At 34.8% G+C, this 72,089-nt stretch overlaps 2 protein-coding genes, 1 long non-coding RNA gene and 1 other non-coding gene across 5 annotated transcripts; 3 read left to right on the top strand and 1 right to left on the bottom strand.

Annotated features, from left to right (window-relative positions):
- The first annotated feature begins 35,571 nt into the window (after positions 1–35,571).
- Positions 35,572–36,344, top strand: LOC114169993 (phytohormone-binding protein-like). The gene is made up of 2 exons (XM_028055444.1): positions 35,572–35,778; positions 35,869–36,344. The coding sequence occupies exons 1-2, from the start codon at positions 35,598–35,600 to the stop codon at positions 36,153–36,155; spliced, it is 468 nt and encodes a 155-aa protein (XP_027911245.1). The 5' UTR covers positions 35,572–35,597; the 3' UTR covers positions 36,156–36,344.
- A 4,442-nt stretch (positions 36,345–40,786) lies between these two features.
- TRNAL-AAG lies at positions 40,787–40,867 on the top strand. Its single transcript has one exon. It is a non-coding gene; the product is annotated as a tRNA-Leu (tRNA).
- Positions 40,868–65,247: 24,380 nt separating this feature from the next.
- LOC114170584 lies at positions 65,248–66,931 on the top strand. Of its 2 annotated transcripts, XR_003601101.1 has the most exons (3): positions 65,248–65,548; positions 66,211–66,328; positions 66,713–66,931. It is a non-coding gene; the product is annotated as an uncharacterized LOC114170584 (long non-coding RNA). The 2 variants fall into 2 exon arrangements; XR_003601100.1 differs by having other exon boundaries at positions 65,248–66,328.
- Positions 66,932–68,970: 2,039 nt separating this feature from the next.
- On the bottom strand, positions 68,971–69,825 carry LOC114168894 (phytohormone-binding protein CSBP-like). The gene is made up of 2 exons (XM_028053864.1): positions 69,600–69,825; positions 68,971–69,509 (listed from the first exon to the last, which is right to left on the bottom strand). Exons 1-2 carry the CDS (start codon positions 69,778–69,780, stop codon positions 69,223–69,225), a joined length of 468 nt encoding a protein of 155 aa, XP_027909665.1. The 5' UTR covers positions 69,781–69,825; the 3' UTR covers positions 68,971–69,222.
- Between the last annotated feature and the right edge of the window lie 2,264 nt (positions 69,826–72,089).

Below are 72,089 nucleotides of genomic sequence, written 5' to 3' on the forward strand. Positions count from 1 at the left end.
CTAGATTTGTAGGACGTGCATGTGAGTGGTGGCATCAAAGGCAATTTAAAGTGGAAAAGGGAAAAGCATCATGCATTAATACCTTTTATAAATTGAAAGCATGCATGTGGAAACATTTTGTTCCCTCTTCATATAGGATCACCTGAGAGCAATAGTCTCGACTAGAAAACTTCATTGATATAGGAGATGCATTCATTCAGAATCTAGAGAAGTTTTCTCGTCAAGAAAGAGATTTTAAAGATAAACTTGACTTGCTCTTGAGTAAGAAAAGAGAAATTGAAAAGCAAAGAGAAATTAAAAAGCAAAGAGACCATGTGCAAAAAGAGAAAGAGGAGAAGGAAAGAGAGATAGAGAAGAAGAGGAAAGGAAAGAATCTGAGAGGGCATTGAGAGAAAAGAGAGCAAAAATAGAGCTTGCAAAGAAAGAGAAAGAGGAAGAAGAAATCCTACTCAATAAAGGAGTGCTACTAAAGGCACTTCCGACCCCCACAATTCTCATTGAATCAGGAATTTTAAAGGGAGTTCTCAAATCATTTAACTCTTCTCATTACATCAATCATTCTCATTTCTTCAAACCAATCTTTACTTTTGCTGAGTTTTTCAAGCCAATTTCCCTTCCCATTGTTTTAAACTCCTCAAAAGATTTTACAAAATCAGACTTTGAGTTAATGATGCCTACTAGGTTTGAGACAACTCAAAGTACACAAAATTATTTTTGTGAAGTAGGTCTTGTTCATCTTCAAGTAACTTTCAACAATACAACAAGACCTTCTTTTGTCCTCTACTTTAGATATACTCCTGCTTATCAATATGGTGTTCATTCCACTTTCAATATATCTCATTTAATTCCTTTTGTAGGATCCATGGATGATGAACACCAAGATTTGAGGGCAAATCCTATTCAAGGGAGAGGGGATGATGTGACCCCAACAAGCCCAACCTCAAATGCATCAACAAGCCCAAGACCACATAAAGGCCCAATCACTAGAAGCATGATGAGAAAGATTCACATGGGCCTCTCATAAGATGATCAAGTCAATCATGGGCTTTTTACATTATTCACATGGGCTAAAGAAATCTCTAAAATATGAGATGATGCATGAAGGAAGTAGTCTAGATTTAAATTGGGTCATTGTTTAGGCTTTGTTTTCAATAAAAGCTAGAACACTTTTTGGGATCAATTAAGTCGAGCCCAATTTGCTACCTTTGGCCAAGAATTACTTGAGTGACTCTCCATTTGGATGCAAGCAAAGCATGAACTAAGCAAGGAGAATGTGATGGAAGCATGATGCGTTTGACTTGGGCAAGGAGAGTGTGATATGCCACTTGGCATCATCAAGACTCATCTACTACATCACATGGTCTACAATCAAGCTTCTTCTCCAAGCTACATTTGCATTTCATCTTTTTTGCATTTTCTCTTCATTTGGCCGGCCATGTGCCTATAAATAGAGCCACTCAAATATTGTAATGGTAACTCTTGAAATTTCTAATAGAATGTTTGTGTTGAGATCACTCCACTCTTCTATTATTTTGAGAGCACACATGGCTAACCTTCTCCTTCATCTCCTCTGGCCACCTTCCATACCATAACTTCACTTCTACTCTTCATCTTCACCAAAAACCTCCATTGCCTAGAGCTCTTCTTGCTCTTATCTTCATTTCCGCTGCATTTCATCTTCTTTTCGGTGTCTTCCATGGATCTCCTTCCTCTTCTACACCAAGGATGTCCATCAGTTTCTTCAACAGGTTCGAGGCGAACATCTCGGCCCACTCTGGGGTCTAGATCGTCACCCGACAGAGTGATCCCAAAGCCAGGTGGCTGCTCGATGTGATTGGTTTACTGGATAGGGAGTTATGGGCGTAGGCTGGCCATGTGGCATTCGCGTGCAAAGCGTTGATCGTAATGGATGGTGAGGATGTCGCCAGATGGGGAGGGAAATTTCATGGCCAGATGAGGAGTGGAGACGACGGCGCCAAGGGTGTTAAGCGAGGGGCGGCCGAGGAGGACATTATATGATGTGGTTGCGTCGACGATGAGGAAGCGGATAGGAATGGTCTTGGTTTGGGCTCCGTCACGGAAGACGGTATGGAGGTCAATGTAGCCGCGGGTGGAAACGTTTTCTCCAGAAAAGCCATAAATTGGTTCATCGTATGGGACCATGGCTGTGTCTAGGAGTTGAAGTTTCTGGTATGTTGCCCAGTAAATGATGTCGACGGAACTGCCTTGGTCGACGAGGACTTTTTTGACTGCGTAATTCTCTATTTCAATAGTGATGACCATAGGGTCGTCTTGTTGGTGGTCGAGGCCGTGGAAGTCGTCGTTCGTGAAGGTTATGGGAGGCATGCGACGTTTGTGATGGGAATGGGTAATGTGGTTGATTGATTGGATATGGCGGAGGTGTCACTTTCTGGCAGAAGAGGTAGAGCCGCCACTAGCGAAACCACCGAAAATGATGTTGATAGTTCCGCGTAGGGGAGGGTTGGCTAGGGTGACGTCGATGCGAGCCGGTTGGGGGTCTTGGTTTGTGGGTTGGTTTGGCGTTTATCGTGGCGAGAGTCACGGGGAGGGCGTCGATGGTCGGGACGAGGAGGATGATGAGATCGAGAGGAGTGGTCGTCTTTGCGGACAAAACGGTGAAAGTGGCAAGCACGCACCAGTTCTTCAATTTTATCCTAGAATGCTTTACAGTCCTCTGTAGTATGGCCACGGTTGCGGTGATAGCGACAGTATTTGGTCATGTTGGCGTTGGGGGGAATGGTCATTTTTCGTGGCGGTGGGATGAGGTCGGCCTGTAAAGCCTCATCAAGGAGGCGAGATCTAGGTACATTTAGGGGAGCGTATCTGGTGAAGCGGAGTTGTCGGGGTTCTCGTGGTCGCGGATCAGGACGGGGGGTTGGCGGTGGTGGGTGCGCAATCATTGAAAAATTTTGTATGGAGGGTTTGCATTTCCTCCATACAGACGTAATCAGAGGCACGCAAGTTCAACTCGTGCATAGAGGTCGGTGAGTGAAGGTAGACGTTGTTGGCGAAGGGGCCGGGTTGAAGGGTGAGGGCCATGCACTGGAGTATCATCTTTTGATTCAGGTGTGCAGTGCGAAGGGCAGCCTTGCTGAAGCAATCGATAAATGCCCGGAGCGTCTCGCCTTGTTCTTGCTTGATATTGTAGTGGTTTGGTGCGGGTGGCTGCTAGCGAAATGAGTGGTAAACATGTGTGAGAGGGTGTCGAAGCTGTCGATAGAGTATGGTGGGAGGGCGGTGAACCATTCGAGGGCAGGGCCTTTGAGGGTGGTGGGAAAGGCTTTGCAAAAGATTACGTCATGTGAAGTGTAAAGGGCTACGTGGGTGATGTAGACTTTGAGGTGTTGGTCGGGGTCGGTTTCACCAGTATAACGCTCCAGTGTGAAGGGTTCCCACTGCGTGGGGAGGGGGTGTTGGCGATAAAGTCAATGAAAGGGTGACGACGGCTTGGTTGGTGGGATAGAAGTGGGTGGGGAGGTATGGGATGGTGGACAAGGGTGGGAAAAGTGGAGGTGAAGTTGTAAGGAGGGATGTGGGTAGTAGGAAGATGTTGAGGGTTGTAAGGTGGGATATGAGTAGTATGTAGGGTGGTAGGCATGTTGTAAGGGACATGAGTGGTGGGGAGGGTGGTGGCGGGAGTGGGAGTCGCAGTGTGCCCTGAAAGGGTGGAGTGGAAGTGAGTAGGATGGGCTGAGAGGATGAGAGTTTGTTGGGTGGTGGTGAAGGTGTGCAAGGTAGGATTATAATCGTTTTCCTCTTCAGTAGGCTGGAAAGTCGGGGACCCTACACCTTCAAATGCTTCTTTAGCCTTTCCCTTTTGAGTGGGATCGGCTTCGATCTTTCGCCTTAGGCGAGAGTTTTCCTGTCGTAGTGCTTCCATCTCATCAACGCTGCGCTTCTTCAGGTCAGCCAACTCCTATTGCATCTTGGGTTGACTGTCTAAGATGGCGGTCAGGTCTGGAGTGATGTTAGCAGGTCCTGAAGGGCCAACTTCAACTTGCTTGTTAACTCCTGCTCTACTACGGGTAGAAACCATCTTTGGAGGAAGCGGGTAGTAAAGTACTATCTCGTGCCCCACGGTGGGCGCCAATTGTTCCTGCAGAGAACAAATAAGATAAGTTAGGCACGAGTGTCACCTTACCCATATAGTCCGCTATCTCCTCAGTAGGCCTCTTCTCGGTTGGCATATGTCTACTTGGACCCGGGAGGGGTTACCTGCAGAAGGGACTCTGAAGCTCACGTCAGCGAAAAGCTCTCAAAAAGTCAAATCGAGTGATTAAGGAAGTAATGAATGCGTACCTTTAATTCGTGGGGTCCATGCGTATTTATAGATCATTAATTATGTTTGGCCACGTCATGGGTTAGGCCTTTGCTTGGGCCGTAGGTGGGCCCAGGCCTTAGCCCAGGCCCTTAGTTCGGTTGTTGGAGATTGGTGACTTGTATTGGAGTGTTATGTTTTTTACTAAGTCCTTGGTTCTTTGTATAGAGTGGTCGGCCTGAGCCGGTCACCCTTTAGCGACTTAGGCCGCTATGGTTGTTTTTGGCTTGTTAAATCAACATCGCTTCTTAGTGGTTTTGGTCTGGGTACCTTTAGCATATACATGATGCTTACTATTATTCAGCTGAGGCCGACCGAGCCTGGTACATTTACTATTATTCGGCTGAGGCCGACCAGGTGCGGTACAAAACTCTTTAAAAACTGAAGAAAACTAAGCAATTTGATCTTTGGTGTGATTTAATGCATTCTTGTGTAATCTGAGGCTTTATACTTGTTATAAATACTGATTGGAACATGTCTTGTATGTAAAAGATTGTTGTTTGAATTGAATTGAATTCTGCATTCTGCATAATTCTCCAGTATTTTAGCCGACTGATTTGTCTTTTTAATCGACTATTTCATAGCATCAAGAACAATTTAGTCTGTTGTTTTATATTTTAATCGACTGAAAGTGTACTGGTTTGCTGCATTTACATCCAAACTTTCCAATTCAACCCCCCTGATGAAGGATTATCTTGTTTTCTTTTAAGATTATTGAATATGGTGTGAGTTGATTAAGAAAGCTAAGTGAAATCCCCACTGGACATTAAGATAGCAAACTATCTAGATGTGAAGGTTCCTTTCACAAAGCTCAAAAGAAGAAGATGATGGATTGATTCAAAATGAAAAGGAAATGGAAAGCACATAAATCATAGAAAACCAAGAACAATTAAAGGAAGAAGAAAACATAAAATGGAAAGGGGAGAAATGGTAAAAATGTGAGAAGCACACCACTACAAGGCTAGGCTAGAAGCCATGGCAACCATGAAGATGAGTGGATGTGTGTCGCCACTTGCTATGCAAGATAAGGCTTAAAAGTATTCACTCCCAAGGGAGAAAACTCTCACAAATGGTTGAGACACAAGAGTGTTTTTACTTCAAAATGTTCAACCCTTTTACATGTTTAGGAGCACCCCTTACATAGAAGAGTTTAGGGGCCTCTAAGCAAATAAAAGATACCTAAGGATGTCTCTACAAAAACCTAACCCTAGCTTCTAGAAACTAGGTCAAGTAAGGTTACAAAAAATGAAAGATAAAAGAGCTAACTATGGTGTGTGCAAGGCTAATTTCGTTCTAGCACAAAAGGAGACAAAGAATGTGTCTCATATGTCTCCAAAAAGTGGCCAAAGTGTGCTAAAAACAAAGGAGATCAAAGGTACATAGGTACATTTGCTTCATGCCTTTTACTTTATGCTTTATGCCTTTGCTTTACTCTCTCCTCCACATCATTTATGTTCACCAATCACCATGCGCCACCTAGCATTGCTTTCTTACTCCTAATTAACCTACAAAGCAAATAAACATAGATTAGCATGTTGGCTAAAGTCAAGTCAACTATAGTCAACAAGTCAAACCTAGTCAAAGGTCAACAAGTCAACTAAAGTTAATTCAACTAAGTCAACTTTGGAAATCAAAAATAACAAACACAAATGAAAGGGATGAAGGATTAGTGAACTTCCTTTCTAAACATGCTTAGTCTTTTTAAGCATGTGCCTCCATCCTTGGTTGGGGTCAATCCTTCATCACCCCCCCCTTCTTGGCTAAAATCACCATTTCAAAACTAACAGAGGTCAAATAGATTCCAACCTTTCTGGCCAAATGGATACCCAAAAACATACATCGGCGACTGCAACTATTAAATTTGTCTCCTCCCCTATTTTGATTATGTCCATAAAACAAGGATCCTAATAATCTCAAGTGATCATAATTTTGTGTCTTCCCATGAAGAATTTCATATGGTGTCTTGTCGTTTAATACAAAAGAAAGAGTGAGATTGATCAAATATCTAACCGCTAATACACATTCCCCCTAGAATTTGATAGGAAAATTACCTTGAAACCGTAGTGAGTGAGCAACATTAAGAACATGTTGATGTTTGCATTCCACTCTACCATTTTGTTATGGTGTTCCAATATAATATGTTTGATGAATAACTCCATGTTGTAGAATATGTTGTTTTAAGCACATAAATTTAGTTTCATTATCAGATCAAACAATTTTAATGCACTTGTTGTACTGTCGCTCAACAAATGTGATAAAACATTTTACCATACCTGCAACTTCTTTCTTTTCTTTTAATAAATATATCCACACTCCCCGAGAATAATCATCCACAATTGTTACAAAATAATATGCACCGCAAGACGATGAAGTTCTACATGGTCCCCACAAGTTACAATGAATCAATTCAAAAATAGTTGTAGTGTGATGATCACTTGAACAAAACAAATTTCATGTTTGTTTTGATTTTTCACAAACTTCACAAACTGTATTCAACTCATCACTCTTACACTTATCAGATATTATGGGAAGCATCCTTACAATTTTATGTGATGGATATCCCATTCTAATGTGCCAAAGTTCTAGTTGATTCTTTATTCCCATGTGATGCGCCTCAGTCTTGTGCACCCCACAATACCAATAGAGTACATATTTCTATTCACCTACTCTAATCAACGTCCTCGAAATGTTGTCTTACATAATACATAATTTGTTAGTAAATTGTATCACACAATTTCCTTCATCAATTATCTGAGGGACAGATGTGTAACGAACATGTCATGTGGTTAGATGCACCATAATCAATAATCCATAAATCTCATATTTTCTTATTGGTCATTTTTTGTGTCATTTTTCCGAATTTATCATATTTGTCAATACTTGCCATTTTTCATTAGTGAAGCCAATCATGCCAAGAGTCTTGTCTTCCACCTTACTTATGCCAGCTTGAACCTTATATGTTCGTACAATAACTCCTTTTCCAAGATTTCTTTAGCATCCTTGGCCCTTTCTGTTGTTGCTTCCTCCATTCTTCGGACGATCCCCCCACAATAAGGATATCTTATTATTTGAAATCACTCATTTATATCGTGCCCACTTTTACCACAGTGAGAACAAGTTGTAGATTTTTCCTTACAATCATTGTGACCTCGTCCCCTAGTTCCAGCTTGTGCTAAGAAACCAATGACCATTCCTTTCTCTTCCTTTGATCGAATGATATTTTTCATTCGTTCTTCTTGGATTGCCATTGCATACATGCAGTTTAAGGGAAGTAAGGGATCTGTTGTCAGGATGTTTAATCACATTGTTTCATAACTCCCCTCATCTACACCCATCAAGAATTGATGAACCTTTTATTCTTCCCTTCGCTTCTCGAGTCTGTACTTGATTACACACGTGCATCCGCTGCATGTACACCTATGTATTTGTTCATAATTTCCAAACTCATCCCAAAGAGTTTTGATCTTCCATAATAATTCACCATGGTCAGACCATCCTATTTGCATTTCACCTTTACTTGTCGTATTCTTGTCTCGTTCGCAACTGAAAAACGTTCTTCAATTTCTTTCCATAGTGTTTGTGTATCTTAAACATACACCACCATGGACTGCAAAGTTGGTTCGATTTTATTTAGAATCCAAGAAACAATCATGGACTGAACTCTTCACCAATCCTCGAATTCGGGTTCATTTTCTCCAGGTTTCTCGTGAGTGCCATCCACAAGACCCCATTTTCGTCGAGCTCGAAGTGATATTCTCACAGCTTGAGCCCATTCGTCATAGTTTTCTCCTCTTAATTGCACTTGGATGATTATGCTTCTAAGATTATCACTTGCATGAAGATCACATGCTGAATGAATCTTCTTCAATCCTCCTCTTTCGAAGGATCCTATGTTTTCTACCATTTATGTGTTGCTTTGATACCTTGTTGAAATATTTATTTCTTCTATGTTATTTTAGGGAGACCAATATATATATATAACAATTATATATTTATTTCCCAAGATTCAATGCCTTGCATTACGGTGCTTGCCTATCTAATCATATTATATCTAATACATATAACATTAAAGTAAAAGAGGTAATCGTATCTCTTGATTTTTAGGCAATTGATTTCCAATCAGATCAATTGATTCCTAATCATATTGTTACCATTTTAATTTTCTTATTGTGTGATTTCTAGTGGTGGTAGTGTATTATATGGGTTGATTGTTGTTTTTATTTTCTCTAAACCTTAACCTAGAGAAAAAAGATATGAAAGGGGTAAGATTCCTTCCTTTAAGAAATCCAACTCATTTCATGAGACTAAGAAAATGTGATTTCTAACTTAAAAAAGAATAGGAACCTAGCTAGAGAGGAGAAAAGGAAGAAAGAGAGATAGTTATTTGCAACATGCACGTTCTTGGAGGTAAGTTATCTATACTCTTACCTCATTAGTTTTGTCATGAATATGTTTGCCTCTCCTCCAAAGCATAAAAGTATGTTTGTTGATAGTATTCGACCTTTCTTTCTTGTTTCTTCTTGCTTTCCTTTCTTATTTCTTGTAAAACAAAATTTCATTAGTAATGAAACTAGCAAAATTGTGAGAGACTGAATGTCTTTTCTTTCTTTGAGTTTTATCAGTGTGAGCTTTTAGTGGCGACTCCTCTTCATTGATCTCGGAACCTTCTTCACTTATCTCCATCTAGTTCTCATTGCAATTCGGTTTAAGTTTTCAACAACTTAAGTTTTCAATCGCATTAGTCTTCCTTTCCATTTACGTTCCAATTGTTGCCTTCTTTGAGTTTTCTTGAGGTATTATCATTGTGTCTTATTTAACTGAATAGTTTTTTATCCAAGTATATATAAATAACTTTATTGTCTTGAATAATGCAATTTTGAATCATACTTGATATCTTGCAATTAATTCATTTCAGCTCGTATCAATAGTGCCCCTTTTATTTTTGGGCTTTTACTTGAATGGATCTGTGCCAAGTAGGCTAGGCCTAGTATGAGGATGTTTAAGATGTGCTAATCTCCATATTAACCTTATTATTATCGTAATAACAACCTTAATTCCTTAACTCTGAGATGATGTTTACCCCATATGCAGTATGATCTCACTCCTCTTCCGCACACTCCCAAATATAATATTGGAGAGAACTATAAGTACATGGACATAGATGAATTATCAATATGTGAATCTAAACTCTAAATCCATTCAAATTTTTGAAAAAACATGTTAATCTAAACTCATCTAAATTCATTCAAATTTTTCTTTTTTCTTTTTAGGTCAAAACAAAAAATCGTTACGAGTGAGAATTTCTCTCATAACACTTCTTAATTAAAGGTTTAAACTTTCTTTTAACAAAATCACTAATAAAAAGACTCACTAACCATTTGAAAAATAAATCGGTATAAAATTTTATAATTCAATATTTTTTAATGTGAAATATTTATTTTAAATTGATACTGAATTAATTATAACTTTTATTATTTTCTTCTCTAAAAAAGTATATATTTACAATTCATCTTCACTGACATTTAATATAGCTATTATGTCTTCAACAAATTAATCCCTACAAGGCTTGAAAAATTGGTATATATAAAATAACTAAAATCAAAATATTTAATGGAGAAGGTAATTTTAATAATATTATCGTGTATTAAAAATTATGTAACATATAATAAGACATACAAATTAAGTAAATTTATTTTTTAATTAAAAATACTCTTAATACACAAAGAAATATTTTTTTTTAGTTATTGGCGGTTATAATACCTTTAGAGTTTTAAAAAAAATTGGCCTTTGATTTTATTTTGTTATGTCATAAATTATATAAGATTAAATTTTATTTATTTTTAATTTTTAGATTGAATTTAATTTTTTTCCCAAGTATAAAAATTCTTAATAAAATTTTATAAAAATTTTATAGTACAAAAGTTATAAAATTAAAAAAATTTAAATTTAAATTAAATATTTTTTTTTGAAGTCATTAGTTATATAAATTAAAGTTAATAATTAAAAAAATTACTTGGTAATAAAATTTTAATTTCAAAAATTTGTAATAAATGTCTAGTAAACAAAAGATAAAGTCAAAGAATGACTAAAGAAAATTGATTTAAATTAAATTTAGCTATGATTAAAAGAATTTAATTATTTGAAATTTTAGTATAATTTTTTAGAAAAATAAAATTAAATAATAAACTGATTGTAAGTGAAATCATTTGAAAAGAAAATAAAAAATTAAATATATAATAAAAATTTGAAAAAAAAAAATGAAGGTTATGTACTCTAACATTTAAAGGTTTTCTTCAATGGAATATTATTTTTAAGATCACAAATCATATATTTCATTCACAATCATTTATTTAAATATACTGATGAGAGAACTGAAAAGTATATAAAGATGGATAAAAAAAAGTAACAGAAACAAAATAACAATCTCATGTGTTTAGGATTCAAATTTTTGAAAATTCATATTTAAAATTTAACTTAAATATTTTAAAAATAATGAAAATCACAAGTTTTACGTTCAATCCATTATAAATTAGAAAAATTACACTATAAGATTCATTTTTTTTCCTTACCAAAATGTGCATATATGTACATAGTTAAGCAAATTTTAATATATAAATTTCTCTGGTTTCACTAGTGCAGTAAGGGCTTTTGGCCCCGGTTATTTTTGATATTCTGCCCCGGTTCTAGAACCGAGGCATATTGGGGTGAGGCAAAAAAGGGTGGTTTTTGGCCTCGGGTGTCAACCGAAGCCATAAGGGGTACTTTTCTGCCTCGGTTCTCTGAGGACCCGAAGCCATAGGGGTACTTTGCTCGTACCACCAATAGCACTGCTACGCTCATCCTCGCCATCGAGATCGTCAGCAAACGCTGTCGCGGCTAGACCTTCACCAGCACTGAACGAGCAACCCACAGTGATGCGCAGACCCAAACTAACACTACACGGTCTGAATGCGACAACGACAAACCACCATGAACCAGTAGAGCCAAGAGATCTAGAGATCCAGCACCTCCACCGCCGTTCGAAGCAGAACTTCAAGCCACTGTTGCGGGCAACCCTACCACTATGTCGCCATCACCACTGCAAACAAAGGAAGAGAGTGACCACCAAATCACGCCTTTGCCGTGAGCCGCGAGCACGCCTCCTTCGCCAATGACGAACCAAACACCACCACACGAGAAAACAAAGACGAGAATGCCTCCACCGCGCACAAAGTGTTAGCTCAGGGACAAAGTTGAACAGTGCGAAGTCGCGAATGTGGGAACCTAAATAGGGCATATGGCCTCGGTTCAATTAATAACCGAGGCCTAAAGTCCCTTTATGGCCTCGGTCAATAAAGACCTGAAGCCAAATGTGATGGCACTGGTGACATTTTTGAAATTAGGGTTACTGGCTGCCTTATAGGCCTCGGTTCTTTTTGAACCAAGGCCAAAAACCTCTTCATATTGCCTCGGTTCAAAAACACCCGAAGCCAAAAGTGGTGACGCTGATGGCATTTTTGAAATTTTGGTTACTGGGTTGCCTTATAGGCCTCGGTTCTTTTTTAACCGAGGCCAAAAACCTCTTCATATTGCCTCAGTTCAAAAACACCTGAAGCCAAAAGTGCTGACGCTGATGGCATTTTTGAAATTTTGGTTACTGGGCTGCCTTATAGGCTTCGGTTCTTTTGCAACCGAGGCCTAAAACCTCTTACTGCACCGGTTTTGCACACACCCGAGGCAATATAGTTGGACGAAATTGCAAAAATGCCACCGCCTCCTTATAGGCTTCAGTTCCGCTATAACCGAGGTCTATAAGGTGAAGTAAAATGTCAAATCTGCACTAGTGTTTTGTCACTTCTCGTTTTAATTTCATTGTTCGTGGTGCTTTCGGATGGACTGATGTTCCTATTTTTGTTCGGAGGGGGAGATTGGATAAGGTAATTATCAGTTATTCGTTGTATTATGTTGAGTTTGCAAATGAATGGTTGCTTGGTGCAAGGATTGGCCTTCCTGTTGTAGGTGTGATGGAATTGGAACGATAGCAGCAAAATTTTTAGGTTTTTGGTGGGTTAACAAGAGTAATTTGATATGATTTTGTCAAAGTCAATTAAATTGCCCATCCAATAGTGATAACGGCTTGATGCTTAACGGTCAAGACCAAGTCAAAACGGTTACTGCAGAATAATTTCTTTTCTGCTCTTTTGTACCAGTATATATATTTCATATACTTTTCCCTTTCAAATCACTTTTTTTGTAACGATAAAATGTTTACTTACTCATAATACAAAATTCATTTTCGTTTTCTTCTCTCTCGTGTTCATGACTCTCGTAACTTTTCAACCCTTATGCAATGTCAACCAACACCTCTATCCACAGGAATCAGGTTAAATAAGATGGTATCAGAGCTCTTCCCTTGAAGAGCTCTGCTACGCATCACTCTGATCTTTCACCCTCTCTTTCCTATTTCTTTTCTCTTTCTGGTTTACTCTGTACTTTTCGTTGTCTTTTTCTCCCTTTCTTCACCATGGCGTCGCAAGATGATTCCAAGATTGTTGTTGGAACTGGTGATTTCAATGCTCCGCACAGTTTTCTCTACCTTCATCCCAGCGAGAACCCAGCAATTTCTTTGGTTTCACCTGCCCTGGAATCTCACAACTATCATTCGTGGAGCAAGTCGTTTGCCACTGCCCTCAGTGCGAAAAATAAGGTTGAATTCATTGACGACACCACTTCTGAACCTACCAAAACAGATCCTTCACACCAAGCCTGGAAGAGATGCAACAATATGGTTATGTCTTGGTTAACCCATTCCGTTTCACCCTCTATCAGACAGAGCATACTGTGGATGGATAAATCTGAGGATATATGGAGAGATCTTAAATCCAGGTTCTTTCAAGGAAACCCCCTTCGTATATCTGAATTGCAATCGGAAGCTTCTTCCCTTAAACAAGGAAATGCCACTATGACTGAATATTTTACCAAGATGCGCTTTCTTTGGGATGAACTAGATAGCTTTCGCCCATATCTGATTTGCAGTTGTTCAACTAAGTGTTCTTGTGATCTCACTGGAATTTCTCATCAAAGGAAGACGGAGGATCACGCTATGCAATTTTTGAGAGGCTTGAACGAACAGTACAGCAACGTCACGTCTCATGTTTTACTGATGGACCCAATCCCATCTATTTCAAAGATCTTCTCCTATGTTGTTCAGCAGGAAAGGCAGATCGGAGGACATAGCTTCTTTAGTGGGGTCGAAGCCAAGATTAATAGTACCACTACTACTTGTAGCTATTGCAAGAAAGCTGGTCACACCGAGTCTGTCTGCTATAGGAAGCATGGGTTCCCTGGCAACAACAATACCGAAAACAAAAACACAAGGTATGCTAAAAAGGTTTGCTCTTTTTGTGGTCACAATGGTCATTGGGGACATACTTCCTATTTAGCTGTCGTGAGAACCCCAACCAAAGTTTGTTTTCTTCATTTGTATTTCCACACCTAGTTGTGTCTCAATTGTTGTGGAAATGATATGGAGAGGGTCATAACTTTGGTGACCTTGATCCTTAAGTTTAGGACCCTTGTGAGTGTGCATGTACTTGACGTCGAACCTCTATTAAGGCACAAAGGGAGATTACTTGGTCTCGTTAAACCTCACATTTTTGTGTGCATAATATACATGTGAATAAGTGCATATTAAGGCACTATCATGCGTAATATTTCTTATGTTATATATACTATACATGTAAATAAGTACCTATTAACGCATAATCATGCCTCTCATTATCTCAATGGCATGTCATGCATAGCATTTTTATATCATACATCATATCTCATGAAAATAAGTGGCATAAACATGCATTTCATTATGTCATTTGATTACATATCATACATGGTGTTTTTAAAAAAGTATATCATATTTTCATCTTCATATCATGTGAATAAATGCTTCTTGAGACATATGCATTACATCTCATGTAGGTTTTTTAGTTAGTTGAATATCATCCATGGTATTCTTTAATCACATTAGCATATAAGACGAATAAGTGCCTCTTAGTGCACAAATATGCATTCATTCGTAGGTTGTCTTTATTCATAGTAGCATGTACATAGTTTTTTTAATTTATAGCAAGCATCCTCACCTCAATTCGCATAATGCATTCATATGTTGATCCTATTTGCATAAGCATAGTCAGTTTCCTTGGATCACATGCATTCATTAGTCCATGTTAAGAAAAATGAGCAAAAAGAAATTAAATAAGACTATAATGTTTTGAGTCATTTGTTTTCTTACAAATCATCAAGTTCATTACTTTTCAAAAATAATAACAAAAAAAGTGAATAATAAAAAAGAAGAAAAGAATAACAAAGGATGTCATATTGTTTTGTGGTAAAATGTTTTAATATAAGATTTTGTGGTTAAAATACTCTCTTGATCCATGTTTTTGTTGAAAAATCTCAAATAGGTCCTAAGATTTTTTTTAGTCTCAATTAGGTCCATATTTTTGAAAATGTGTAACAATTAGGCCCATTCCGTTAGTATAGAGTTAACGGTGTTAAAGATGTGCCACGTGTCAACTCCACATTTTTTAAAATTTTTTTGAATTTTTTTTAAATTTTTTTAAAATTTTTTGAATTTTTTTTTTGAATTTTTTTTTTAAATTTTTTTAATTTTTTTTGAAAATGATTCATGCCACGTGTCACGTCAATATTCCGCCACGTGTCAAGTTAGTAAGGTGACACGTGTCAAATCATTGTCTGAATCTCAATTTGGTCCATATATTTGTTATTTTTATTACATTTCAATCCAGTTTTTTAAAATTTTTTAAATATAAAATTTATATAAAAGTTAAATTTGATCTCAATTTGGAGAGGATGAAATTAAAAATTTAAAAAAAAATGGACTGAAATATAATTAAAATAACAAATATATGGACCAAATTGAGATTCAAACAATGACTTGACACGTGTCACCTTACTGACTTGACACGTGGCATGAATAATTTTCAAAAAAAAAATTTAAAAAAAATTAAAAAAAAATTAAAAAATTCAAAAAAATGAGAAGTTGACACGTGGCATATCCTTAACACTGTTAACACCATACTAACGGAATGGGCCTAATTGTTACACATTTTCAAAAATATGGACCTAATTGAGACTAAAAAAAATCTTAGGACCCATTTGAGATTTTTCAACAAAAAGATGGACCAAGGGAGTATTTTAACCTAATATAAAATAATAAGTTGACTTTTATTTTAAGACATTCGCACATGTGTTGCTTGAAAACCTCCATTATTTCACTTTAACAAAATAAAAGGTTTGGTCTTAACACTGTTTGTTTGCTTGGATAATAAACATAAGTTTTTACACTGGGGTAGATTTGCCAAGGTTAACCTTGCTTGCTTTTGTTAGGGAGATCCCTGAATCCATTGGGACAAATAAAAATAATGTCCTAAAGAAGAAAAGCAAAAAGGAAGGTCTGCTAGATTGAAAATCTGAGAGGGCAGTCTAGGGAAAAAAAGGACAAAATAAAAGAAAGAAAAGAAAACGTGCTGTAGAATTAATCTTTTGGAAATAAAGTAATCAAGATTTAAAATGATGTGTGGTCATCTTTCTTCATCTAAAAAAATTAAATAAATATCCCTTGCTACCCCCTATTGAGCCAAAAAATAAACTTTTCTTTTAAAATTGTTCCTAAACAAGGGTTGTCATCATACTAGAAGTCAGTTGTAAATGAATAATGAAAGCACTCTATTAGCATTCCAATATTAAATTATTTTTTTTCCTTTCTGAAAGTTATCTTTTAGGGTTGCATCTGAGTATGAATCCAGTGGAATTGATATGTTGTTGCTGTGATTAAATTTTAAATTTGCCCAGGAGTTAAATTTTGTAGTAGTTTATGTGGAATACATAGTGGGTTCATTTTGGGATTTTGCTGTTGTCATGTGCCTAATTATTACTGTCATTCATACTCTCATCATATATCACACTCATTAGTTCAGTTCATGTTTGTATTATAGTGCTTCATGTTCAATATCAGTTTGATACATCTTGCATAACATCACATTCACATTTTGCACATAGGTTGCATAAATCACTTCGAATGCATTATCATTTCACCTCATGTTAGCTTCTTTGAAGTTGATTTACATGCATCATAGTTCTCCTTATAATTTGTTTTGGCTGTTTGAATTCATTGCTGCCACGTTCCAAATTCACCATTGTCATATAAAATTTTGGATTTTTATTCTATTTGGTTCTTATAGTAGCATTTTTTCATGACAAACCTGATCACACATGGATCATTCATTTAGGTCTTCCTTCATTCCATTCCTTTTAGGTTTATTGCATTCTATATTTTAAGTTTAATTCATCTTTTCTATAAACTTAAGCCATGCATTGCATTCATGGCATATTTTCATTCATGCATTTAGATAGTTTATATTCAAATAAATTAATTCTGCATTTTTCTTAATTTTACTTTCCCCCTTTGTTTTCTTTTATTTTTAGTTTCTTTTTAGCAAGATTAAATTATGCAAGCTAGGCTCGATATGCACCATTTCCTTGGATTTGATACCTAGGGTTTCCCTATACTTCATTAACGGGATTTTGGTTTTTCTTACTCTAAGCATCACTCTAATATGAGTTCATATACTCAATGATCAAATGAAGATAATTCATCAAGGAAAGTAAACTAGAACAAAAAGAAATCACAAAGTGATAAATGAAAAGAATGGAAAATGAAATTTGAGAAAAGGTAAAGTGTTCAAAAAGTTTTTACAAGTAGTTGATATGTTAACCCTTGTTTCAAAAAAATATATATAACAAACAAAGATTCATTTAGGCCTTTATATCCTTTATTTCAATACCTTTAAGCCCTTAGCCACGTTACAAGCTTAATAAAAGTCCATACAGATTGAATAATGATTGCTTAAATTTTCATAAAGCTTAACTTTGGGACAAGCCAACATGGCTAATGATGTGATTGTTAAAAAAATGAATGGATGAAACAAAAGAAAATAAGAAAAGAAACAAATTGAATGAAGTAAAATAAAAATGAAAGAAAAAATAATTTCTCAGGAAGAGGGGACCTCCCTACTAGCCAAAAGCAAATGAAAGAAATTCAAACCAACTGGGGAAATCCTTTAAGACAATTATTTCAATATCCATTACCTCTTTCGAATAAAACCCATATCCAAAAAAAATCGGGGCAGCTTTATGGGCTTCACTTGAATTCTTCACCGTGACATTCATAAATCCATATTCCCGTGCCTTTCCCAAAATACTAAACTAGGGCAAATTTTTTGGTATTTGGTATTTCACCTTAACATTCATAAATTTCATCTCTTATAAGGAAAGTGTGAGGAACATGCCCACATGATTATCCTAGTATCCTCTAAAAATTTTCCAAATATTTCTAGCTTTTCACTCAATTGTAAATTCAAGCACGTGTGCATGGATGTTGCAAAAGAGAAAGATAAATATATAAACATCTTAGACATTAGACTTCATGATATATGACATTCCCCACTTTTGCAAAAATATTGAAAATAACAAGGAGTTTAATGATTGTAAAGAGAAGAATTGATTGTGGCATACAAAGAAAAAAGTCAAAAGGGACAAGCGTAATAGGTTTTTCATTATTCATTCATGCATATCAGGGTTCTGATCCCTACATTAGTTTTTGACAGTTTGAGCTTCACAATAACATACTTGCTTTCTAGCGTGCATAATCATTCGCATGTCATATCATCATAACATGTGTCAACATACCATGTTCAAAAACAAAAATCTAGATATCATAACATGAGTCAGCACAATCATGCCAAATATTTTTTTCAATCCAATTGCATTTTTCAGTTGGAAGGCATTGATATTATAAGTCCAGTCTCGTACTTGCTCCCTATCCTAGTTTTGTACTGGCTCCCTAGCCTAGTTTCGTATTGGCCCTCCTAAGCCTAGCTTTGCACAAGCCCCTAAGCCCAACTTTGTTTGGCCCAAGCCTAATTTTGCACTAGCTCCTAAGCCTTAAGTTGTATTGGCCCCTTAAGCCAAGTTCTGTCTGGCCCCTAAGCCTAGTTTTAAACTGGCCCCCTAAGCTTATCTTTGCTTGGCCCCTAAGCCTAACTTTGCTTGGCCCAAGTCCAATTTCTTATTGGCACTACTCTTAGAAAAGCTTCTTCATTCCTAGAGTGAGATGTGGAAAGCTACTTTTGCAAAAATCAACTCCACTAGGAAAGTGACACATGACCACTACCTTTGGAAAATACTCTCCATTAAGAGCTTACCATGTGGCCAACACTCTCAAAATGGGATTCCCTCCACCTTGGCACCAAGCTAGGGTTACAAAACTTAATCATCCATGATTAGTCTTAAGCTAGGCGTGAATCTTAGGTCAACTCTAGGTGTTGAGTTTTGTGACCAAGTTTGACCAAAACCCTACACTACTTAGCCCATAATATAAGGTCTAAAAGGAAATCCTACACTACTTGACCCTTAATAAAAGTTACAATAATTCCTAAACAACTAAAGATGCTCCAAAAATGGCTTAAGACAAAGAGCTTTGCATCACTTTACATAAATGACTCTAACTCTTCTTGAATGTGCTTTTGCCATCAAACTAGGATGACCTAGGTGAACATGAAGGAGAGATGGAGATGATAAAGACCACGAGACATACATTTGATGCCAATCACTTATCTTAAACTCTGACCCTGTAAACAAACAAAAGTTTTGGTAAAAGAAATAATACAATCAAAAGAATGAGTTAGAGGACTAATGGATAATATTTTAAAAGGAGACCAAGGACATAAAGAACATTATCAATAGATAACAAATTAAAAATGTTATCAATCCTAACACCATGAGTTAAAACCCTAGACCTATTACCATTGTAATAGAAGGTAAATTATCTGAAGAGGATAAAAAAGAAAGCAAAGATTTGTTACTAGTAATATGATCTATCGCTCTTGAGTCGAGAACCCAAGGACCAATAGATGAAGATTGAGTCAGACCAACAAAAGATGCACCTGTGCGACAAAAGTAGTGGAACTAGAAGGATGACGATCTTCACACCATTTAAAAAATTCATTGAAGAGAGCAGATTTATTAGTAGTATCATATGGAGGAAAATCCACATTAGATGATTGTTAGGGAGGATTAGTTTGAGCAACAACAACAGATCGAGGAGTATGACCTTTCATATATATATATATATATATATATATATATATATATATATATATATATATATATATATATATATATATATATATAGAGAGAGAGAGAGAGAGAGAGAAAGAAAGAGATAGAGAGAGAGAGAAAATAATTTTATAAATACACCAAAAAAGTAAATTGATCTATTTAATTTCAACACTCCAAAAAAAATAAAGGTCACATATACATTATTTTATAAATATTTTCAACTGTAGAAGCACTACAATTCCCTTCACATCTAAAGAGGTTTTTTACCACTACATGAAGCAATTAAAGAAACTAAATGAAAAAGGAAAAAAAAATCACTTTGTTCCATTGAACATGTGTTTGGAAGGTGTGTGCCAATGACATTGAATCAGTTTGTAGTAAGTTCCACTTATGTTAAGCTGCCATGTATTCCTTCCATTGCACTTGTCAAATCATTAGGCACCAATATCAAGTTCAATATGCAAACAAGAATTACATGACAACGGTAGCTATAGTTGCACCAATACATGTCAAATTTTTGTAGAATGTTATATCAGTTGGACTTGGAGTGGGAATAGAGGAAGCATGGCACATTTTATGTGTTCAATTGGTGGAGAATGTTAAATTAGTTCAATAGATTGTGTACAAACTCATATTTTCAGTGGTTTCATAACAACATAGAAATCACGATGCTTGGACTTTATACCAGCCACATGCCAAGGAAACTGGTTTCTAAAATACTTATTCAAAAAACTACCAGATTTTATTTCCTAATTTCTAGCAATAGCTAGAAACATTATTTCAAACTCATCTAACAGCAATGAGAATGTCTAAATATAACTCCAAACGCATTAACATAAGAAACAAAGTGCAAAACAATCATAAAAGTAATAGACTGAAGTAACGTCACACTTGTCCTCCACCAATGTGAAAAAATCTCATCATAACTGTGACTGATAAATAAGGTTCCAAGCTAAGCTTTACTTAATTTAATCCCACAAAATTTTAGCCGATGAGGATGTAAATTTGCAAAAAAATGAAAAAGAAGAATCTTCAATTTTCGTTTTTATAGAAAATAAGTGAAATAGGAGTTTGCAAAAACAGATACCCATTCTAAGAGCAGAAAGTTTGACCTCATTGTGGTTCATTATCTAAAAACCGATATTATCATCCACATTTCTTGTGAATTTCTTCAATCTAAAATGCCTGCTTTAAGTATTTATGACTATACTTAAGCATGAAATAAAGGAAAAATTGGGTGGAAATATTAATTCTGAAAAACTAACTCTTGTGTCGGGGGACATTTGCTATGACTATACTTAACATTTGTATTAATTTCTTCCTTAAAAATTGAATGCAGGTACGATACAACTTGGGTCTAAACACCTTTGGGTCAAGCATGTCATGAAGTTTGCTAAACAGTGTACTAGACTAAAAGTCTACAAAACACCTTTACAAAATATCCTACAAATTATGTAACTAATAATACCATGAATCCCATGTTTTTCAAGTCAAAAAACATAACTTAAAGGCTGCCTCTTCAAAATCTTGTTGTCCATCAATTCTAGGTATGGTCTAAAACACTCCTTTTCAAGTTTTAAGATAATATTCCTAGTCCCTATTATATTTTACATACAAACTGCATAACAACTTATCAAATTATAATTTAAATAAGGATTGCATGAATATAAGATAGTACATCCACACCCATTAAAATTAAAATTTACATTATCTTTTCTCAAAGCCCTTTAACCCCAACTAAGAAAAGAACTCTTAAGAGAGTCAAATGATGGTTGAATAAATGTGACAGAGACCAACTACAAAGATAGAGTGTGAGAGTAGTTGAAACACGTTTTGGAATTTGTGTTCCATTAAGGAAGTTGCCATCTACTGTTATGTTATTTTAAGTTTCTCATCATCAGGGAAATTTGTTATACTTAACATCTAACCAACAAATCATGTATAAATTGAAATGCACTACAAATTTGAGACCCAAACCAAATCAAAATATGATCACCAAATCAAACATAAACAACATATCTAATGGAGTATATATAAATTTAGTATCACCTGATATAAAACTTCTATCTCATGTGGTTCAAAAAGTGATGTTGGACAACTTTCACTCGATAAAAAGTTTTCATGTACATAAAAAAAGAAATCAAAATTATTTATTTAATCCACTAACGTGGCCCAAGAGAGCTCAATCAAAGCTATAACTTCAGGACTCACATGCCTTGGAATATCTAGCCTTTTGTCCATAAAACCAATAGCCGCAACAACCTACACTAGTGGCAAAGAACATAGTGATGCCATAGCACTCTCATTTTGATTAAAAAGATGGCACTCTTGTATCAAACTAAAAAGCCACTTGATGCATAATACAAAACATCATGCAAAGAAAGTGATAAAGGATGATAAAGGATTGATCCTGACCAAGGATGATGGCCCATGGCACATGCTTAGAAGAAATGGAGTTCCTTGATCCCTTCCTTTGCTTTTATTTTCTTTAGTTTAAAATTCCATTAAGTTAGCTTGGTTGACTATTTTTAAGTTGACTTGTTGACCTTGACTTTGGGTTAACTTGTTGACTCAAAGGATTAGCTTAACCTAAAGCCAACATGCTAATTCAAAATTAACTTGTTCTGTAGGTTCATTAAGAGGTGGGAAAAGGAAGGACAAATGGTGCATTTAGATGCTTTTAGAGAGCACATGTGGAGGAAAGAGAAAGAGCAAAGCTTTCTAGAAACATCTAGAAAGGATGACCATATGCCTTGGCGACCAAGAAGTCTAGAAACATCTAGAAGGAGCATCCACATTACCTTGGCCAAGAAGGCTTCTAGAATGTGTTCATGTGCTCCTTTTTTGACCTACTTTCTAGACTCTAGGTTTTTTCATTTGCATTGTAATCCTTTTTAGCTTATTTGTTTTTGCTAAGAGGCCCCTAAATACTTCTATTTTAGGGGACCTCTAACACTTGTACAAGGGTTGAACATTTTGGAGAAATTAAACACCTTTGTGTATTAACCATTGTGAGAGTCTTCCTCCTTAATGAATGAAGTTCTTTTATGCCTTATCTTGAATCTTGATTCAAGTGGCGGCACACATCCACTCATCTTCAAGGTTGTCATGGCTTCTTCAAGCCTAGCCTTGTAGTGGTATGCTTCTCACATTTTGATCATTCCTTTCCTTTCCATTTTATGCTTTCTTCTTCCTTTGTGTGTGTGACTTGGGTTTACTATTTTTATGTGTTGTCTACTCTTATTTGTTTTGAATAAATCCATTCTTCTCTTCTCTAGAACCTTGGAAAGGAACATTCACATCTTGATAGCTTGCTATCTTAATGTCCAATGGGGATTTCCTTGGTTTTCTTAATAAATCATCACCATATTCATAAATCTTAAAAAGGAACAAGATAATCCTACATCAGAAAGGCTACTAGAAAAATGACCTAGGAAAATACTCAATTAAAAAAGCTAATTGCCTCAGTCTAGTTAATGTGAGACATCATAACACCCTTACTCCTTGAGCCCAAGGATGGATTATTGAGTAAGAAATTTGCTGCAGTAAACATCTACAGGTTACCCATTAAGACTACACATTAATATAAAAATACAAATAGACTGATTTAAACTCAATCTCAAACTGGGGCAAATTATTCTCCGTGTCTCAGATTATTTTGTATGATTTTTTCACCAAAATAGATTTTCACTAGTTGTTGTTACCCTTTCCTCATTAAATTTTCACTTCTTTAGTTCCCATTTTGAAAGTAGGGTTTTTCTTTTTCCTCTTCAACAAAATTTCAAGAACCAGAGAGAAGTTAACACCATTAGTTTCTTGAGTTCTAATGAACTCCCAACGATTAAATTATTTAGGGAAAGGAAAATCAAAGTTGTAAGCGTTTCTCACCAGGTTTAACATAATGTTGCTCAGAGGATCTACAGAGCAAGGATCCTAAAGAGAAAAAGTGGAGGAGCAAAACCTTAACGGCTATGACAATCTCTAGCGTTGCGAGGAGCGTTGCTGCCAACGAAGCTTTTAACGGAGACTGGCGTTATTACAATGATCGACACCTTAGCCAGATGAAGGACGAGTAAAGGTCTTTGTATTGCGTCTTAGTAAAGGTAGTCTCAGGACAAGGCATTGCTTGCGTTTTATAGAGTGAAGGTCTCGCGTCTCACGTTATTTGGACTTACAAAATAAAAAAAAAACATGTTATCTTCAAAATGTAATCGTAGATAAAATATTATTTTAATTAAAAAAATTATATAATAGTTTGATTCGAATATTTTTGTAGGTAATATTTTTTAAAATAATTTTTATTTTCTTTTTTACGATATTTATTTTCCACATCCGTTTTCATACATAATCATTCGTATGAAAAGTTTCTACAAAAGTTCATTATATTTATCTACGAAAATTTTGTAGGTAATTTCTTTCTTCTACTACCTACGAACATTGATGTTATCTACGAAAGTCTTTTGTAGATAAAACTAAATTATCTATCAAAAAATTTTCATGGAAAATTTTTCGTAGATAATAGACAATTTTCTTGTAGTGATTGATATAATCCTGTAATGCATGCTATTTTATATAATTATTAAATGAGAAAGTGCTAAGGATCATGAGTCAAGTAGGAAAATCTTTGAATTAATAAGTAAATTAATTGAATTATGTGACTTGTGAAAATAATTACGAGTTTAAATGTGATTTAATAAAATAAAAGGCATATTAATTATTATGGACAATTATATTTTAAAAATTGATAACAACGAATTTGATGGAGGTTGGTGAATAAAAGGATCTAGATTTTGTCTCCAGAATACAAGTTTTTCTCACTATTGGAAAAAGGAGATTGAAGAATGTAAAATTTGAGTTTCTCATGGATCAATGTTAATATCTCTCTATTATAAATTGTGTGAGAATTATAAATTATAAGTTACTTATATATGTAAAAGTATTCTTAAAATTTAGGAATATATAAAACCTATAAGGCTAAAATTATTATTTGATCCTAATTTTCGTTTTAATTATTCAATTTCGTTCCCCATTTTTTTTTTTGTTCCATTAAGTCTCAATTTTTGTTAAAACCATTAAAGTAGGTCTTTTCCCTTAGATTAGCGTTAAGGCCATCCTTGTACATGCAATGTATTAATTAATTGTATTTTCAATTTATATTTTATTTTATTTTTAAATTTTTAATTTGTTTTTCATTTTTTTTTAAGTTTTTTTCCCACCTTTAAGGTCATTGTTGTGCCACATGACATTGTTAGTGTCATATAGTACTGTTAAAGCCATGTGTAATGTTATTCTCGTGTGTAAATGTTAGTGTCATGTGTTAGTGTCAATGTTTCATGGTAGTGTCTTGTATTCACTGTTAGTGCCATGTGGCATTATCATGTGATAGTGACACCGACACATGACACTAACAATATCACGTGATACTAACACTACTATGTGACATGACAATGACCTGACACATGGTAAAAAAACTTGAAATACAAAAAAATTTAAAAATTCAAAAATTGACATGTGACATATACAAAGACGACATTAACGCTAGACTTAATTGTTAAAAAAATCTATATGTAAGAATCATTTTTTCTATAAATAAAAAGTAACTCAATATAATGAAAAATATGGTTTGGGTTAAGTCATATCTAACCTGGTGAGGCACCATCCTTCCACTAATGAATGTGTTACAAAATTGGCAAGTATACCAAATTGTACAAGTACTAAAGTGGATAAGTCTATATATCATTTCCCAAGAGAGTAACATCATTAAGTTGAATTATGATTATTTACTAATGAAGGCTAAGAAAAATTTAAAGTAATAAAAGATATTTATTTTTAATTCTAAAATAATTCTAAAATTGTAGAAAGCAATTAAATTGATTTACTTAAATATATGGTAAACCCTAATGTCTTAAGACTTTTTATTATAAGCTTGCATTAAGATCAAAATTCTGATGTTATGAATGACGAATGATTAAATTTCTATATCTATAGTTGATTCTATTAGTTGTTTTATCCTAATTTAGATTATGACATGGTGTCCAAGAATTAGATATCCACAAGTATGCAATCAATCAATTATCATGTAGTTAAGAATAAAAATAGAACACAAGATTGATGGATAAAAGAAATATATTGAATAACAGAATTACAAAGAGTTTAGATACATTATGTCTAACCCCCATGAATAAGGGATTTAGATACTCTTATACATTTTGAACACTTGAAAAGAATAACAATGTATGCCTCCAGCCTCTAGAATGTGAAGACTGGGGCCCAATAGGCTTCATGGGCTTCAAATGATATTTTCATGAGCCAATTACAAAAGTCTAGGCCGAGTTGCATATAGGTTAACAAAGAAGGTGGGATCAAGCCACACATCACTCTAGGAACGGAGAGTATTTTCCATCTTCTTGAGTGGCCACATGGAATTCTTGGAATGGAGAGTATTTTGTTCACCTTCTTGAGTGGCGACATGGCACTCTAGGAATGGAGAGTATTTTTCCACCTTCTTGAGTGACCACATGTCACTCTCGGAATGGAGAGTATTTCCACCTTCTTAAGTGGCCACATGTCTTTCTCCTATTGGAGAAGATTTTTGGCTTGGTCTCCTAGATAGCCAAGTTAGGAATTCTAAGAGACACCATAGGCTATAAATAAAGGTGTCTCCCGCTTTGTAAATTCACTCTTGAATGTGCAATGTTATGATGTTGAGATGACTCCACAAACATTCCTTTCAGAGTCACCTAGCTAAAGCATTCTTCTAGAACCTCCTCTAGCCCTCCTCTTCTAAAGTTGGCCCAACCTCTTTAGGGTTTATCTACAACCAGCTAAGCCGCCACACTCCAACCTCATTCCTTTAATTGCTTATGCACAAATCCTCCATGGAGTCTCTTCATTCCACCCCACATGCCCAAGGTGACTCATCAGAACGTATCTCTACCTTCTCTTCCTTTAGGTCAAGCGTCCTTTATCCAAAAGAATTCATTGTTAAGCCTTCTATTTATAAATTTACAAAATGGCTCACTGGGTGAATGAGCCGAAACTGAACTGAGCCTGAAATTTGTACTTGATTTTTTTAATTGAAGTAGCCAAATTTGTTGATAATTGATTTTGGTGAGATATTTTCCAATCATTATTGCATATTTGGGCTTTTATAACGCCCTTTGATGCCTCGTGTAAAGATTAACATAAGCATATAAGACATAGTGGCAATTTTGCAATTTCAACGAACTTTTATACCTCAGTTGTCCAAATAATCAAGGCATAAAGGATTTTTTGCCTTTGTTCTAACATAACTGAGGCCTAATGTCTCCAAAAATTTTCAAATTCACGCTCTTTTTTATTTATTTATTATTTAAATTCAGAAGATTGGCCCTCGGTTCCCTCCAAACTGAGAAATAAAAGTTATTTTCCCTCAGTTGGAAAATACCTAAGGCAGAATACTATCATTTATTTTATTCGAGAATACTGGGAACCGAGGTAGAATGGTCATTTTTGGACATTATGCCTCGATTTTTCTCAAAACCGAAGTAGAAAGCTAGGTTAGAAATCCTCAAATCAAATTAGATTACATTATTCCCCTTTCTTCTTCCTCTAGCGAATTCAGTAGTAGCAGGCCCCTCTCTATCGCGCGATGTCGAGCAACATCGTTCGCCACCATTCTATCACGATTGCGCCACCAACGGACTGCCACTTCACTACCCTTGTCGTCACCATTTAACACTGTGATTTTATGGTATTTTCTTGACTTTTTCTTCGTTTTTGGTTGAATATTTCTGCACCATCAGTTTTTCCTTCAAACAGATGCAACATTGAGGGTTTCACGTTCAAACATGGTGATTGTAGGTGCATTGTCGATGTTGTGGTCCGAGAGATCTAGTGTCGCAAGGTGGAGATGGTGGCGGTACAATGGCTGTGAGATTGTAAGTGGTGAAAGCTCTAGGGTTTTTGATTCTATTTTTTTATTTTATTTTAATGACTATTATACCTCGGTTGCCTCCAGAACTAAGGTAGTAAGGCTCAATTTTATGCCTCGGTTTACAACCGAGACAAAAAGTTCATTCTTTTTACCTTGACTAGATATGCCTCAGTTCTTAAATCGACACGAAATGACCAAAATAACCGCGACCAAAACTCTTGCCTATATTGTTCAATGATTCCCATTTACTTGATTTTGTAATTGAAGTAGCCCATTATGTTGATAATCCATTTTGTTGAGATATTCTTCAATCTTCAGTGATTTCCACTTATTTAAACAATATTTTCACAAATAAGAACCAAATATTTCTATTTACCAATTTATTAAATAAAAACTTTAATTATCTAAAAAATAATAATAAAAATACCAATAAAATATAAAAATAGAAATAAAAGAAATGATTATGTTAACTATCAAAATGCAAACTTAAACTTCTTTAAGAATAATATTTTGCTTACCTGGATATTGTTTTTATCTTTATCATTTGTATCTTCCTCTTGTCATATATATTTTTAGCTACATTCAGAAGAAAAAAAAATTATTGTATGTCAAATATATATGGTTAATTAGCATTCAAATTCATCGTCTAATTTTAGGAACTTTTATGATTTTATACATAAATGCCAAATTATTGATTGCCAAATTCGTAGTGATTGCATGGAAGCCATTGCCAGATTTTCTTAAAGCTTTCTGCATAATGACAAAACTCATGCATGGAGACAGAAAAAATGTTTATCGGGATTCTTAATACTATGTCTCGGTAATATCATCGGTTGATTTTTTTTATTTTTAGGTATTGAGATCAAATACATGCATTGGTTCACGACTTTCAATAGACCTGAATTATTATGCTCTAATGGAATTTAATTTCAATGAGTTTTAGAGTTTAGTTTAGAAGTTCTCAATTTGCTTCTTAATTTACATGTGTCCGTTTTTCCTTGTGTCTAATGTTGAGTTAGTATTTTATCATATTGCTCTTATATAAAGGAGTTTTATCACCCCTCTGTATCATTCAACTTTAATCAATACAATACCTTTTCACCTTTACAAATTATCTTTTTGTTCTCTGTTCTCTATTGCTTTCATCGATTATCATCTTCTTTTTCCTTGGTGCGAATATGTGCAAATATCATCATGGAAGACCATGATCCCTAACATGGTATTAGAGCTCTTGAAGAGCTCTGCTGCGTCTTGTTCACTCTGATCTTTTATCTTGCCTTCTATTATTTCTTTTTCTTTTCCTTGTATGTTCTTTTTTCTTCCCCTTTTCTTTTGTTCTTCTTTCTTTCCTTACCATGGCTATAGAAGAAAAGAACAAGAAAGTTTCTTTGTCAAGTGATAGTTTTCTTTACTTACTCCCTGGAAGAGTCTTGTTGTTGCTCTTGTATCTCCCGTGTTGGATCCCAACAAATATCATTCTTGGAGTAGATTTGTACTCACCGCACTAAGTGCCAAAAACATATTGTAGTTCGTTGATGGATCTACCGCTGAACCCAAGAAGATTGATCCCATGTATGGTTTGTGCATTCAGTTTTTCCATAGGAAAAGATGCAATAACATTGTCGTGTTATGGATTGTGCATTCGGTTTCTCCACAGATCAGACAAAGCATTTTATGGATGGAGAATGCCAAAGACATTTGGAAGGATTTGAGAACACGCTTCTTTTAAGGAGATCTTCTTCGTATATCAGACCTTGAAATGGATATGAGACAATTAAGGCAAGGAGATAACACTATAAGTGAGTATTTTACAAAATTAAGAATAATTTGGGATGAATTGGAAAATTCTCGACTAGATCCCATTTGTAAATGTAAGGGTTTTTGCAAGGTTTCTGATACAATTGTTCAAAGAAAAATTGAAGATCATGCCATGCAGTTTTTTAGGGGACTAAATGATCAATATGGAAATATTAAGTTGCATGTGTTGTTAATGGATCTCATTCCGTCTATTTTGAAAATTTGGTCATATGTTCTACAACAAGGGACGCAATTAATGGGGAGTAATGTGGTGCTCAATAATCTTGATACCAGAAATGTTGCTATTGTTAATGCTACTATTAACACCAATACCTCAACCTACAATTTTTGTGGAAAGCCTGGTCATATTGAATCAACGTGCTACAAAAAGAATGGTTTTCCAAATAACAAAGGAGGTAAGCACACATGTTTTGTTACTAGTGATAAAAACAATAACATTTGGCATAAAAGACTTGGTCATTTGTCTGATAGGAGACTTGACATCTTACGAAGTCAATACAATTACATAGATTCTAGAAAAGAACATTGTGATGTTTGCCACATGTCACAGCAAAAGAAACTTCCTTTCTCAAATATTGAATATTGTGCTAATAAATATTTTGATATAATTCATGTGGATATTTGGGGTCCATCACGCACACCTTCTTTGCATGGTAATCGTTATTTTTTAACTATCATAGATGATTCAAGTAGATTCACTTGGGTTGATCTTATGCGTAACAAATCTAAAACAAGAACCCACTTAATCCATTTTGTTAACTATGTTGAGAATCAGTTTGAGACCAAAATCAAAATCATTAGAAGTGATAATGGTCAGGAATTTAAGATGAATGATTTCTTTAATTCTAAAGGAATAGTTCACCAAACTAGTTGTGTGGAAACCCCAGAGCAAAATGGAATAGATGAGAGAAAACACCAACATTCATTAAATGTCACTGGAGCTTTAATTTTCCAATCAAATATTTCTACATGTTTCTGGTCATATGCGCTTGTTCATGTTGCTTTTCTTATCAATGTTACCCCTACTCCTTTTCTCAAAAATTGTACTCCACATGAAAAGCTATACAATAATTCATATAATTTTAGAAATCTTAAATTTTTTGGCTGCTTGTGTTACATGCAAACTATATCTGCTAAAAGATCCAAAGTTGAGCCTCGTGCCAGATCTGGAATCTTCTTTGGTTTTTCTCCTCATACAAAAGGTTATGTTGTTTTTTATCTAAAAAGTCATGCTATTAAAGTTTCTTGTAATGTTTTATTCTATGAGGATGTCTTTCCTAATTGTTACAACATTAATGATACCATCACTGATTCTAATATTTTTCTCCCTATTAATGAGCCATGTAATTCTAGTTTTGATTGTGATGACCATATTGAAAACTTTGAATATTATGAACAACCTGATAACAATATTTCTACTGAACAAGCCACCTGTCCTGAAATACCTCAAAGGAATTCCACTAGAACTAAGAGCATACCTACATATCTTAAGGATTATCACACTGATTTGGCTTGCATAAAGACAACTAAATACCCTATTCAATCATATATATCTTTGTCTAGACTATCAACTCGTTTTCAGCAGGTCACTATTAGCATTGACAATAATCATGAACCTAAAACATACAAAGAAGTTGTTCAAGATATCAACTGAAAGACTGTCATGGATGAGGAACTAGTAGCTCTTGACCATAACCTTGGGATGTAAATGGGTCTACAAATTAAAGCACAAAGCTGATAGATCCATAGAAAGATACAAAGCGCGATTTGTAGCAAAGGGATTCACACAACTTGAAGGTTTAGATTTCCATGACACTTTTGCACCAGTTGCGAAGATTACCACGGTACATTTTATTCTTGCCATTGCTTCTATTAGAAATTGGAAGTTGACTCAATTGGATGTCAACAACGCTTTTCTACATGGGGAGCTAGATGAAACCATTTATATGGATATTCCTCCTAGACTGCCCAATACAAAGCCTGAACAGGTTTGTCTTTTGCATAAATCTCTCTATGGTTTGCGCCAAGCTCTCGTTCCTTCTTAAAAATAATTTCAAATCATCTCTTGCTAACCATTCATTGTTTATACACAATATGGAAGGCAAAATTACAATTCTCCTTGTATACATTTATGATATAATTCTCACTGGAGATGATATAAACAACATTCATAATGTGGCCTTATTGCTTAATCAATAGTTCAAACTCAAAAATCTAGGGGACTTAACATATTTTTTGGGTTTGAAAAAGCGCATAATAATAAAGGAATCATCCTGTCTCAAAGAAAATGCACCATTGATATGCTTTCTGAAACTGGCATGTTAGACTCTTCTCCCGTTAGTACCCCTAAGAATTTCTCAACTAAGTTTCATGCTGATGGAGAACCTTTTTCTAACCCTACAACCTTTCGAAAACTCATTGGCAAACTTGTTTATTTAAGTAATACAAGACCTGATATCACTTTTGTTGTAAACCATCTTAGTCAATATTTGTCTTCACCTACTAACGAACATTATCAAGCTATTTTCAGGATTCTTCAATATCTAAAAGGGACTACTAGGCAAGGTATTTTTTTTGACGCAGAAAGTGATGTGCAACTTCAAGCTTATAGTGACTTCGTTGCATAGACACCATAGGCATTGGCGAACCTTAAGAGGGACTAAGGGGGGGCATGGCCTCCCATTTTTCTTTTTACATTTATATATTTAATATAAATTTTTTATATATTTTTAAAATTTTAATATTTTTAATATATTCGATATTTTATTAAATTTTAATATATTTATATATATATATATATATATATATATATATATATATATATATATATAAGGAAAAATATTTTCTTTTTGTTGTCCATATTTATTTTTTAATTTTTTAATTTTACCTTTTAAATATTTTTTAAATTAAAATAATTATTTTATTAGTATGATCTTTTAAATGATTATTTGTTTAATTTATCTATTTTTTATTTGATTATTATTTTAAATTTAATCATTATGAATAAAAATTAATTATATTAAAATTATAAAAATTATTTATTATTTATTTTATTATTATAATAATTACATAATTATAATTTTATTAGTATAAAAGAAGTAAATACAATGTTTTTACTAGTTTATATAAAAATTTTGAAATTACTCTTTTGATTCTTGTTTTTATTCAAAAATATTCAGTTGGTCTTCCAGATTTTCTAATCTCAATTTGGTCCCGATTTTTTAAAAAGTGATGCATTCTTCTCCTTTTTTCGTTAATTTCTTGAATTTGGTCAATGTTTTTTCATCAAAAATAAAGTTGTAAATAAAGATGGTTTGTTTTGTTGGTGTAATTGACATAATCCTCATGTCAATGTTGATGAAAAAGTTTTACTCCGCTTAAAAAATTTTAACGAAAAAGATTAAATAGCATCAATTTTTAAAAAATCTAGACCAAATCTAAAAATTCCTAGATGACCAATTTGACATTTTTGAAAGAAAAAATGGATAAAAAAAGTAATTCAACCAAAATTTTGGCACCCCCAAAATATTTGTCGAAGATCCGCCACTGCCCGCAGGTCTGTCACAAGGTATTTGATTGACTTTGGAAACACTCTTATCAATTGGAGATCAAAGAAGCAGAATACCACATCAAGAAGTTCTTCCGAAGCTGAGTATAGGGCCTTATCCCAAATTGTTTGTGAGGTCTAGTGGTTTGCCTACCTTATGCATGATCTCAACATACCCATGCTCCAACTTGCTGTGATTTTCTATCACAATGCCTCAACAATAAAGATAGCAACAATCCAGTTTTCCATGAGCGTACAAAGCACATAGAGATAGATTGTCACACCATCAAAGAGAAGATCCAACAAGGATTAATGAAGCTCCTCCCTATCAAGACCAATCACCAACTTGTTGACATCCTTACAAAGGCTCTCCCTCCTCGTTTATTCACAAAACTCAACTCCAAGCTTGTATTGTCAGCTTGCGGGGGTCTTAGAGTTAGTATTTTTTCATATTGCTCTTATATAAAGGAGTTTTATCTCCCCTCTGTATCATTCAACTTTAATCAATACAATACCTTTTCACCTTCACAAATTCTCTTGCTTTTCTATGTTCTCTATTCTTTGTTGCTTTCATCTATTATCATCTTCTTTTTCTCAGGTGCGAATATATGCGAATATCATCATGGAGGATCATGATCCCTAACAGTGAACGAAATTGTATCTTTTTTTCTCAATATTTGTGTGATAGAATTTAATTTTTTGGGAGTTGAATTTTAAGCAAGGTTTTTAGTTTTTTTTTAATTTTAAAAAGTAGGAGAGTGATTAATTATTTGTTGTTGAAAATGAATTTCGAGGTCGAATTTGGGGTTTTTTTTCCCCAAATGGTGCAATTTTAATCATATTTTCTAAACTGGTGCACTTTTTTTTTTAAATTCCCCGCAGAAGTAAGTCGTGCCAAAATGACACGACTTTGTCATGAAGAAGTCGTCCAAATAGGAGACGACTTTGATTAAGTTGTGTTGAAGTCGTACCAAATCAAAGAGACTTCATCGAACCAAAGTCTCGCCATAATGGGACGACTTCATTAACAAGGAAAGTCTTGCCATAATGGCACAACTTCAGTATTGGGATATAATAGAAGTCTTGCCATGATGGCACGACTTTAGTGTGATGGGTATAAAGAAAGTCTTGCTATAATGGCATGACTTCAATGTTAGGCTATATAAAAGAAAGTCTTATCATAATGGTACGACTTCATTGTTATGTAAAATAAAAGTGAATAGAAAAAAATAAAAGTTAAAAAAGAGAAAAAAGAGAAAAATTATTTGGTACTCATAATATTAAATTGAATAAAGAAGTTAAAATTTTTATTGTATGTATATAAATTATACAAGATATACAAAGGTAAAGAAAAGAAAAAGAAAATCATTTTTTAATAACAAATATATGAGATCCAATAATTTTTTTGTTGATATATATTAAAATAAAATTGAACAACAAAGTCGGTAAGCTGAAGTTACAAGAGTTACATAAAATAAAATTTTATTATTTATTTGGGCAATTGCTTCTATTATGACCACTACTTCTGTAAAAAGAACATTTCTTTGGTTTATTTGGCAGTGACTGGTCCATCTCGTTGTGGATACAAGTTAGTTCGTCTTCTTAGTTTGTTGTGTCGCATGTGAGGGCTCCTTGTGGTACAGGCTCTCATAGATAACTTTCACATCCTATTATAAGAAACCAAAATCATCATGAAAATTTTAACTACTTATATGCATTATTATTTAACTAATTAATAAGACTAAAAAAATATTTAATTTTTATTCAGCCAAACTAAAGTCGTCCCAATATGGTATGACTTCTTCATTATCGATAATACTGAAGTCCCTCCAATATGGTAGAACTTATTCATTAACAATTTAATACTGAAGTCTTTCCATATTGACACGACTTTGCTTAGAATATTAATTAAAGTCGTCTCGATTTGGCACGACTTCTAACCAACAAAGAAGTCTCTCCAAGTTGACACGACTTCAACTCATTTTAATTAAAATCGACTGATTTTGACACAACTTCTTTACTTTGCAATCGCATCATAATAACACAACTTACCCTTCGCTAGAATTTAAAAAAATTTTGCACAAATTTGATAATTTAAAAAAATTTTGCTCAAATTTGATAATTGCATAAATATATTACACCATTTTGGGAAAAAAGTCCGAATTTGGATTAGTTTTGTGATTTTTCCAACACGATGTACAACTTGAATATTGTACTATAATAATGAATTACTCTACTTGTTGTACTATACACAACTTAAATATTCTAGTTTAATTAATATTGAATTACATGATCACTTGAATATTTATTTTTTTATATAGTCCATTTCACTATGCAAAAGAGAATTTAGCTCTTAAAATTAAAATTTTTTACATGATCTTTTTATTTATTATATAAAAATATAAATTTAAACATAATAACTAATTAAATTACTCCTATTAATAATAATTGAGTTTAATAATTTAAATTATAATAATTTTATATATTTACGTCGTTAAAGAATTATATTATAAAAAATTTATCTTTCAAATTATTTTTTTTCTTAAATTTTAGTTAGAAAAACATCAAGTGAACCAGATCTTGATATACTTTACCATCTATTACAAATTTTAAGAATAATTTATGTATTAAAAATTATTCGATCATTATCAACTTTAATTACATTATAATGTATATATTAAAAATATTAATGGAAGGACTAAACTACCTATATATATATATATATATATATATATATATATATATATATATATATATATATATGTATGTATCAACCTTCCTTAGTCAACTTAAGAACACAAATGACAAAGGAATTGAGTGACAAAACCGAGGTGAGTGTGGGGTTGGAAGCCCTGTGGCAAGCATTGTCAAAGGATTTGGCAGTGACGATTGTAAAGGTTATTCCGAATATTGTGAAAGATGCGACTGTGGTGGAAGGTGATGGAGGGTTAGGCACAATCTTTCTCTTCAATTTTTTCTCAGGTTAGGATTTGCTTCAAGTTTTTCTTTTAATCATACGAATTTCATGGTTCATTGAATAATAGAAGTCAAACTCTTTGTGGAGTCTCTCAGGTGTGAGCCCAGTGAGTTACGAGAAGGAGAAGATCACAGAGCTTGACGAAACTTGTCATGAAATTGCGTTGCAAATGGTTGAGGGAGGGTATCTGGAGCAAGGTTTTTCATACTACAAGACAAGTTTTCAACTATCTGCAATGGGAGAGGAAAAGACTTTGGTGAAGGTTAAGATCTCTTTTGACTCTGAGTCTGAGACAGCAGAAAGTGTTCAACCTTTGAAGACAGCAGAGTCTGTTTTATCCTTTGTGCGATGCCTTGAAACATATCTGTTGAATGATGCTTAAATTGAAGATGATCTTTGTTTCGGCATCATGGTATCAATGTTTTGGCATCAATTATGAAGGGTCCTTATGTTATGCTTTTTCATGTTTGAATAATGTTTTAATGTTTTATGTTTAATCAAAATAAACTTTTGGTGGGTTATTTTGACTAGAATCACACTTAACCATGCCAGAAACCTTCAGGCATATAAACATGAGAGTTGTTGTATTGTCTTTCGGTAAAAGACTGTAATGAAATTATTTAATTTGATAGGTAGTTAATAAAATGCGACTTTCAATGTCTGAAATCTGTTCTGCAGCTTTTGAAATTTCCTAGGCAAATAGTTAATTTACTTTGCAAGTTTCAAGACTTTCAATTCAAAAAACTTTTAAAATTATTTAAAAAGCAAGTGGTCCGTTTTGATGTTTTTCGTGCAGTAAATTGGATTTTAATTTAAACGCCAACCTTTGCTTAAACTATTTTCCGAACTAAACCTGAATTATTGTGCACTAATGGAATTGATTTCAAAAGTGGCCAAAATTGGATCTTCTTTTTTCAGTGTAAGTGGATTTGTTTGCTGTAATTTAGTTTCTTGGGAGTGAAATTTTAAGCATGTTTGCAAGGGTTACGACTTTTTACTGTTTTTTTTTTTTTTTGTGTTATTCTATACTATTTTTTAAAAATGCACTGTGGAATGATATTTTAATTTTTTAATATATTTTAAAATTTTAAAATTAGTGATTATGAATATATTTTAAAGGTACAACACAAAATCTAAGTAGAGAAATTAAATTTTATTTGTAATGCTTGGAGTGTTATGCAACTTAAATATTTTACTTTGATATTGCATTAGTCCACCACTTCTCATATAGACCTTTTCCACACAAGAGAATTTAGCTCTTAAGGGTATGTTCTTTTCTGCCGTGTTCATTTGAGAGATGATTTGAGACAGAAAGTGGATGAGTTTGAATGGATTTGAAAATAAATTAGGTGTTGTTTTTTTTAAGAAATTTAGATATGATTGTGAGTATATTTGGAAGCAATTTTTATGAAAGTTTGTAAGAGATTTGATTGATGTAATATATTAAAAAATATGTTTTAATAAAAATATTGGTGAGACTGCAAAAATAATTGTTTTTAGTGGGGGTTATATTTGGTATTTTTGGGAGTTTTTAACCTCCACTAAGGGCTTTACCAGGGGTTTGTCATTTCCCTAGAAGAACTAACGTCGGTATGGATTACTAGGGGTTTTTAGCAACCTCCGGAATTAGCGCAAATTACTAGAGGTTTACAAAACCCCTGGTATTGGCTGGGGTTTCAAACCCCCATGCTGGTTGGGGTTTTGAAAAACCCTTGGTATTCGTTGGGGTTTCAAAAAACCACCAGTATTTGTTGGGGTTTTGAAAAATCCCCGATATTGGTTGGGGTTTCAGAAAACCCCTAGTACTGTTAATCCACCATGCTGCAAGCGAATCTCCCATTATGTCAACAACTTTAAATATTTTTAATTGAGATTTTTTGTATTGTTTGTTTTATATTTTTTAATAACATAAATTAGAAAAGGCAAAAATTTTAGGTTTTTGGCATTTATAAATTGCATAAAAGATCAAAGAACAAAAATTTATAATTTTAATATCAAATAATATAAATGACAAAACGTAAAAATTATAATTAATAATTCATTACAATATCATTGTTCTAAATAATAAAATAGACATAATGAAAAAGTAAATAACATTCTTTACTCCAAGTGATGGCTGTAATTTCCAAATGACATATGAAACAAAAATGCTATGTGCATCACAATTGCTATCTCCTCTTTTCTTGTCCCCTATGATGGAGTGAAAAGTAAAGCAGGAATTACAGATATGAACAAATCATACTAGATGGCAATTTCTAGTTAGGTAAAATTCGTCGAAGTGATTAAGAAAAAACAAGAATATATTGTTTTTCTTAAGGAAAAATTACACAAGTGACAAAAACATAAAGAGTAAAGCAAAGTTACAAGAAGAAGGAAAAATATTTATTGTGCTTTTCATAACAAATTGCATAAATCTTTAAATACCAATAATCACTAGATGTATGAATTAAAATGGCCAACGATGCATTTATTCCAATAACATAAAATAGTCTGCAAGAAGTTATCTATTCATTTTTCACAAAAGTGTGATAGACACTAATGATTCCCATGAAAACCCTTTAAGAGAAGATTCGCGCATTACTCAATAGTTTATAGCGAATACTAAAAATACAAGACGTGAAGGCAATATTAATTTCAGGAAAGACAATTTGATCTTATCTTTATATCATAGAGAAGAAATATACTATTCTAATGTAGGAATATACCAAGTATTGTAAAACATAAGTTCAATTCTACTATTCTAATGTAATTCCCAAATTCAGGAAAGACAATTTGATCTTATATTTCTATCATTTTGAAATGTTAAATGCGAATAACATTATGCTTTATAGGTTGGATCTAGTTCTAGTAGTCATGTTTAATCTATCAGTATTGTATTTGTTTAATGAAATCAATTGTTTGTCTTTGTTTTTTATTGGTTAAAAGTGTACAGTCTTGTAACTTTTGCATTCTCATTTCGTGGTTACTCTTATTCAAGTTAAAATTGTTTTAGGCTTTTAAAAGTTACCTTATTTTTTAATTAGCCAATTCAACCTCCGTTCTTGGCATTTCAACCATTTCAATACTTATAAAGTAGTGACCTGAATGCATTGAATCCATGGGGCAGATGAGGGTGACCTGTTACGGCAAGTTAGAAGTCAACTGGACAAATTCTTTCAAAAGGAGTAACCTATTCCAATTTAGATTATGGAGAGTTGAAGACTTGTTTTACCTAGGTGCCTAGTTAGTTGTAGATTCATTATATAGGAGTTGTAAAATAGGAAATTTCTCTTAGAGTTTCTAGTCTAAATTCATTGTTTTCTGCCTTTGTAATAGGCCTTGACAGAACTTGGGAAAAAAGACAATTATTAGACATCATTCATTCGTAGTTCTCTTTAGTTTTAGTTTTTGAGTTTGGGAAAGCATTTTACTTAGAAGTTATTGGTTGTTCAAACTAAAATGTGGGCAAAAACAACCATGACTTCATAATGTTTGTAAACTTGAACCAAGTTTTATTTCATAGTTTTAATGTAATTCAATCTCTCTTTTTTGCCCAATTTTATTGTTATTCATTTACATTCAGTTCATTACAATTTCTAGTTATGTATTTTTAAATTCACATTCTCATTTACAATTTATGCATTTTATAATTTTCATACGATGAAGCAAAACCCATTTTCCAATTCTGTTTTAGAGGCATATTGTTGGGTAATGGTCAAGTGATTTTTTTATCTTTGCACTTAAACTGAACTTGATTTTTGGACTCAAGATTGAGTTTTAAGGAGTACAAAGTTACCACTTTAATTCAAAGGTTAAGAACTGAATTATTGGCAGGAAAGATTGAAATTTAATTGATCATAACTCAAGTTTTGACTCTAACTTAGAAACCTATTTTACACCTTTTTAGTTTTTTTAGACCCATTTTGTGCATAAACCTATTTGTTGGTAAAACTTGATAAACCAGTTTAGTCTATTTTGTTGTCAGATATTGGTTTGGATAGTGAATTGCAGATTTTTGGGTATTCTGATACTTCTAAATACATCTCTTGCATAGTAAGAATCATTGAAATAGGTTCCATTCTTCAGTTTTTGCATAATTCATAGTCTCATCTTATATAGGCATTTCATCAAACACCTAGTGAAAGTTAGGGTTTCTTGTAGTCATTTTACCAAATAATTACGTAATATGCATTTCTACCTTGTTTTAGGCATAATTAGGACCAAAACCATTCATCATACATCATTATAATACCAATTATGCATTGATTCTAGCATTTTGTTGGTAACATATCATGTGAACATTGTCAGAATTTTATCTTATCTATTTGCATTATTTAGCTTCTTTGCATTAGTTTTAGTTGTCATTTTAGACTAGATAGAAAATTGTACAGTTTCCCGTCTTTTATTTTAGTTTCCATGAGTAATCAAACACAAAATAGATACTAAAATTAAAGTTCCTTGGATTAATTCTAAACTCCGTTTTTGGTTCAACTCATTGATGAATTGATGTTTGGTTGGATTTAGTTTTTTATGATTATTTTATATTTAAGAGGAGTCTTTGTAGGTCGGAGAGTTCCAAGTATGTTCAAATATGCTTATTTGTACTTTTCTTTGTGTAGTGTAGAAAACTTTAAAGAAAATCTAAGTTTTAGTTCTTGTTTTATTATAATTTTTAAAATTATCCTAAATGTATACTTGGATGAAAAATTTGATGAGAAATTGAATGTTATTAATAAAAAGTGGAACTTTGAATTTAATTTGATGGAGTAATTGTGACTCTGATTTTAAACCACGACTTTACCATATACTTGTGCCTCAAGATGATATCCATCAATGAAAATCAAGGCCATCACATTTTAATATTAATTAATGCTGAATAAGGTTATATATGAAGTTTTCGTAGCAATTGCAAAGTGTTATTATTCGATATACAAATTGTTCAACTTTCATTACGAACTCTACTTTTGAATTCTTACATGTCAAAACCACAATTAAGAACAATTGTGAAACCCAAAGTTGAGATTTAAAATCAAAGTTGAGATGGCCGAGTTGGTCTAAGGCGCTAGATTAAGGTTCTGGTCCGAAAGGGCGTGGGTTCAAATCCCACTCTCAACAAAAAAAATTTTGCCTATAGAAAAATACTTAGTAATACTTAAAATCAGGACAACAAATTTTATTGAAATTCGCGTAATGGAATTTGGCTATAATCATGATACAATATGTACAATAAAGTGTGTCAAGTACAATTATGCAATATGTTACTCATCCTTATGTTGTGGACGGTGTTTAAGAAAAAATTATTTACATCTTATAACATATCTTTTCATTTTTCAAGTAATGAATTAATATCATGAGACTTTGTTGATTGTAGTGGATAAGGAACTTAAGCATACTTCACGCCTCACTTAAATATATGTATGATAATTGATATCATTGGGAAATCTTAGTAGAGGCATAGGGATTGTGCCCCACCACCCATATATATAAATAAATTAAAATATAATTTTAAGTATTTATTTAAAAATTTTATATATTTTGGCACCCATAATTTTTTTACACATTTATATAAAGATTTTGATTCCTCAAAATATTTGTTGAAGATCTGTCGTTGACTTATATAAGAACAACTACGGGTGAGCAACAATCAGGATGGATTGGATTCAGATCCAACATGACCAATCTAGTATAAACCGAACATAATAATTTAAAATTTATATCCAATGATTTAATTTATCGGGTTAATTTGTTTCGAGTTGTTCGGGATGTGGATTGATTCGGTATGATTTTTCAAATTACGAATTTATATTAAATTAACATTTTTAATAAATTTTTTTATTTTGAATAAATGATATAAATAAGTGAATCTTTAACTAAAAAAATGACATGTATAATTTTAATAATGGACTATGATTTTATATAACCTACCATTAAATTTTAGCAAAATATATTTATAAATTTATAGTTATTAAAATATAAATTCGTGTTGAATCCGGTATCCATCAAATTCCAACCCACTATCCAAATCTGATCGCAATTGTCCATTTTACTTAATTTTATTTATCCAACATTACCTGGTTATCTAATCCAACCTCAATGTATGCTCAAATTTACTTCAAGTTTCTTTGGGTTCGGTCAAATATAGATGATTAATAAGGAGATGGTCTGGTTTTAGTGTAGTGATTGTCATATAATGTCCAATTTCAGTTCAAAAATTAGGAATTGAAGAGACAAGTAATAGACATGGGTATCCATATTATTTAACTCATTCAAATTTAATTTCAATTTTCATCATTAACGTTTGTCTTCTTTTATTTTGAAGTCAAAATTTCAATTTTTTCATTATCGCAAAACTAATTAAACAAAAATAATTATATAAATGCATAAAACTAAACAACTAACTTTCATACTATCATTAACTACAAACCTTATATTACAACAAAAGCTAATTTTACCAAAGGTTAGGAGAGGTTTAATAACCTTCGGAAAAAAAAAATGCATAATAGCATTTTTCTAAACCCGTGGAAAGTCTCAATGGTTTTTAGTGAAGCACCTTGAAATTTCATCTTGCCACCTTGTTCTTTTTTATCTTCTCTCTTTTAGTTTTTGTATACTCAATTTATGAGTAGTGTGCTCACGAAACCTAGAGTTCCATCTCTTTCAAATCCTTATCTCTCGATCACAGGACAAAATTTTCACTTTCTGATTTCGTATCTCTTAATCATAGCTTCCAATTGGTAATGTTTTTACTTTGCACTCTTTGATTTTTTTAAAATTTGTTTCCACATTCCCAATTTCTCGCATCCTAAATCACTTATTTGTGTTACTCTCGTTGGATTTTGGTTTTCGTAAAGAGATTTTTTATTAGGTAGTGCATTTTGCTTCTGTATCTGCGGTGTATTTAAGATCAGTTACTTTGGGGGTTCAATGCTTGTGGGTCTTTACATCATGGGTTCACGGTAACTTCTTCAATGATTTGTGTTTATCTAGCTAGTTCACAACAGTTGCGCATGTTCGTAATTTCTTTTTCGATTCGTGACTCCTTCAGAGGTTCGTAATTTCTTTTTCGATTCGTGACTCCCTCAGAGGTTCGTTACATCTTCACTTTCACATGTGTGCATTTTCCTTCTCAAATCAAGATTCATCTATGTCATTTTCTCTCTTGTATAATTATATATATTTTTTGTTTAGTAGTGTAGGAAAATTTGAATTTTGGAGGATGTGAATGCAGGATTTATTTAACCTCATCATTAACTCATTTTAATTTTTTTTTGTTTATTTTTATACTTAAAACTTTGCGATATAGTTTCCACAATATAACATTGTTGAAGATGGATTGATAATGGTATGACATTTGCATGTATTCTTCTAGTTTAAGATGACATTATTGCTCTAATTGACTATAAGAATGCAATAATATAGGGAAGTTAGTAGATAGTAGTAGGATTCTTCCTCGAAGTTTTAGTAATTCAAATTTTTCAATGGTTGATGCTTTGGTGACAAAAAATGTGGCTTCGTTTGTACATCCTAAAAGGTGTTTTTTCGAAGGGTGATTTTTTGGTTGTAGGTTTGGATTGGCTCTTATCCATGATCATCATGGACATGTTGTCAGCACAAGAATAATTGGGACAAAGGATACATACATTGCTCCTAAAGTGATTCGAACAATAATAATGTCAACTATGTTTGATGTGTTTGGTTTTGGAATATTGGTATTGGAAGTAGTTTGCCAACGAATACTGTAAGACCTAGGAAAAATAATTATATTTCCAAGAGTGGTGATATGATGTGAAGAATATTATTTAAATTAATAAGTAATGACATAAATAGAAGTGAAGTGTAGCGTAGTTGGTTGAGAGCCTTTGGTTGAGGTTGAGGTTCATGTGTGCAATTCCTGTTTTGTGCATTTTATTTTAAGTAATTAATTTAAAAGTATGCTTATATGTGATTTTGTATTGTAGTGCTTGTTTGTGATTGTGGTTGAGAAGAAACATGTGTTAGCTTGTTGGTATGAAGTGCTTGGGAATCCTTTAAGGATGTGGGTTCGAACCTTAGCTAAAGTAAGCTACGTGTTTTTTAGATTTTTTTGAACCTAGATGCGACCATTAGAGTTATGGGCTGAATTAATAGACTAAGAATAAAAGCATAATATTTTATGAAATAATGGTTTAATTTATTTATTTAATTTAATAAAATTAATAGGCTGTAGAAAACACTAGATGGGCTACGTCAAATTTTTTTTATGGGTTGAAAGCCTAAAGGAGGGAGAGACTAACTTGAGTTTAGAGAAAGAACTAAAGACTACTGCTGAATTTTAGAGACACCTTGTAAGTGAGAGGAGGGCACGTCAGTTGCGAGAAATAGTGGTCAGAGGTTCTTAGAAGGCAGGATAGGAATAAGGATGGAAGACATAACACCTTGGTAGAGCAAGAAATTTTCTGTTGAAGAAGAGCTTTTGATCAAGGACTCAACGTAAGGGGAGCCAACCTTAGTTGTTCTTGTGTTTTTGAATAGTTGTTCTAAGCTTGTGTTGATATCTCAATGGTTGAGGTTTGGTTGATCATGTATGGGTTTGGAGGCATGGTAGTTGTTGTTATTTTGTGGAAACATGATGTATATGAACGTTTTTGTGAATGCATTGCTTCTTCGAGCTTTAATTGAATTAGTTTTGTTTTTTTTTATCTCTAGCTTAGTAAATTTTGCATCATCTTCCAACATAAAAAATGCGTACGAGTATTCACATTAAATCTCTTAAAGTCTAGTTTCTAACCCAAAAGAATCAACTTATTTGGCTATTTATGGAAAAGGTAATAAATAAAATAGTGAGAAGACATTAGAGTAGTAAATTGATGTTCGAATCATTTTGATTTTCGAATATGAAGTGCAAACATCTTAGGGATCCAACAATAATGTATTAGTAGTAAAATTAAAGATATTTAAGTCTATTTTTCAACCCAAATAGAATCACCTTAATTGGACATTTGTAGAAAACCCTATGAGTAAAACTGTAACAGATATCGGTGTGTGACGCTAACACTATTTTTTTAAATCTGTTTGGAATTTTCCAAATTAAACTACAACTTGTACTAAACTCTAAAAATTATATGTTCTAGTAACATAATTAAAGATAATTGAGTCTAGAATCCAAGGAAAAGAATCAAATCATTTAGAGATTTTGTAGAAAAAGTTATAAGCAAAATAGTAAGAAAAGGTCAGAGCTGGCAGAATGCAATTTTAACTAGCTTTCATTCTGTGACATTGCTTGTAGCTTTCATTATATGACATTGCTTGTAAAAATTGGGTTTTGATGGCATGAATTGATGTTATGGAATGTGATTTTCATGTATTTGGTTTGGAATACATGAGTTTGAGTTAGTGCATGTGGGGTTTGAGATGTATGTTGGATGCAATTGTTGTTTACAAAACAAAATGTTGTTGCTATTTTTAAATTACAATGTTACTGCTATTTGTAAATTAAAATGTTGTTGCTATTTTTCAATTAAAATGCAACTATTTTTTTCAAATAAAATTGTTATTGTTGTTTTTCAATTAAAATGTTATTGTTTACAAAATGAAATGTTGTGTTGTTTACCAAATAAAATGTTGTTGTTTTTTTTTGGAGGTTTTATGATGATGAGACAAGGATGGTATGAAATGATGGTGTTATTGTATGATGAACGCATATGATATGTCAACGATGTATGGTCAACTTTATGTGATGAGCTATGATATAAATGTCTGTATGTATTTGTGGTGGTTTATGTATTCTCTTGTATCCGTAAAGCCAGGTTGTTCTTTCACCCAGAGGGTTTGGTGAGCCAAGTATAAGAGGTTTGTTTCCGTTGTAAGGTTGTGGCATGAGCTTAACAATAGTGCTCCTACCCAGATGGCTTTTGTGAGTTTGGTAGAAGGGTTTTTGCTTGTAAGTCTATGAAAACAAGGAAAGGTCCTTTCCAAGATGCGATGGTGCTCATGAAAGGTGGTGGTTAGTTATGAGAGAATGCAATACTATTTGTTGATATTACTTAGTGGTAATATATGTTAGTGATGTGTTGTATGAGTATTGATAATTATGCTTGGGGAGTTTCATGAATATAATAGTTTGATATATGATGTTTATTATTGTTAGCTCACCCTTGTATTTTTTGTGGTTGTGTGATGATCATATAATTTGTGCTATACGGGAGTATATGTTGATACATATGCAAATGGAGAAGCATAGTTGTGAGGAGTCTTGTGGAGAAAGCTTATGGGAATTTTGGAAAGCACTTGGAATTTTTTTTTTTGAAATAATATGTAATAGTTTGAGAATTTTATAAATTTTAAATTGGATAAATTTGTAATAAGTTTCCATTTGACGGCTTATACCAGTTTGGTTCAATTTTGAATTTTGAATTGTGTTTAAATAAAGTTTTTGAAAATTTCCTATTTTATTAGGATGGTATCAGAGTAATTTGGTTATGTCATTTAATTCAAAGTGGCATCCCGAAAGGGCTGTTACAAATATCAATTGAAGAACATAAACAAGGTCTTATTCATTGGTTAATGTCTCTAATGGACTAGGCCAATTGCAAATTACTATTGATGAAAGGTTAAAGGATAAATGGGGATAAAAGACAGAGGAAGCTAGAATATTGTTTCATTTAGGTTTGTTGTGTTAAAAGTCACACCTTAGCATTAGACCAACTATGAGGCAGGTTGTGAAAATGTTGGAGAGGGAAATGGAACACTGATGAAGAAAAGTTGTAATGTGGTCTAAACCCGAATGTGCTTTTCCATGTAGCGATTATGCAACTTTTGATGAAATTAAGATGTTCAATTTCAACTCTTGGACTTTTGGGAGTGTCTTAGGAAATTAAGATGTTCAATTTTAATTTCAATTTCAATGTCATATGCAAATTATAAATACCAAAAGTCTAAAATCCTTGCCTCTTATATTTTTTCGTTTATTTCAGAATTTATGTATTATAAAAAAATTGAAACAAAAAAAAAGGAAAATATGAATGAAAAATATTTAAAGTTGACTATTGACATGGTAGGGAATTCAAACCGCTTGTCGTACTGGGCGTTTCAAACCCCAGGCAATACAGGGGCTTTTAAACCCTATGAACTACTAGGGTTTTGTAAGTCTTCGGTAAGTTGCACTATTCTAGAGGTTGTTAAAACCCTAGGTAACCTGTTAACGATGTTGGCTCATCCACAAGAATAACAAACCATGGGAAACATCATTAGCATTGCCAATTTTTGCAAAAACATTTGAACTAGAATGTGATGCCTCATGGACTGGCATAGGTGTGGTATTATTGCAAGAAGGCCATCCTCTTGCATATTTTAATAAAAAACTTCATGGCACTTCTCTCAATTATCCCACCTATGACAAAGAAATGTATGCACTTGAGGGCTCTTCAAACTCGAGAGCATTATCTTGTTTCCAAGAAGTTTTTTATTTTGTAGTGACTATGAGTCATTTAAATATTTGAAGAGTCAACACAAGCTCAACAAAAGGCATGCTAAATGGATGCAGTATCTTGAGAAATTTCCCTATGTAGTCAAATATAAGAAGGGCAAGAAAAAAATATATAGTGGTTGGTGATTTATCAAGAAGGCACACATTCTTTGTGAAACTTAGAGCCAAAATACTTGGATTTGAAAACATGGATGAATTATATTCACAAGATGTTGAGTTCTCCACCATTTATCAAAATTGATTGAAAAAGTCCCAAGGAGGGCTCTATGGGAATGAGGGTTACTTGTTTACAAAAGGACAGGTTTGCATTCCCTAAGGTTCACATAGAAAACTCTTAATTAAAGAAATGCATGAAGGGGGACTTATGGGGCATTTTGGTGCAGATAAGACTCTAAGTATGCTTAAAGAAAAAAAATTGGCACCATATGAGGAAGGATGTCCAAAGGTATTGCTATAAGTGTATTACATGTTTGCAAACAAAGTCTAAAGCAATGCCTCGTGGTCTATATACTTTGTTGCCTATTGCTTCTACCCCTTAGGAGGACATAAGAATGGACTTTGTCCTAGGGCTTTCAAGAACTGCTAGGGGGTTTGATTCTATCTTTGTGGTAGTGAATCGTTTTAATAAAATGGTTCATTTTATACCTTTGCACATGATTGATGATGCAAGAAATATAGTAAAGTTGTTCTTTAGAAATGTGGTTACTCCATGGATTAGCATACACTATTGTGTTTGATAGGGATACTAAATTCCATAGTCACTTTTAGAGGACCTTATGGTCTAGATTAGGGGCTAAGTTAAATTTTTCTACCACTTTTCTTACACTTGTCACCCACAAACAGATGGGCAAACAAAGATAGTTAATAGATCCTTGTCGATATTTTTAAGAGTAATCTTGAAGTGTAATCATAAATCTTGGGATGAGTACCTTCCTTATATAAAGTTTTCATATAATATAGTAGTTCACAGAACTACTGAAATATCTCTTTTTGAGGTTGTATATGGGTTTAATCCTTTGACACCTTTGGTTTTGTTCATAAAGAAGGGGTTTCTAAGTCTAAGTTTGTCAAGGATTTGCATGAACAAATTAGACAACAAATATAACATCAAACTGAGAGATACATTAAGTACAATAATAAGGGGATAAGAGAGGTCATTATCAATGAGGGAGACTTGTTTGGTTTCATTTAAGAAATGAAATATTTCCTAACCAAAGGAAATCCAAACTTAACCATCGTGGAGATGGTCCTTTCCAAATCCTAAGGAAGGCAAATATTAATGCATATCAATTAGACCTTCCCAATGAATATGGGGTGCATGCCACCTTCAATGTGGCTGACTTAATTCCTTTTATAGGCGAGTATGCTAACGCGAATGACCCTCGAAATTTGAAGACAAATCCTCTTTAAGGGGGAGGAAATGTTGATTGGGGCCAACCAAAGGCCCAATCACTAGAAGCATGCTAAGAAGGGTACAACAAGAGATGGACCTTCAAGAGCCCCATGGGCTTTAAATGATATTTTAATGGGCCAAGGAAGAGGTAAAGATATGGACGTGTTCTAGATAGTTTTCAATTGGACCAATTTTTTAGGCCATGCTTTCAAAATAAATTTTTAAAAGTAGTTTTGGATCATAATTCACCTAGATTTTGCAATTGGATCCATGAGACCTAATTACAAAAGTCTAGGTCGAGTTGCATCTAGGTAAACAAAGAAGGCGTGATCAAGCCACATGGCACTCTAGGAATGTAGAGTATTTTTCTACCATCTTGAGTGGCCACATGGCACTCTAGGAATGGAGAGTATTTTTCCACCTTCTTGAGTGGGCACATGACACTCTAGGAATGGAGAATATTCCCACCTTCTTGAGTGGCCACATGTCTTATTCCTATTGAAGAGGATTTTTGGCTTGGTCTTCAAGATAACCAAGTTAGGATTTTTAGGGTTTTACATCTCCAAATTAGGAGACATCTTAAGCTATAAATAGAGGTGTCTCCCCCTTGTAAATTCACTCTTGAATGTGCAATGTTATGGACATTTTTGGACTTTATGCCCCAATTTTTCTTAGAACTGAGGTAGAAAGCTAGGCTAGAAACCTCCAAATTGAATCAGATTGCACTATTTCCCTTTCTTCTTCCTCTCGCAAATTCAACAACAGTGGGTGCCACTTTTCTGTCACGATTGTGCCACCAACAAACTGTCACTTCGTCGTCCTTGTCATCACCATTTAACCCTACAATTTTATGGTATTTTCTTGCTTTTTTCTTCATTTTTGTTGAATATGCATACACCACCAATTTTTGCTTCTAACAGATGCTGTGCTGAGGGTTTCAGGTTCAGGAACGGTGATTGTAGGTGCATTTTCGACGTGGTGGTCCGAGCAAATCTGGTGCTATGACATCCCAATTTAATAGAATAATTCTAATAAACGAAGCATCACATGATTATAATATAAAATAGAGCACGCGACATGAAGTATATAGGTATTAACCTTTTATAGTCATCCATAATATACTGAAAAGAAAACTAAGACACAAAACAATGTCATGAACAAGATTTAAACACAGACTAGTTTAAACTTGAAATTCGCTCATAGAGAAAGAAACTACAAAAGGCATCAATACCCCAAAAGATGCTCCAAAGAGCATGATCCAACCCATGCTTAACTAGAGTGCAAGATTCTCATCATCACTATGATCACTAGGGGTTCCCACTTCTACTCAAAAAAAATTGATGATTATTGCAAAAAGGAAAAGCTAAACAGAGAACACAACACATAGAGAGAAAGGGTAAACTAGAGAGAAAAAAATAATTTTCATCATACATATATATCTAAACAAGCATTTTAGTCAGCATACTAGGCATGTGATAACAAATAATAAAGGCCCTCTAACTCGATTATACATATAAAGAGATTGGATTCACTGGATGCTTGCACTTGTGGTTGCCTCTATTGCTCTGCAAAGCCATTGCCAATGCATAAGGTCAGTCTATGATCATCTAGGCCCATTATCCTGCCAACGAGTAGGACCTCCTACTACTCTCACTAGTTGAATCAGTCTGCTCTATGTGACTGATTGATTCTTTAGAGTTTCAAGATGCAACCTTTCTTGAATCCTTATCTAATTATATACAATACAACACCACCATGAAATCTCACCAAGAGTCTCATGGAATTACATCTAGCTCATACCATATCGATGTTTCTCACACAAAATCCACATGTTATCTCAAAACATTATAATCTCATTCCAATACACAATCAACCAACCAATTCATGATTCATTTCATACCAAGCATAACAAAATCTCAGTCTCATTATATCACATGAAACATACAGGGCATCATACTTCATGCTTTAAGGTAAATCAATCAATCATGGAGACAAACAACTAAATCAGAGAAGAGAACAATACGAAAGCACGTACATGCACCATTCTCACTCAAACTAGAACCTTCGCTTAAGCGTCAAAAGCCTCGGGCTTAAGCTAAGCATTCTCACTTGAGAGAGAGCTTGAACAGTGAGCACCACAGGTTTATGCAAGTTCTCGCTTAAGCGAGACCTTCTCGCCTGAGCAAGATTGCTCGTCGCTCAAAATAGAAGCTCGTCGCTTAAGCGACAACTCAAGCAAAAACCAAGGGTGAGTTTCTGCTACTTTCGCTTAGGCAAGAGTGATTCGCTTGGGAGAAAACAATAGAGTTCTCTCACGCTCACACAAGCAAACCTCAAAAAATCAACACAAATCACAGCCAGGTTAATTCTTATGCATTCATAGTCATCGAACATGCATCTTAAACATAAAATAGAGCCAAAACATACAAGATACTTCAAGAAAATGTGAAAACTCTAGCTTCCTTTACCGTGATTGAAAGTTAACTTGGAGAGAATAAAACCCTTAGTGAACAAGCACCTAGACCAAGACAACCTTAAGGATCTGAAAATAGAACATATGGGAATGAAAATGAGGCAAAAAGGTCACCCCTTTTTACCTTGGCCGGATATGCCTCGATTATTAAATCGAAGCAAAATGGCTAAAATAATAGCAGCTGAAACCCTTTCATCCATTGGTGAATCTTCAATGATTCCCATTTACTTGATTTTGTAATTGAAGTATATGTTGATAATCAATTTTGTTGAGATATTCTTCAATCTTCAGTGATTTCCACTTATCTATACAATATTTTTACAAATAAAAATAAGTATTTCTATTTACTGATTTATTAAATAAAAACTTTAATTATCTAAAAAATAATAATAAAAATACCAATAAAATATAAAAATAAAAGAAATGATTATTTTAACTATCAAAATGCAAACTTAAACTTCTTTAAGAATAATATTTTGCTTTACTGGATATTGTCTTTATCTTTATCTTTTGTATCTTCCACTTGTCATATATATTTTTAGCTACATTCAGAAAAGAAAAAAATTTATTGTATGTCAAATATGTAGGGTTAATTAGCATTCAAATTCATCGCTTAATTTTAATAACTTTTATGATTTTATGTAACATCCCATTTAGTAGATAAATCTAATTAAATAAAACATTTGCATATTTTATAATATCTAAAGGACACGAGGTTTAAAGTATAAAGGCTTTTACAGTCATCCAAATATACCAAAAGAGACAAAGGCACTACACAATGCCTGGGACAAAACATAAAAGGTTCAACAGATGTCCAAAAGCTTTGCTCATAAGCAAGGGATTACAAAATAATAAAAACTCTTCACACGAGGGCTCACAGTGAGCCCAATACCAATCCCTGACCAACTAAGATGCAACATTCCCATTGTCACTGCGATCACCAGGGGTTCCCATATCTGCTCACATCAAGGAATTGGTGATCATTGCAAAAAGGAAAACCACACAAGAAGACAGACACAAGCAGAAAGAGTAAGCTAGAATAAAAAGGTTTTTATCATACAATTAAGCATGCAATTTAGGAGTTAAGAATACATCAATCAACCAAGCATGTGATAACCAATAACAAGACTCTAAGATTCAATTTATCCGGATACATATAATCAGTTGGATTCATTGGATGCTTGCACTTGTGGTGGCCTCTACTGCTCTGCAGAGCCATTGCATTTGAGTTTCACCCTACCACGCACAAGGTTAGCCTTTAAACATCTAAGTCCATTATCTTGCCAAAGAATAGGGCCTCCTATTACTCTCACCACTTGAGTCAGTCCGCTCTACGTGAGACTAACAGACTCTCTAAAGTTTCAGGATGTAATCCTTACTTAAATCCTTACCTAATTATATACACTACGACACCACCATGAAACCTTACCAAGAGGTTCATGGAATTACGTCCATCACATATGGCACCACCATGAAATCTCATCAAGAGGTTCATGGAATTACGTCCATCACATACGGCACCACCATGAGATCTCACCAAGAATTTCATGGAATTATGTCCATCACATCCAACACCACCATGAAATCTCACCAAGAGTTTCATGAAATTACGTCAATCTCATACCATAGCCATGTCTCACCAACCAACCATAGATTTATTGAGCATAACAATCTCATGTGAATATCCAATCGAACAACCAATCATGATTCATGCACTTATTCATACCAAGTCAATATCACATGAAACATACATAATCACAGATTGATGCCTTTAAGAGTAATTGAATCAATCCACAAGTTAAAGTAAGGAATTAAAATTTTACAGCAATTCTCGCTTAAGCTAGACTAGTCCCGCTTAAGCTAAAAGTGCTTGCTTAAGCTAAACTGATCTCCCTTAAGCTAAACTGGTCTCACTTAAGATAAACAGGTCTTGCTTAAGCTAAGTTGATCTCGCTTAAGTTAAATTGGTCTCGCTTAAGCTAAATTGATCTCGCTTAAGTTAAAAATTCTCGCTTGGGCGAGATTACAAACAGGGAGCGCTACAAGTTTTTGCGAGTTCTCGATTAAGCGAGACCTCCTCGCCTGAGCGAGATAACTCGTCGCTCAGAACGGAAGCTTGTCACCTGAGCGAGAGTTTGAAAAAAAACCAAGGCGAGCTTCTCCTATTCTCGCCTAGACGAGCATGCTCGCTTGGGCAAAAATACCAGTTCTTGCCACTGTTCACGCGTGCAACAACCAGACATTCGAAACCAAACAACATCACAATATTTTCCAAGCAACCACAAATGCATACAAACATTATAAACGTGAAACTGAACTGAAAACAATCATATACTAGGAAAACATTAGAAAAAACTCTAGCTTCCCATACTTGGATAGATGCTAGTGGACAACGATAAGCACCCAACAATGAGCACCATAACTCCAGGAACAAATTAATGAGTTGAGGAAGGCTTCTGAATGGCCCGTAGAGGAAACTGGCTCAAACCCTAGCAAAGCTCTGAAAAGAGAGAAGAGAAGGTGAGGAAAGGGGCTATCTTGCGAAATAGAGATGGAATGAGAGGGTTAGGACTGGAAAAGGGTTTTGGGGCACCCTATGGGCTGGCCTTAGGCCTAACAGATAAGGTTAGGCCCTTAAACACTAGGGACAGAAAAAGTGAGCCTTACATTCTCCCCAACAACAAAAATTTTTGACCTCAAAAATTCACTAATGAGGTAGGAAGAAAACTATGTTTTCCTTATTTTCTTTGACAACCACCACTTAGACATGACAGATTTGACGACTCCAACACCTATAGTCACTGCAAACTTTACGTCTGTGCTAAGCGATATATGTTCAACAACGGAGATTGGTTTGGCCACTACTCTCAAAGCAACTCTCAACATCCAACCTTAAAACTAAATTATCCTTCATACCTGACCAACCAACTTGTATCTGATATAATGACTCACCTTCCATATACTCTCCACTACCTCATTTCCTCCATCATTATCCTCCGACATCAATTGGGTTGTCCTTCAATACAAGAATAACCTTTAAATATGTGCCTCTCTTTATGGTACGCGAAACCTTCCACCTTATATCCAAGGTCAAATGTTTTGCTCATGGGAACTACTTTTCCTTGAAACATCCCACTAACAATTTAAAAAGACCATTCATCACCTTTTGACTATTGAACCTAGTATGAAACCTTTATGCCACTTCTTTCCTATTCGCAAACTTTTTCCCCCTACTTAGGAAAAATCATCTTACTTGACTGATCAGAAAACTCTTATCCATCTCAGCCTTCCACTAGAGGTTTGCCGTCTTTTTACACTTCACGATCTTCTCCTTTCTTAGCTTTCTCACTTCTAAGAAATCTCACCACTTTCTACAACCTAGGATTTGCCAATTTCGCCTCTTCCACCAATCTAAGGAAGCACTAGATTTCTCCTCTTCCATTGTTCTAACCCTTGGATTCAACTCCTTTGGAAAACCTACAGTATATGTTTCCAAGAACCTATCCTTGAAGCTCCCTCTGACCAAACGTTGTTTTATGAACTCTAGCATCTTCTCTAGTCTATTAACCCAAAACTTAGATTTCCTTGCTCAATGATATACATCATACATCAACTTCCTATCTTTGAGGCAAGAAGTTGTCTAAGAGACCTCATCCAACACTTGTATAGGTAAGCAGGCCAAGTTGACATTGAGGTTGACGTTGGTGCATTGTCATGTCATTGGTCATTAATGTGAATCTGACAATTTGTCATGTGCAAACACCTTTACAGACTTCATCTTACACGTTATTTGCACAGCCTGATGCCGACTAAAGCTTGTATGAGGGTGACTACACGGTGCAGACACATTTTCAGAAGTCAAGCCCAACTACACGGTGCTTGACATTATATTTTTTTTAAGTACTACAACTATTGACCAAAATATCTAACATAATTCATGCCATCAAAACCCAATTTTTACAAGCAATGTCATATAATGAAAGCTACAAGCAATGTCACAAAATGAAAGCTAGTTAAAATTGCATTTTGCCAGCCATTTTGTATAAGTTGTAGTTTAATTTGGAAAATTCCAAACAGATTTGAAAAATAGTGCTAGCGTCACACACTAATATCTGTTACAGTTTTACTCATAGTGTTTTCTACAAATGTCCAATTGAGGTGATTCTTTTTGGGTTGAAAACTATAGTTAAATATCTTTAATTTTAGTACTAATACATTATTGTTGGGGCCCTAGGATGTTTGCACTTCATATTCAAAAATCAAAATGATTCCAACATCCACAACAATTTACTACTCTAGTGTCTTCACTATTTTATTTATTACCTTTTCCATAAATAGCCAAATGAGCTTATTCTTTTTGGGTTAGAAACTAGACTTTAAGAGATTTAATGTGAATACTCGTACGCATTTTTTATGTTGGAAGATGACGCAAAATTTACTAAGCTAAAGATAAAAAAAACTAGTTCAATTAAAGCTCGAAGAAGCAATGCATTCACAAAAACGTTCATATACATCTTGTTTCCACAAAATAACAAGAACTACCATGCCTCCAAACCCATACATGATCAACCAAACCTCAAACCCATCATAGAAAACATCAATTGTCACAACCCATATGAAACATCGTATGATACTATAATGATAATAGTAGAAAAACGAAAATTGTTTTCCAATTTGTGAAAAGGACATATCATACCACCAACACCACCATTCAAAAGAAGAATTTGTGCTCAACCCTGCACAACCATAGAGATGTCAACACAAGCTTAGAACAACTATTTAGAAACACAAGAACAACTAAGGTTGGCTCCCCTAACGTTGAGTCCTTGATCAAAAGCTCTTCTTCCACAGAAAATTTCTTGCTCTACCAAGGTGTTATGTCTTCCACCCTTATTCCTATCTTGCCTTCTAAGAACCTCTAACCACTATTTCTCGCAACTGACGTGCCCTCCTCTCACTTACAAGGTGTCTCTAAAATTCAACAGTAGTCTCTTGTTCTTTTTCTAAACTCAGGTTAGTCTCTCCCTCCTTTAGGCTTTCAACCGAAAAAAAAAATCTGGCGTGGCCCACCTAGTGTTTTCTACAGCCTATTAATTTTATTAAATTAAATAAATAAATTAAACTATTATTTCATAAAATATTATGCTTTTATTCTTAGTATATTAATTCAGCCCATAACTCTAATGGTCACATCTAAGTTCAAAAAAATCTAAAAAACACATAGCTTACTTTAGCTAAGGTTCAAACCCACATCCTTAAAGGATTATCAAGCACTTCATACCAACATGCTAACACATGTTTCTTTTCAACCACAATCTCAAACAAGCACTACAATACAAAATCACATATAAGTATACTTTTAAATTAATTACTTAATATGCACAAAATAGGAATTGCACACATGACCCTCAACCTCAACCAAAGACTCTCAACCAACTATGCTACACTTCACTTCTAGTTATGTCATTACTTATTAATTTAAATAATATTCCTCACATTATATCATCACTCTTGGAAATATAATTATTTTTCCTAGGTCTTATAATATTCGCCGATAAACTACTTCCAATACCAGTATTCCAAAACCAAACACATCAAACATAGTTGACGTTATTATTGTTCGAATCACTTTAAGAGCAATGTATGTATCCTTTGTCCCAATTATTCTTGTGCTGACAACATGTCCATGATGATCATGGATACGAGCCAATCCAAAATTTACCAGCCTTACATTCATGTCCTTGTCAAGAAGAACATTGCACGCTTTGATGACCCCATGCAAGACCTTAACTTCTCAACCTTCGTGCAGGTTCATATTCCCTGTGGGTACATTTTTCAAAACTTGAATCCTCTCTTCCCATGCATACCAGACCAATCAAGAAAGATTTATCACACATATACATATACATCACATACTAGCTCTTTATAATTTACCTCTTTCATTTCTTTCCCAGTGGTTCCATACCCATCCATTACTTTCAAACCATAGTTGTGGAATTTCATGTCATGCCGATACCATGCCACTTTAATACCAACCACCTCATTTGTTTCACATGCCAAGGTCACACTAACACATCAATTAGATCCACACTCTCATATATATATATATATATATATATATATATATATGGGTTAACTATGTTTTTAGTCCCTAAACTTTAAAAATGAATGAATATAGTCCTTTTAACCCAATTTTGTTAACTTTTTTTTAGGTTTCGAACGTATTTTTCAGTAAATATTGAGCTGAGAATATGTTAAACTGCGTAAACAACTCCAATATTAACATGAAACACATTCCACATGTTGAAAAAAGTCAACGTAATTGGGTTAAAAAGGACTACATTCATTCATTTTTAAAATTTAAGAACCAAAATTGATCAAAGTTTCGACTAGGGACGAATTCCAATTTTTGGCCAAAGTTCAGGGACTAAAAACATACTTAACCCTATATATATATATATATATATATATATATATATATATATATATATATATATATATATATATATATATATATATATATATAGATACATACATACATATATAGATAGATACATACATGTATATGTATTTGTATGTATGTATCTATCTATATATATATATATATATATATATATGTATATATTCATTCATGCCTTTCGCAAGCCTCACACTTAAAATAGGGTATTTCAATCAATCAAACAATTTATAACAACCAAGGGAAGAAAAACAGCATAGCCTGCAGCGGGTCTCGTTCAAGCCAAACGTCCTCGCTTAGGCGAGAGAAGTACCCTCGCTCAAGCTGCAAACTCTCGCTTAGGCGAGACTGCGATAGTGGCCCTGGGAAAGTTTGCAGGCGCTCGCTTAGGCGAGGCCATCTCGCTTGAGCGAGATGGTCTTTCACTAAAAAAAATAGTTCACTCGCCTAAGCGAGTATTCGCGCAATACTTCTGGGCGAGTTTCTGCAACTCTCGCCTGGGCGAGAATATCAGTTCGCCATCTCCTGCTTCACGTGACAGAGACATGCACAGATTCCCAATAACTACCAGTTCATTCTTATTTCAAAACAAGCATTTTCCATGCACAACAATCATAAAATAGACGTGAAATAACCAACATACGACAAAAACAAAGAACCTAGCTTCCCTTACCTGGAGAAGGTTAGCAGAAGACTCCTAGACCAAAGTTATCTAGCACAGTAGCTTCGATGCTAGCTCAGGAACGACTTAAGGAGCTGGAAAAAGAAAAAGGCAGCAGGGACATTAGCTACCCAAAGTAACAATAGTAGAACTAGTAAGTGTAACGTCCCATTTAATTAATACACGTAATTAAAAGAAATGCCACACATAAATAGTATAACAACGCAGTCCTGGGGTTCTTAACACCACCCCTACAAAACTAGGCACACCACGATGCCAACAGAAACAGGATAACGGTTTGACTAAATGTATATAAATCCAAGAATAACAAATACATGGGCCATAGCCCTAAAGAAAAGCCCAAAAGAATCTAAAGTTCAATCCGCGCGGACTATGCAGCGGAATTACCACCTACTCTCTGTTGTCCACGGGTGTTCCTCGCCTCTGCTCACACCAACAAGTTGATGATCATCGCAAAAGAGAGTACCACACAGCAGAACACACAACAACAAAAGTAGGGTAAGCTAGAGCACAAGAGATTTCATCCATCAAATCAGATATAATTACACAATCTGTAAAACCCGGGAAAATTAAATAGTTATTTAATTAATTATTTAATTAGGACGGGTAATGAGAATATTCAAAGTAATAAATGTGGAGACCTATGACGTGGAAAAGTGCTAGCTCAAGTGGTTGAGAGTACCTTCTTGTGTGTGAGGACTTGGGTTCAAGTCCTATGTGTGCCATTTAGGTGTTATTTAAATTGTGTGTTTTTGTGTGTTTTTATATTGGATGCGTGTTGTCATGATAAATTCTTAAAATTGTAGGATTTATCATGAAATAAGGATTGGTTGAGTGGTTTGGCCTTGGCTTGGTATGTGCATGAGAGGGGGTTCAAACCTTGGTGAGAACTAAATAATTCCTTTTTGCCAAATTTTTCTTGTGCATGAATGTGGAAGGTTAGAGACTTAGCAGCCAAGGAGGGGTAACCTAAGGGCTGGAAAATAGAGGGTTAATTAAACAAATTGGTAAACCTTAATATCATTTTTATTTAAAAATTCGTATAAGCCCTAAAGGAGCAATTAAGGGAGAGAGATAGTGAGAGCAAGGGTTAAAAGAGAGGAAATAGCAGTGAGTGTTCGTGGTATTCATAAGCAGAGGCTTTTTCTGAGAATTGGGACTGATAAAGTAAGGTAGTGAGGCTGAAAAACGCAAAGGTTGGAGTGGAAAGCAAAGGCTAGGGAGGTTTGGTGAAGGGATAAGCATACCTACCCGATTTTGGCAAGGAGTCCAGGTAAGGGGAGTTGTTTTTAATTGTTTTGACTCGTATTGACTGTTCTATGATTGATCGAATTGAATTGGATAAGTTTTGTGCCTAATTATGCAGTTTGTTTCACGTTTCTGGGTTCTCGCCCAGAAATCGCTCGGCGGACACGAAGGTGCCGCCAGGCGGCACATTAGAAATCACTGTGGTTCTGGGTTTGCTATTGAACTGCCTGGCGGTGAGGCCGAACCGCCAGGCGATGCATGGGGATGGGGTACTGTTTCATTGTGATTCTGGGTAAAATGAGATGTACAGAGTCCCAAATTGATTTTTGTGTTGGTATGATTGCGAATTTATTGTTTCATGGGTTTTGTGTTGCCTGCAAATTATACTGCAGGGTATAATTGAGTGAATCACATTTAAACATAGGTGTTCCATTAATAATATGATCTAGGGTTCATGATAGAGGAGGTCCATAGAAATTGGGATTTTGGAGCTGATAAAAACAGTGAAAAGAAAAGGTTAATGAGTGTTGGATATTCTTAAGTTTTGAACCTGGACTGAATTGATGGGGAGTTGGGGAATTCGTGAGTGCAGTAGAGGGATAGAACCAGAATCCGATACGCCGCCTGGCGGTTTACAACCTGCCGCCAGGCGATGACTGCAACAGTGGCTCAGTTTTATGAGTTGGGAAGTGGAGGATGGAAGGGGGAACATAGAGAGTGTGCTGTACTAGATAATTCTTAAGGAAACTATAAGGAACGATATAAGTATGTAACTGAAATGTAAGAACTAGAATACGTGTGAAGGGTGAGCATAATATGGTGTGGGGATAGGAAAGTGTAAGGTTAAATAGAGGAGATGGTGGTCCTAAAGTAGAGTTCAGAGTTAAAATGTATAGCTTGGGGGATGGTGTTTAGCTGGAATAGAGGAGGATGTGTCTTAAGGAAGTGAGATAATAGTTAAGATTGTATAATAAGGATTGGATGCTAATGTATAGGCGTGTAGTACTGTAGCAGTGAGAAACAGGTACGTAAGGTGCTAAACGTTATGGTATGAGTGCTCTCATTTTTGGGATGGGTCATTAGTTATGGATAGAGGAAATGGGAAGAAATCCTATGTGTTGTGGTGCGATTAGGGAAGGGCAATTTATAGGTAATGGGTTCACTAGTAGAGTACCAAGGAGGCGAGAATACGAGGTAAATTGATCGGGGTATGGTTGGCTAGTTTGCATAAAGTCATGATGAATGAGATAAATGATGCTTGTGGTGGTGTTCTAGTTTGGGAACGACTCAATGAGAGTGCCAAAACCAGCTGCAGAATGCTTCTGGTATGGCGCCTGGCAGTCACTGAGGACCGCAGGCGATAGCCTTAGCGTGAGAGGGTCTGCACTGAGGGGCGCCTGGCGGCACGGTGTGCTCCGCCAGGCGGTTACGAGGAAACAGGGAGCACTGGAACATCGCTGGCGCCTGGCGGTGGGTGAATACCGCTAGGCGGTCTGGGACAGTTGCGCCTGGCGGCGAGTAGGGTCGGGCCAGGCGGAAACGCTGTTGTTCTTTACTTGGTGTGTTGTTTTTAACTGACCACGGTGCTTTGCTTGGATCGGGAGATGCTGTGCCATGAGCGGGTAGGTTCATGGATGGTGTGACATGTGATGATATGTGCGGGGAGGTTCATATCAAGTTACTCTCATGTGGGGATACGAGCGGGGAGGTTCGTATGTTCCGTGCTCACGTTGAGAGATGCCACGTGCGGGGAGGTACGGGGGTTGGTGGATCACATGTGTTGGACTACGGGCGGGTAGGTCCGTAGAACAGGACTACGAGCGGGGAGGTTCATAGAGGCAGGACCACGAGCGGGCAGGTTCGTGTGAGCATCAGATTCCCGAGTCCAAGGCTAACCAATTGTATGACTTGAAGACTGTTAAGTCTTGGGGTTAGGGTCTTGGCCAAGATTTATAGATAATGATTAAGATGGGTAAATGATCTATCTTGTGTTTACATTCTTGTTATTTTATTTTCTCAGCTCACCCTTTCTGTTTGTGTGTGGCGATGATCGTGTAATTCGTTACACGGGAGCAGATGTTGATACAGGTGGTGCTGAGGATGCTCAGATGGCGGAGTGAGGGCTAGCATGGGAGTAGGTCTAGGGTTTTGATAAATTGTAATTTATATTTTAAATGCAAATTTTGGGAACCTGTAACCTTTTATGAATTTATTTATGAGTTTTGGCGCGCTATCTTAATAAATTGAAATTTTTCCCGTGTTGGGATTTTTATCGAGATGGCTATTAAAGCACTTATTTATTTTAATATTTATTTTTAAGTAATAATCCCTAGGGATGTTACATTTGGTATCAAAGCAAACGTTTTGATGCTTTTGGGGCAAACTGGGGAGTGAACTGACGTTTGTGTGTGAAATTGATTGATGTGTGTTAGTGCTAGAATTAATAGAGCATGATTTAATCTTTAGCTGTTTGATTTTAACAGCTGAAATATGTGGCGTGCACAGGCAATGGCAAACAGGAGGCGTAGAAACACTGCCAGAGCTGATGAGATTGCTAACGCAATCCACAGGATGGTGGATGCTATGCAGCCCGTGGCAGCGCCCCCGCGGGCTATGATCCCACCCGTCAGACCAGTGACTATGGAGGACTTCATGCGTCACAAACCGGCTAAATTCACTGGGAAAGCCACCTCGGATGAGGCGGATGCGTGGCTCCGAGAGTGCGAGAAGATATTCAGGGTGATAGAATGCACAGAGGCGCAGAAGCTAAATTTTGCCACCTTCCTATTAGTAACTGAAGCTGAGTATTGGTGGATGAGTATGCAGCGCAACTGGTAGCATCTGCTGGTGTGCCAAAGGTGTTAAAGGTCAGGTTGGGGGTTCGATTCCCACTGGCAACAACCCACCCAGTATGAATGGACGGAGAAGGGTGATGGGTTGGGGTGTATTGGGCTGCAGACCTAACACAACCGGTTTGAGGGTGGCAGGTGGGATGCCTGGTAAGCCCAAGAGGATCCGGGGGTGTTACATAATCCACTCACTCAAATCAACCAAGCATGTTATGACTGTTCAGGCAATACACTACGACACGACTCGACTCATCCGGATACATATAACTTGGTCGGATTCAGCGAACGCTTACACTTGTGATGGATACCTCTGCTCACCCCCGAGCTGCTCACCCCTGAGCTGCTCACCCCCGAGCTATGTGTTACAAGTGTTTCAATGAATCAATTTCCCTCACCACAAGATTAGCCCTTAATGAATTTCAGGCCTCCTGCTACTTTCACCACAGGAGTCAGTCTGCTCTAAGTGAGACTAACTGACCCCTTAGAGTGTCAGGATGCAACCCTTACCTTGAATCCTTACCTAGTTATACAGATGGGGCACCACCATGGGCACCCACTAATAGGGGCCATGGAATTACGTCCCGACCACTGAAGCGCAACCCTGAAAGTCTCACCTAGAGACCCCAAGGAATTATGCACTAACACAGACCAAAATATGATCACACACTCAAAAAGTAATCACCATGCAAGGATATAACCAGTTTGTTAACCTTTAAAGCCAATCTTTTCACGTTCCAGATCCAACTCATCACAATCCACCCATGCACATGGGGCCCAACTCATCTCATTATCATGCCACTTTAATAATACCCATCTCATTTAGTTCACATGCCAATTTTCATACCAAACCCATCATCTACAATTCATGATTCATGCCAAGCATACATAATATTCCATTATATACATGTTTCTCATCATAACATTCATACTCAAACCAATATCAATCATCCAAGAATAAACAAGCACCCAAACTGTGTACTGCCTCGCCCAGCCCCTCGCTCAGGCTGAAGGTTCTCGCTCAGGCGGGCCCCATTCGCCTAGGCAAGGGCTCAAAAGAGCATCCAGAAACCAACGCGGGATCTCGCTTAGGCGAGACCCCTCTCGCCTGGGCGAGATGTTCGCTCGCTCAAAAATTTGAGCGGGTCGCCTGGGCGACCTTTCGCGCAAACTGGTTTGGGCGAATCCCTGTTTGTCTCGCCTAGGCAAGACTGGCTCGTTTGGGCGAGATTAACAAGTCTCGCCACTATTTCACCTGCAACAGCTATGTTTTTCAAACCAACCAATCATGCAAAGTATTCTCACGCATCAAAACGTAGGATTAATCCATACAATCAACAACCAACTTAAGAACAGGCCAAAACAACTCAAAACTGGAAACCCTAACTTCCCGTACCTGGAAAAGGGGCTAAAAGAACTTCGACACGGAACCTCGGAGCACAATAGCTCGAGTGATGGACTTGCAGAACTGGCAGAACAGCGGAACGGTAGGAGAACAAGATTAGTTCGAGCTCTAAACGATGAAATACGAAGAACAGCTTTAGGAAGTAATTATAGTAGGTTTAGAATCACTTACGTGGAGTAGGAATCACTACTTGAGCTTTTGGGGCGGACTGGTTCGGGACGGGAAGAAACCCTAGCAGAGCTCTAGTGCACAAGTGAGGGAAACGGCTGCAAGTTCTGTGAATGCAAGGAAGTGGAAACATTAGGGTAACTGGAGCAGGTTTTATCAGTTAGGCCAGCTCTAGGCCCAAACACAAGGGGCAGCCCTTTAATGGGCCCTACAGCAAGCACGATTGAGAGAACACTTACGTGGAAGGAAAGTACTGGTTCGAGCTCGATTGACCAAGGTGACACCAAATCCTAGCAGAGTGGGTGACGGCTGCAGCTCAAGGTTCTTTGAAAGTGAGTAGAAAGTGTGGGTTAGGATAGACTTAGGAGTGAGTTTTATCCTTTGGGCCAGCCCTTAGGTCCAACAGTTTTAAGGCAGCCCTTAAAACATTAGGGCAGAAAACTGGGCCTTACAAGTTTAGCTCAAGCAATATTAATAAATTTTAATTTATATTCATACGAATTTTTGTGACTAATTTCTTTTAAAAAGATAAACCATTTTGAGTAAATATTCTTTTGTTTTTCACTTATACAAAAATGTTAGTTTATTCTAAAGATTTTTACAGAAAAAAAAATGTTTATTGTTTCTAACTAGTCATTATGCATTCTTGTTAACTATAATTAGCAATTATGTTCTTACACCAGTTAACTTTAAATATATATATATATATATATAAAAGGAGTCAATTTTAGAATATTGAAATAAGAAGTTCTCTCTTTCTCTCTTTCTCTCTTCATATTCTCTTATCTTTCAAAACGATTTGAAATCTATAAAAATTTCACTTAAAAAAATATTTAATATTTTTAGAAATTGTAATGACTTGAGAATTATAAAAACTGCTCAGCAGCTACAAAACAAATCGAAAGACACAATTAAGCTCTAATACAAGTAGATTAATTAACTTTACGTGTACATATAAATGCTTAAAAAATTCTATTAAAGACAAATAAAAATGAATGAAAAGCCTAATGTATTAGTTGATTAATTAAAGAAGTTGTGAGCAGAGAAAAATCAATAATGGTAAGAATCTGTGGCACATTCATTCAATCTGTTGGTGTGGCTTGTGCTTGCACGAGAAGAATTCATAGCATTGGCCACCATTCTCCAAAGAAAAGCACAATTCCACATTTTTTTTTTCAGAAAAATTTAATAATGTGTTTAGTCTTTGCACGACTTCTATGCTGTCGATTAAGAATAACATTTTCTTAAAGCTACATAAAGAAACATAATTCTGCACAAATCTCTATACTTTAGTGGAAGAATATAATCAGTATTCATCTTACTCAATTCAACTTTTTACATGTGATAAGGATTCATTTTTTTCCAATATTTAGCATCAAAGAATAGGTTGCTGTAGACTTTCTCTTTCTCCTGCTAACACTTAAAAGTTAACCAACAAAACAAAAAATATCATGAGACCTTTTCAGGGAAAAGTTATTCAATATTTTCTTTTGGTGGCAAAAAATTCTTGTACAAAGTTGCAGTTGTAGTGTGGGAAGTTGCAGTTGTAGTTGCAGTTCGGTGGATCAGACCATCAACCAGTTTTGGTCCTCAAATTATCTTGTGTATATATGTGTGGTGTAGGTTGTTGCAATATGCAGAATCAAGTTATCTCCAAAAAGTAGGTTATCTCAAGGTCTCATCTACCTGTGATCGGAAGTTTTTCCCCTTTTCTTTTGATAGGTCCTATTTCATTTAATTTAATTCTATAGCTATATTACTTTAAGCACACAAGAATATAGTTTCATTCCCTGCCTGTGTCAAAGCCATTTGAAGCATTGAGTACACAGGAATAGAGTTTCATTCTGCCTATGTCAAAGCCAATTGAAGCATTGAGTTTTGTAATAAACTATGACTAAGTTGCTCAAAATTGATTGGACCATGGCATACGATGTTGGCTTAGCCAAGTCTAGCCAACAGGTGAGCAAATTGCTACTTTAGGCAGCAACAGTGTTGATGTCTATGAGTTTCATAAAGGACTTTTTATAACGTGCAATTTTTTTTTTATTGTGTCTATAGACTCCATCAACTAGTCCAAAAACTCTGGTTACTCCAGCACCTAACACTTTTGAATTAATTATTTTAGCAGGGTGTTGTGAAGAACATCATTCCAGCTATTGCTTCAACAAATGCTATTATATTAGCTGCATGTGCATTAGAAACATTAAAGATTGCAACAGAGTGCAGCAAAACTTTTTGTCGAATTATTTAACATATGGCCGTTTTGTTATCAATGTTTGCCTTCTGGCCGTAAATATTATTGATTGGTTAATACCTCTGTAGGTATAATGGATCACAAGGCCTTCATACCAAAGTGGAAAAATTTGAAAGGGACAAGGATTGTCTTGTGTGTGGTCCTGGTATACGTATTGAACTGGACACTTCAATCACATTGCAAAAGGTTATTTTTCAAACACATGATTCATTACCGGTAATATTTGTGGGATGAATGCTGGAAGATCTTTAAGCATTCACATGCGTGTTTGTTTTAGCAGTTTTGAAAAGTAATCCATGTAGTCTAGTAAGATTTATCTATAGCTTCAGTTTTGTCATAAATCTTAGAAATAATGAATTTATAGATCTTCCATTTATAAGATACTCAGCTTTGTAAAACTCATACTTAGAATTCTCAATTCTAGGTTTATTGATCTGTATATGTTATTATGGTTTGTGTTGTCCTGTTTGTTTGACTAATCATTTAAATCTAGGCATGATATTTTTTTTTTTTTCTGGAATAGACCATCCACATGATAAATATTACTCACCGCCCTTTTCCATTATGCAGGTGGTGCAGGTTCACTACCCTAATATATGGAATGTTTTTCTTCCTACCTCCCCTTCTTTTTACTTCTCAGATTTTCCATTTTTTAGGTGGAATATATGATTGCATATGGATGTTTTGAAACTTAGGTTATTCGTAACATTTCAGTATATAACATTTCAGTGTCTGAATTATATATGTACGAAGAAGATTCATTAAAAGCTTGTGAATATGTTTTTTTTTCGTGCATTGTGTTGTTCCTAAAAGTGTCTAATAATCATCTATATTAGAGGTACAAATACATGATAACTAATTAATACTTGATTTTGTTTAATAATGCACTAGAAAAAGAAAAAAAAAAGTGAATTATGGAGTTAGTCTAATAATTAATATATATTTTTTGTAATTTTAAAAAGTATTTCAAATAAATTTTGGTTGTTATTAATTATGAAAATATATAAAATATATAATATATTTTGTAGTGAATTTTAACCATCAAAATATGGTACATTTATAACAATTTTTAACTATCAAAATATGATTCATTTTCTAACGATTCTTAACCGTCAAAATATGATTTATTTTCTGACAATTTTTAACTGTCAAAATATGATAAAATACAATCAAATTAAACTACATTTTGTAGCGATTTTTAACCGCTATTATTATTTTTTTTTTCTGACAACAATATCAGCGGTTAAAATATTTTTATCATAAACTATTTTTGACATCTGTAATTCTGACGATTTTTTAAACCGTCAGAAATGTTATTTGTGACAATTTTTAACCGTTAGAACTTATAATTTTAACTATCACAATTATACATTTTTTTTACAGGGAGAAGTGATGGAGTAATGCAATATCAAAGTAAAATATTTAAGTTACATAACACTGCAAACATTACAAATAAAATTTAATTTCTCTACTAGATTCTGTGTTGTACCTTTAAAATATATTTGTACCGTACCTAGCCAAACTCAACCAAGTAAAAAGTGTGCATATCGAGACCACCTAGTACTCGGACATCACCAACATAAGTCACCTAGGCAAGTAGTCGGTCTCGACTGACTACCCGAACACACCTGGTAAGTTCTCCAATAAACTTAAGCGACCCCCGCATCCCATAGGTCTCAAGGGCCTGGGTTGGGGCCCAGGCCCACTCATGGCCCAAACTAGAGCCCAGGTCAGGACCCAGCCCATGAAATTGTCAAACGTCGTTAAAGTTCTATAAATACACGTGGACCCCATCATTTAAGGACACGCATTCATTAATCCCTAATTTGACTCTCTGAGAGCTTTGACTTACTTGAGCTTCGGAGATTCTTCTGCAGGTAACCCCCTGGGTCCAAGCTGACATGTATCGACCGGGAAGAGACCAACTGAAGAGATAGCGGACTACATGGTAAGGTGATGCTCGTGTCTAACCTCTTATTTGTTCTCTGCAGGAACAATATTCATAATCAACAATTTTAAAATTTTAAAATATAGTAAAAAATTAAAATATCATTCCAGTGTGCATTTTAAAAGATAGTATAGAATAACACAAAAAAAATCCAGCAAATAGTCGTAACCCTTGGAAACATGCTTAAAATTTCACTCCCAAGAAACTAAATTACAGCAAACAAATCCACTTACACTGAAAAAAGAAGATCCAATTTTGGCCACTAGAAATCAATTCCATTAGTGCACAATAATACAGGTTTAGTTCGGGAAATAGTTTAAGTAAAGGTCCCGTGTTGGCGTTTAAATTCAGGGAGCTTCTTCCTACACCTCCAAAGAATTCTACTACACCTCCAAAAGAATTTAAATTTCCTATAATACCCCTCCGAATCTTTTGACTTTTAAATGGTAAAATTCTCTCATATTTTGAAATCCGGTAAAATTCTTAACCAACTTTCGAAATCTGGTAAAATTCTTAACCAGCTTTCGAAATCCGGTAAAATCCTTAACCGGCTTTCGAAATCCGGTGAATAGTGTAAAAAAATTTGAAATTGTGAACCGACATTTAAAGTCCGGTTAAGTGATTTAACATAATTCAAATTCCATTTTCATTATATACCGACATCCAAAGCCCGGTTATTGAATTGTCTATCGACATTCGAAGTCCAGTTGAGCCTTTACTGCACGAAAAACCTCAAAACGGACCACCTGTTTTTTAAATAATTTTAAAAGTTTTTTGAATTGAAAGTCTTGAAACTTGCAAAGTAAATTAACTATTTGCCTAGGAAATTTCAAAAGCTGCAGAACAGATTTCAGACATTGAAAGTCGCATTTTATTAATTACCTATCAAATTAAATAATTTCATTACAGTCTTTTACCGAAAAACAATACAACAACTCTTATGTTTATATGCCCGAAGGTTTCTGGCATGGTTAAGTGCGATTCTAGTACAAATAACCCAACAAAAGTTTATTTTGATTAAACACAAAACATTAAAACATTATTCAAACATTAAAAAGCATAACATAAGGACCCTTCATAATTGATGCCAAAACATTGAAGCCATGATGCCGAAAGAAAGATCTTCTTCAATTCAAGCATCATTCAACAAATATGTTTCAAGGCATCGCACAAAGGATAAAACAGACTCTGCTGTCTTCAAAGGTTGAACACTGCCTGCTGTCTCAGACTCAGAGTCAAAAGAGACCTTAACCTTCACCAAAGTCTTTTCCTCTCCCATTGCAGATAGTTGAAAACTTGTCTTGTAGTATGAAAAACCTTGCTCCAGATACCCTCCCTCAACCACTTGCAACGCAATTTCATGACAAGTCTCGTCAAGCTTTGTGATCTTCTCCTTCTGGTAACTCACTGGGCTCACATCTGAGAGACTCCACAAACAGTTTGACTTCTATTATTCAATGAACCATGAAATTCGTATGATTAAAAGAAAACTTTCAAGAAAATTCTAACCTGAGAAAAAATTGAAGAGAAAGATTGTGCCTAACCCTCCATCACCTTCCACCACAGTCGCATCTTTCACAATATTCGGAATAACCTTTACAATCGTCGCTGCCAAATCCTTTGACAATGCTTGCCACAGGGCTTCCAACCCCACACTCACCTCGGTTTTATCGCTCAATTCCTTTGTCATTTCTGTTCTTAAGTTGACAAAGGAAGGTTGATATATATATATTGGTAGTTTAGTCCTTCCATTAATATATTTAATGTATACACTATAATGTAGTTAAAGTTGATAATGATCGAATAATTTTTTAATACATAAATTATTCTTAAAATTTAATAATAGATGTTAAAGTCTATCCAGATCCGCGGGTTAGTTCTCTGGTTCTCTCATATTGGTGTCTTTTTTAATTAAAATATAAGATAAAACATAATTTAAAAGATTAATATTTTTATAATATAATTTTTTAATAACGTAAATATATAAAATTATTATAATTTAAATTATTAAACTCATTTATTAGTTATAGGAATAATTTAATTAGTTATTTATTTACGTTTCTATTTTTATATAAATTAATAAAAAAAATCATGTAAAAACATTGTTGTAATTTGAAAGCTGAATTCGATTTTGCACAGTGAAATTGACTATATAAGAAAATAAAAATTTAAGTGATCGGGTAATTGAATATTAAACTAAGTTGCGTATAGTACGACAGGTAGAGTAATTCAATATTCAAGTTGTATATATAATATGAGATTTTGTCCCCTGAAAACACTGTTTTTAACACCCGATTTAAATAAATATTTTTATTAAATGACATATCACGCAGATAATATAAGAAGTGAAGATTCGGAGTATAACGTCATTTCATATAAATATCCAAAATATACAACGGGAAACAAGGCACACCAAGATGCCAATACATAAGTAAATACAAAAATTTAACGGTAGTTAATAATATACCAATAGCTAAAATAGTACATGGGTCACAGTCTTAGGGAAAAGTCCAAAGAAAAAGAAGTCCAGTCTAGGTACACTATGCAGTGGAATCATCCCTTCCCTGTTGACCTTGAGTACCTCTCGCAGCTGCTCACATTAATAAATTGATCATCATCACAAAAGCAGAAGAACCACATACAAAGCAACCAAACAAGCAAAAGGGTAAACTAAAGTATAAAACGATTTATCATACAGATACATGTTATTTCACAGACCAACAAATATATGTCAACCAATCATGTTATTACTTACTTGCAAACAATACACTAAGACTCAGACTCGACTTATCCGGATACATATAATTTAGTCGGATTCAGCGAATGTTTGCACTTGTGGTTGATTTTCCCTGCTCACCCCCGAGCTAAGTGTTACAACATTTCAATCCCCCACACACAAGGTTAGCCCTTAATGAGTTTCAGGCCTCCTGCTACTCTCACCACGAGAGTTAGTCCGCTCTATGTGAGACTGACTGACTCCTTAGAGCGTCAGGATGCAACCTTACCTCGAATCCTTACTAAATTATATAGATGGGGCACCACCATGAACTTTCACTAATAAGGGCCATGGAATTACATCCCGACCAACTGAGGCACCACCATAAAGTCTCACCTAGAGACCCATGGAATTACGTCCTAAACACACACCAAACATATTCCACAAACCAAGTAATACTTATCATGCCAAGCCTTTATAATCAACCTCTTTCATATTCCAGGTTAATCCATACCAACTCATCATTCGCACTCCATGAATATAGAATTGTATCTCATACCAATACCATTCCACTTTAATTACCAACCATCTCATTCATTTTACATACCAAGATCACACCAACACATCAATCCAATTCATAACCACAGATATTCCATGCTACCAGTTATGCTGCAGCACAACTGGTAGCATCTGCTGGTGTGCCAGAGGTGTTAAAGGTCAGGTTGGGGGTTCGATTCCCACTGGCAACAACCCACCCAGTATGAATGGACGGAGAAGGGTGAGGGGTTGGGGTGCATCGGGCTGTAGTAACCTAACAGCCTCTGGGACCCGAGGAGGGGTAGCCAGGGATGTTACACCCCTCGCCCAAAGGCGAGGTTCCTCGCCTGGGCTAAGACTACAGCAGCACATCAAGGCTCCCACACATTCTCGCTCAGGCGAGCCCTTACCTGGAAATAAGCTAGCAAGGGACCTCAACGCTTAACCCCATGAACACAGCAGTTCTGAGAGTAGTTTAAGAGGTGAACAGAGAACGAAGTTGAACTAGCTTGAATGTGACGGAGGGACAAACCCTAGCAGAGGTTCGCAGCTACTCAAGAAAGGAGTACTGGAGATCTGTTTTTCTGAAAAAAAGATGGATGAGTGGGTTAGGTCAGATTAGGGTGTTGGTTCCTTTTGGGTCAACCTTAGGCCCAACTAATTGGGGCAACCCCCTTTAAAATAAAGGCAGAAAAAAAATATTTGGCCTTACATGTTGGTTCCTTTTGGGTCAACCCTAGGCCCAA

Source organism: Vigna unguiculata, chromosome 11 (genome assembly GCF_004118075.2).
Source record: "Vigna unguiculata cultivar IT97K-499-35 chromosome 11, ASM411807v1, whole genome shotgun sequence".
Taxonomy (NCBI): domain Eukaryota; kingdom Viridiplantae; phylum Streptophyta; class Magnoliopsida; order Fabales; family Fabaceae; genus Vigna; species Vigna unguiculata.

Coding starts and splice junctions, on each gene's coding strand:
- LOC114169993 (XM_028055444.1), top strand. CDS start 35,598: ATGACAAAGGAATTGAGTGACAAAACCGAGGTGAGTGTGGGGTTGGAA. Junction 35,779..35,868: donor TCTCTTCAATTTTTTCTCAG/GTTAGGATTTGC, acceptor GGAGTCTCTCAG/GTGTGAGCCCAGTGAGTTAC.
- LOC114168894 (XM_028053864.1), bottom strand. CDS start 69,780: ATGACAAAGGAATTGAGCGATAAAACCGAGGTGAGTGTGGGGTTGGAA. Junction 69,510..69,599: donor TCTCTTCAATTTTTTCTCAG/GTTAGAATTTTC, acceptor GGAGTCTCTCAG/ATGTGAGCCCAGTGAGTTAC.